The sequence below is a fragment of the Myotis nattereri genome (genome assembly GCF_964212035.1).
Source record: "Myotis nattereri genome assembly, chromosome: 18".
Taxonomy (NCBI): Eukaryota; Metazoa; Chordata; class Mammalia; order Chiroptera; family Vespertilionidae; genus Myotis; species Myotis nattereri.
This window is the reverse complement of record NC_138093.1, coordinates 17,045,245-17,117,333: the sequence shown is the minus strand read 5'-3', so window position 1 is coordinate 17,117,333 and position 72,089 is coordinate 17,045,245. Positions and strand designations below refer to the sequence as shown.

At 39.7% G+C, this 72,089-nt stretch overlaps 1 protein-coding gene across 1 annotated transcript; it reads right to left on the bottom strand.

Moving 5' to 3' along the window:
- Window positions 1-31,199: 31,199 nt before the first annotated feature.
- GORAB (golgin, RAB6 interacting) lies at window positions 31,200-55,427 on the bottom strand. Its single transcript, XM_081112353.1, has 5 exons — window positions 55,278-55,427; window positions 48,834-49,191; window positions 42,611-42,712; window positions 40,605-40,745; window positions 31,200-33,010 (listed from the first exon to the last, which is right to left on the bottom strand). The coding sequence occupies exons 1-5, from the start codon at window positions 55,336-55,338 to the stop codon at window positions 32,551-32,553; spliced, it is 1,122 nt and encodes a 373-aa protein (XP_080968479.1). The 5' UTR covers window positions 55,339-55,427; the 3' UTR covers window positions 31,200-32,550.
- Window positions 55,428-72,089: the final 16,662 nt, after the last annotated feature.

The window sequence follows — 72,089 nt, the reverse complement described above, 5'->3', positions numbered from 1 at the left end:
AGCCATGGCTCGTTAAAATCTGTCTTTAGCTAGATGGCAAACATGTGCATAAAATGCTATAGAAATGCCATGCTTTTAAAGTGGAGTTTGAAAGTGAGTGTACATAAACAAAATACTTTATTGCTATTAAAACGGAAACGTGAAATCTGTATCTGTGAATCCATTTCCACTAATCTGGACGTGTTCGAAGGCTCTTGATTTTTATTTAATTATATGGTATCCCAGCGCCCAGATCAAGTGTTTTCTTAAACACTGTAATTTGCAACTTTAAAATCTTACATAATTCCAACCTTATTTAAGCACATGTATGTCTTTGCACAGGCCATTCAAGCATGTCTTCTTGAAAGCACTGATTCTTTCTAATCTTAAAACGACCTCGGTTACGGCATTTAATATCTTGGATATGAATGCCATTTCATGTATGTATCACCTAGAGGCAGTTGCATTTAAAAATTGGAGAGATAGGAGAGGGGGAATTTTTCCTGTAAAATGAACAACTAAGAAGATAGCAAGATTGGATCTGACAAGTATGTCTCTATTGGTCTCGGGTTTATGAATATGCCTTATAGCATGGGAATTTCTGGAGAATGCCAGGCTCAGGGAAAAGGTCTGTGGTATGCTGTGTGCCTTTTGAAAGAAGCTTTTTATCAGAATTTAAACATTTTCCTTTCCATTTACTTTAGAAAATATTGTAGACATCATTAAAAGTCCATTTTTAAATAAGTTAACTGTAAAGTGGTCTTTACTTTAAATGCATTCTCTCATTTCTCCATTTCCTAATTAATTCACATTAAGGTAAGTCTGTTGGGAAATGTGTTATGCTACCAAAACACAAAATATTTATTCTCATCATCTTGATTTTGGATCCATTAATTTTAAGATTATTAATCAAGTGTTTGTTGGATAAAATTTTCATTTCTGTTGAAAAAAATATTAAGTCTATTTTTGAAACTAAAGTTGGAATTTTTTTGCACATAAATTATCTCATATTTTGGCAACCATATGATCACTAAAAAAGCAGAGGTTCAGAGCCTTCAGAACTTGAGCAGTGCCTTTAAAATATACTCTGCACATAACTGAAACCACAGTGATAATATTTCAAGTAATAGAAAAAAATGGTTTGCAGATTTACAAAGAGAAATCATGTACTTCTGCAAAGTTTTATTCTCATAAGACTTGTCTGGCTTATGGACAAGTAAGATCAAGATAATATCACATCAGGCCTGGCTGGGTGGCTCAGTTGGTTGGAACATCATCCCATACACCAATAGGTTTTGGGTTCAATCCCCAGTCAGGATGATCAATGTTTCTCTCTCTCTCTCTCTCTTTCTCTCTCTCTCTCTCTCCCCCCTCTCCTTTTTCCACCTTCCTCCTTGCCCCTTTCCTCTCTCTAAAATCAATAAACATATCCTCAGGTGAGGATTTTTAAAGAAAGATAATATCACATCAAACAACTAAAGGTAGGAAATGTTGCTTAACTGGATTTTTTAAAAGAAATTGGTGCTCGAGTATGGGTTTGTATGTGTGTGTGTTTATGTGTTCATGTACAATAAGGACACATCGGCGACCATGGCACGGTGGTTCCACTGTTTGTTTTGGGTATCTTCCCTATAATTTACTTCTCTTGAATTACCTGTCAAATATATAACTTCTTAACTTTTTTTTGGTAGGAAAAACACACTTATCTAGCCATTGACTGTAGCTACACAATGACAACTATCAGAACGGAAACTAACTTGTTTCCCTTTATAATGCGAGAGATCTGAGTGTCTGAAAAATCATGGCGGCTCTGGTCTAATGGTTTCAGTGTTTACCCAAGTACTTGGCAGCATGTAGACAGGGCCACAGGCTCTGTTCCCTCTCTGCTGAGGGCCCTTGTCACCCGTAGATGCAGGATATTTCAAAAGTACTCAGCAGAGCAACTGCAGAAGTGATTGAAGTGACATTCTCCAGGCTGCATACTTTGGGAGGGGAAGGTTTGACCATTTTTTTCTTGCAGGTAGTCAAGCCAAGTCATTCTAACTCATCTCTCTTACCTTATACCTCTTATACCTCAGGTGATTTCCTCCCATGTCAGTGTTAATTCCTTTCTTTTTGTTTCCTGAAATTAACATGACTGTTTTGAAATTTTCTGTAGACAATGGAGATTTCAATTTGGTTCATAAATCTTATGCACATCATCACAAATGGCTGTGTTTCTATGTCTCTTTGAAAACAAACAACAAGCAAACAAAAAACTCCTGACCAAAAAAAGAGAAAAAGAAAAACACTTCTTATTTCAAGTTCTACCTGAAAACAGAGTGGGCCTCATGCTTCACAGGCAAGTCTTCCAAAGAAGTAGAATGCCCATCAACTTGGACAGGAACAAAGAGAGTTCTATTTCTACTGTCCCATTAGTCTAGCAGGCTCATTCAAGTTTAAGCAACTCTTAATTTGTCAAATGGATGGAGTTTACTTTTTTTTTTTTTTTTTTACATTCCTGATCTGAAGCACATTTATGAGTGTGTTCCTGTGTCAAATGTTTTTTCCAAAGTCCAATCCCACATTGGTGGAAATGATAACACCAGCTAAATACACGCCAACTCCGCAAACGAAAAGAATGAGGACGAAGATGCGCCCGGCAGAGTGTTTCAGTTTATATTCTGTGTGTTCATGATGCTCTTTAGAACTTACTTCATCTCTATATGAAACTTGTTTGCTTAAATTTAGATTAAAACCAACCACCATCAACACAGACAGTGGGGTGGTGAGGGCCTGTGGGCTGGAGGGGATCGAAGGGGGTGGGGTGGGGGTGGGGGTGGGAAGGAACATATGAAATACTTTCAACAATAAAGATTTTTTAAAAAATAAAATTAAAATAAATACAATAAACACAACCATCTTCTTTTCTGGTCTCTTGGTGGCTTGATGGACAGTGTGATTGCACTTTTCGTTTTCCCACCACTTGAACCATATGGTGACAAGGCCAGTTAAAAGAAAGTGGACCCGTACAATGTAATGGAATCCTATCAAGAAATGAGTGTAGTAACCACTACTCTTTGGGTCTCAATAAAACTAGTTCTTAAAAACAACTTGGAAGGTTCTTTGAAGGAAGAATTTTGTCCTCCACACAAAATGGTGGTGTTGAGCGAGTCCGCTCCCCGGGGCAGCTTTGGGGAGCTGCAGACTTATACAGAGAAGCGGTCATGGTCACGGGCAGCAGGCGTGTGCATTCGCCGGCGTGTCTCTGTGGCCCTCCCTGAGCCTGCTCTTTGGAGGCTGCAGGAAGGCCCGATGGAGGTAGACAGAGTCGGCTCCAGGGACGCGCCTGCGGTTTGCTTGGGTCTTGGCAATTTTTTGCAGAGTCACTGCAGAGCCCAGAAGAAAGAACACTTAAAAAAAAAAAAAAGAAGTTTTAAAAGAAACGAAAAGGAAAAGAGGGAGAGGGAGAAGAAAGAACAGGCACTCTCAGCTCCAATGGAAGCGATGCCAAGAAACAACTAACTGAAAACAGACCGAACCAAGACGAGAAATGAGGAAAGAATAAAATGGTTTGGAGTCAGGCAGACAAATGCATGAGAAAAAAATGCACATGGCTTCAGAGCCGGACTTGGCATCCAGCTCAGAAATGTGTGTGCGCAGTTTTTCATTTTTATTTCTGGGAGAATACTTTGCAATTCCTTCTTACTGAAAAGGATGAGTTCTTTTCCTTCTTTGACAATAGTGGAGAGACCACCCCCCTCTCTCTTTAAAAACGCTACCTCCTCTAACTCAGTGCAGTTTAAGGATGTTTTCTTGTGCTGAATGGCTAGATCATTTCCTACTGTCTCGAACCAGATACAGGACTAAAACCCCAATGTCTGGGCCTCCTGTTTTTACAACCAGTTTTCTAACACCCTCCTATGAGGAGACGGAGGATCATTGGCTTGTTTCAAAAGAAGGCAGGGTGTAACTCGGGCCAGTTTTCATTCTGCATTACCTGACGAGTCTACGCAGCCCTGGGCCTGAGGCCTGCCAGTATTTGGTTTATTAGATTTAATCCACTAATGAATGTCTGGAATGCTCGTCTATGAGTATGAATTTTTAATGCTGTCCTCATGGCCTCTGCTGTACTTTCCTGCTTATAAAGCAGGGGTCCTCAAACTATGGCCCGCGGGCCACATGCAAATACAAATATTGTATTTGTTCCCGTTTTGTTTTTTTACTTCAAAATAAGGTATGTGCAGTGTGCATAGGAATTTGTTCATAGTTTCTTTTTAAACTATAGTCCGGCCCTCCAACGGTCTGAGGAACAGTGAACTGGCCCCCTGTTTAAAAACTTTGAGGACCCCTGTTATAAAGGGAAGCTTAACACATTCAAGTCATCCGTGGAACTATATGAGGTGGTGAGGAGGAGACACCTGGAGAGAAAATGGACCACTGTGATGCTAATTTCCTTCTCACCTTTGACCACAAGGGGTAATTATACATAATTTGTAGAAACAGTTCTCCTGGAAGGAGGAAACCCAAGGGAAACATGAAAGTTTATTTAATCTAAATTGAATACCTTTTGGATAAGAAATGCAAATGTGGTTGGAACTGGATTCTTCCTCTGTGTCCTGCGATCAAAGCACTGGGGCTTCTGACTGCCCTGAAAGCCAGGGCCGCAGTGTGGACATTCTTATGGGACCTCACTCTGCAAGGCTAGCCTTGATGAGGCAAGACCCTCTGAACAGCTGCCAGGGACTTTTGTTTCCGGCCATGACAGATGTGTTCTAAAGGCACTGATCATAAAGTAGTGGCCTGGTGCACAAATTGGTGCACATTGAAAGGAAATTAATTAGAAGAAATATTTTAATATCTCTATTCACCCTTTCTCTTTAATAGAAGTGTCAATCAAATTCATGATTGACAATGACAGATGGAAACTCATGCATGTGATTGGCGCCAGTGAGAGTTTTATATGTATTGCGCATGCACGAGTCAACTTAGCCTTTTATAGATATAGAATAAACTTGCTTAATTAGACCTGCTTTCTGATGTAGCTAAACTTTTTCCAGCCCACTGAAACACTCCAACTTCTCTTTCAGGTAATTGTCAGTAACACAGCAGTAAACATCAACACAAAGCAGATTATTGTAGATCACACAGGCAGGACAAAGGGTAAAATATTTAGTTGCAGCAGTGTTTGACTATATTCTGCTCAGTGAGAAAACCCGAAGTCATTTTCAAGGTCCACCATTTCTTACTTCTTTTCAGTCGGGTCAAGTTTCTGAGCTTTCTAAATCTCCATTTTCTGGCTAATGAAAAGAAAATGGGATTCCACCAAGTCTCCTATCTACCTACTCCAGGACTTCTGTGAGGATCAAATGCAATGAGACACAGGAAAACGCTTCACAGACATTTAGTTACAGTGTAAAATGTTTCCACCTGGCTATAAAGCAAGTCGTGTTTCTGGGCTGAAAAAACTCCAAGGAGGCTAGTTGCTAAGGAGAGGAAGCCAAGCATTGCTACATGATGTCATTACCTGGATGATCACTTAGCATATTAGCCTTTTATATATATAGATATATATATAGATAACCAAAAGAACAGCATTCGAGCATCTATTTTCTGTGCTTCTCCCCTTGCCACTCCACTCTCTTACTTCCCCACCCTTGCCACCAACCTTAATCAAGTTGGGTAGTAATAGATACTCTGGAGAGGTGTGTAGGTGGCCCCCATCCCTAGGGTGGCCAACATTGTTGTCCTGAGAACATCTGAGAACAGCCTGCAAGTTACTGCCTCTCTGAGAGGTCCCTTAATATACATGTTCTATCTTATGTGCCCCCATTTCCAAGGGATTGTTAAGAGGCAGAAAGTGCTCAATATGTTAAAGAAACCAACAAATAACAACAAAAACACACACTCAAAAATCCTCAGCACTCAACAAAGGTTAGTTCTTTCTTCTCCCCTAAAAATAAAAGAAAACAATTTTTTGAAGTGAACCCGTTTGTTGAAAATCATTCCAAAGTCTAGCTGTCTTCTCTCTTTAGTAACAGATCACCTTGTTTTAACCCAGCAGTTCTCAACCTGTGGGTCGGGACCCCTTTGAGGGTTGAACGACCCTTTCACAGAGGTCGCCTAAGACCATCCTGCATATCAGATATTTACATTACGATTCATAACAGTAGCAACATTACAGTTATGAAGTAGCAATGAAAATAATTTTATGGCTGGGGGTCACCACAACATGAGGAACTGTATTTAAAGGGTTGCGGCATTAGGAAGGTTGAGAACCGCTGTCATCTAACCTGACAGGTCACTGTGGTTTTAGAAGTTAAAGGAGGCTGATGGGGAATGTCTCTAGTGCTGAATATGCTTTGTAATCTGCCTTTAGGACCAAATAGTCACAGGCAGTTTTCTTGTGCTGCAATAATCACAGTCGTAATACCTTTGTAGGGTGAGAGCGAGTTCATTATTTCACTTCTTCCACATCACCATTTTATCAAGTGGCTATTCCTCTTTTACAAATGAGGGGATTGAAGCTCAACATGGTAAAAATGTTACCCACCACACCAGTGGTGGAGATGAGATTCAAACCCAGTTCTATTTGGCTCTAAATCTCAACCCTGTGACCACTTGCATCCTGCTTTGTGCTGTTAGACCAAGTAGGACAGCATTTCAGGAGAGCATCCCTGCAGACAGTGCTGCCCAACACCCTGATGACAGGAATCCACTTTTCCATCTCGTAACGCGTTCCATTGTGGTAACGAGAGTTCTGTGTTTTCTACATTTCTCTACTTTGAATCTGACGATCATCACTGTGAAGCCGAGAGGGACATTGAAACAACGGTCTGAAAAAGAAGTGTGTTGTAACAGGGGGTAGAGAAGGGAAGGAGCTGCTGTGTTCCTGATGGGTCCCCTGGCCGTTCTCCAGTTTCTGGTACTCTTCCCCAGGGGCACTGAGTGTTATTTTCCATTTGTTGGAGCATTTTCATGACCACAATTTTGGAACTGTGCTTGCTGCACGTGGCTATTAAGAATCTGATATGTGGCCCTGACCAGGTGGCTCAGTTGATTGACGTGTTGTCCCGTGCATCAAAAAGTTGGGTGTTCGATTCTCGGTCAGTGCACATACCTAGGTTGTGGGTTCGATCCCTGGTCGGGGCACATGTGGGAGGCAGTTGATGTTTCTCTCTCTCAAATTAATGAAAACACATCCTCAGGTGAAGATTTAAAAAAAAAAAAAAGAACTTGATATGAGGCTAGTCCAAATTGAGATGTACTCTAAGTGCAAAATATACACTGGATTTCCAACACTTCATATATTTTTTTAAAAAAAGGATATCAAATTCCTTGTTAATTGATTACATATTGAAATGATAATATTTTGGATATGAGTTAGATACATTGTTAAAATTATTTTGACTTGTTTTGAAATATGTGGCTACTAGAAAATTTTCAATTATACATATCCATATGTAATTTGCAGCTTGTGTTATATTTCTATAGGAAAGCATTTTTCTGTGTGTGCCCTCAAGGATGGACTGTACCAGATGTTTAACATGTAGTAGATCCACTCCTTGCCCCATACAGTCTAAGAGATGAGAAAAGCAAGCGCTTCTTTACCTTCCACCCTATGTTAGTTCAGTGCTTTGAGTACAAGGTCCTTTGTAGGCTCAGAGAGATCGTTGAGTCCTTGGCATGTGGCGGGTGCTAGAGTGAATATCCTTTAGTCATCCTTGTTTAAAATTGGAGGGAAATATTTCTTTATTTACTCCAGAAATATTGCTCTTTGTGTTACAGGGGAATGTATGGCCCTATTCCTTGAAAACCATGAAGTTAGCATGGGAGAAATTCAGGCTTCTGTCCCAGTTTTGCTGGGCGTGGGTAGTGGATAGGGAGAGAGGTGGAGAGTGGGTAGGACAGGCGGAGAGCTCTGCGAGGCGGACTCTAGGTCAGCAGTTCTCAATCTGTGGGTCGCCACCCCTTTGACGGTCGAACGACCCTTTCACAGGGGTCGCCTAAGACCATCCTGCACATCAGATATTTACATGACGATTCATAACAGTAGCAACATTACAGTTATGATGAAGTAGCAACAAAAATAATTTTATGGTTGGGTCCCAAGATGAGGAACTGTATTTAAAGGGCCAGAAGGTTGAGAACCACTGCTCTAGGTCGAAGGGTGCTCTCAGACCACTCTGCGTGTCCATGACGAACACAAAGTTCTTTCCGAAGCCTGAGTTCTCCATCCAAACACAACAGAAGAGTATCCAGAGCCACCGACCCTGTTGAAGACCTGAGTCCGCTCTGATAACTGTCCCCGAGAAAGCAAATGGCCTGCCCACCCCCCCTTCCACTCCCCACACACCTAGACCTGTTTGTTCGGGTCACAGAGAGGAGCTACAGCTGATTTCCATCTTGAAGGGAGGAATTGTTCCTGCCCATCGGCCTGCCTGCCTCCCGCCCACCCGCCCGCCTGGGATTGCAGCTGAGCCATATTTAGCCTCTAAAGCTAGATGTTTTAGTGCCTGGCTTTTTTTAACTGGCATATGTTAAGAGCTTTGAATTAACAGGTGCATAAAAACTGTCAAAAAACACTTAAATCTCAAGACAGACTGTCAGTTGTATTAAAAAATATGGTGTTACATAACCATGCACTCTCAACACGTCCAGCGTGTTACCGCTTGGAAAGTCTTTTCTCCTTCCTAGCAACCCAGCAATGTTAATCCATCCCATGTAACAAAAGGCCGTGGTCCCTTCACCTCTCGATGGAGGATATGGGTTGGATGTGTGTGCGTGCACGCGTGTCTGTGGGGCGTGGGGGAGGATGAAAATCATGGAGGGGAAAGTTTTCTCTTCTGCAACGGAATCTTCTTTCATTTTCCAAGATCCCCATTTGTAAACTAAGCTAATTGAGGGGGGAAAGAACTCCCAGAGCTCTGGGAGGCACACTTGAAATTGTTCCTTTTAAGGAAAACAAACAATTTATCATGTAATAAGGTGACATTTCAATTAAAATTAACAGAGGATGGCAGAGAGAGGGAAAACGCGTCGTTTAGAGCTTTGTGAATTACAACTATTTCAAGCAAACGTATAAAAGACACTACTTGGTTAAAATCAGTTAAAGCAGAGGATAAGTAATGTCTGCCTTCATGATATTAACAGTCACTGTATTATGTTTTTAAAGGCAATAGTTAGGCATTAGTAACTCTAAAATGGGGATGAAAGGAGCCACCATTTCTGAGTGAAGTACGCTCTTGCACATAATATGCATCATAAAAGCATCTTAACTTAATCAAATAAGTTTAATATGGTCTTGCTTGCATTTTATAGAGTGATGTCTTGGCTTCAGCATTGGGTCCTAATCTACCGAGAGCTGGATGACCATGGCCAACTCAGTTACTTTTTGGAAGAGTCATTTATTTTTTAAATTGTAATGTGATAGTGGATGGGGGTGGGATGGGAGAGAAAGCCTTCTTAATATTTACTTTGGTTCTGAAACGAGTAAAAGGCTATGATTTATGAAATTCTACCTGGTATAAAAGTGTCCCTTCTGGATGTCCCCAGGTAGACTGCTAGAGCCACGAGACTGAAATGATGAGGCGGGTGTTTGCTTGCTTTTTGGTTTTTTCCTCTATCCTGATATTTAGATTGCTTTTGGCTTTTGCTTTTTCATGTTCACATGCATTCCAGAGGGCTCTTCTAGGTCAGGTTTCTCAGGAAATAGGCCCTGAGATGGAGATGTGTGCACAAAATTTTATTGGGGAATATGTTTAAGGACAACTGTACAAGGTCAGGGAGGCCAGGACTGGGCAGAGAGGGACTGGTTGTAATGCAGTTGCAACAAAGGACTCAGCCAAGTCCCCGGGGGAGTTCTGGCCCCTTGTTCTTCCCAACTGAGGCAAGGGGGCCAGTGCTTTGCACCCCAGTGATTAGTCCTTGGTTGCAGACTGTCTTTGCCAAGGTCAGCCTCTTGAGCCTAGGGCAGCTGTTCTCAACCTGTGGGTCGCGACCCCTTTGGGGGTTGAACAACCCATTCAGAGGGGTCGCCTAAGACCATCGGAAAAACACATATATAATTACATATTGTTTTTGTGATTAATCACTATGCTTTAATTATGTTCAATTTGTAACAATGAAAATACATCCAGATATTTACATTATGATTCATAACAGTATTTGAGAGAGTTAGAAACATCGATATTTACATTACGATTATCAGATATTTACATTACGATTCATAACAGTAGCAAAATTACAGTTATGAAGTAGCAACGAAAATAATTTTATGGTTGGGGGTCACCACAACACGAGGAACTGTATTAAAGGGTCGCGGCATTAGGAAGGGTGAGAACCACTGGCCTAGGGCAACTCATCGGAGAGAGAAGCACCAGTGAGCCATCCGCAGCCCGCACTTCCCACAGCTGGGGAAAGGGGCGCCTCAGTCTTGAAAGGGTCAACGGGGCAGTGCACAGTACCAACTGCGAAGACAAATACAGGAGCGGTTCTCATGGTTCTTAGAGTTTCTCCCTTACTAGATGTGTGACCTTAGACAAGATGCTTAATGTTTGTGCTTCTTAACCCACACTTTCCGCATTCCCAAACGGGGAGGATAACAGAACCAGGCAAAGGTATCCTGAAAACTAAAGAAATAGTATTTATAAAGCATCCAGCAGAGCGCCTGACAGGTAACGGGCTTTTAAAAAATATAAGCTTCAACCTTGCATTAAATGATAATGCTTCGTGTCTAAGGAGAGTTTCAAAAGAGACGGAAGAGCTGACAAATACTCGGTGGCCCCGGAGGTGAGTCCACAGGTTTCCCGTTGTAAACTGCCTTGTTCCATTTGGAATCCGGGCTGTGCTTTCCACCCCCTGAAGGATGTCATGCTTGTTGGGGGAGAAAAAACAACAACACATATTGAAATGATGTAATCTCTCCCACCCACAACCCCCTCATCTCATCTCAACACCACCCGCCAGCTCTGGCACTAGTCAGCGTTCACTGTTAATAACTACGGACTGAGATAGGAGGTATCCCCCAGACAGGCTCTTTCTGTCCTACTTATACATGATCTTGAGGGGCTCTCCCTTTGTGTCCTGCAAATTCCACTGACATCAGTACATTACAAAGCACAGGGTTTGGATGAGATAGAGGGGAGGTGGACAGAAACACTTAGTGATTTTGCCAAATTCCTTTTCAAAGTGGAAACCAAGCCAAAAACAGATGGCATGCACAGTTCCCAACACTGTTTTCCCATTGGAAGGTATTAATATTATTGCTGTTTTATCCTTATTGATTGGGAACAAGTTAGTTTCTGTAATGGGCAAGGGTTTTTGCCAGAAGGAATTACATTCTAAGGAAGATCAAAGTGTGGGTGTTTGGTCTGATACACATTTCCTCTCTGTTTAAATACTGGGCCTTATGTTCTGTTTCGAAATTCTGGTGTGCATGTCCAATAGTTGGAGCTGATTGCTCACTTTTTTTGAGAGGAGAGGAGAGGAGAGGAGAGAGAGAGAGAGAGAGAGAGAGAGAGAGAGAGAGAGAGAGAGACCTGTTGTTCCATTCATTTATGCATTCATTGGTTGATTCTTATATGTGCCCTGACCGGGGATCAAACCTGCAACCTTGACTATTGCTTACTCTCCCCTTCCTTCCTCATTTGCCCCCAGAGCTTTCCTTCTGGCTTTTCTCCTGCTCAGCATCAGCCAGTCTGGTGCAGCCAGCACAGCAGGCCAGAGAAGGAGATGCGATGTCATAAAACCAAACCCTGTTGGTAAATATTTTGATTTCAGAAAAGCTGAAAAACAGTTGTTATTTCGGAAGTTGGAGGGCCAGGTTTGGGGAGGAAATTCCTGAGAAGGAACCTGGCCCTGAAAATGACAAGCTCTTTTGCTGGGAGATATTTTTACCTTTGAATATGGAACAGGAAGATCAATTTCTCCAAACATTAGAGTGAAACTGAATCATTACCAGCCCGCCAGCAACATATAATAGAAAAGAAGAAAATCACTTGGGCCCCAACCATGGAGAACTTAAAACCATGACAATAAAACAAACGAAAAAGACCCAAACAAACTAAAACCGCTTTTCATTCCGCTTGTGAGTACAACAATCCCAGCCCTCAGGGCGTATCGGTTTTTATTTTCACTTATTTACATTCAGGCATTCATTTTGCCTTTCTTTAAAAGAGTCTGAGGTGTCTAAGGAACGAAAGTAGTTTTTCTCGATTATTTGTATTAGCACTATTCATTGTGTCATCTTGATGATAATGTGAAGTTTCAGGTTTTTTCTTTTTTTCTTCTTTAAAGAAAGTAGCTGCCCTGACTGGTTTGGCTCAGTGGATAGAACGTCAGTCTGTGGACTGAAAGGTCCCAGGTTCGATTCCGGTCAAGGGCATGTACCTTGGTTGCGGGCACATCCCCAGTAGGTGTGCAGGAGGCAGCTGATCAATGTTTCTCTCTCATCGATGTTTCTAACTCTCTCTCTCTCCCTTCCTCTCCGTAGAAAAATCAATAAAACATATTTTTTTAAAAAGAAAGTAGTTAAGTGTGTGGGCAATATTAGTCAGTTAAAACTCTGTTCACTTTAGCCCTTTAGTTTTGCTAAAAAGAGATGGTCAACGGCCTCATGACTGATTCATACCTGAATTTAACCGATTGTGTTTATGTAGCACAAACCTCAAAATAAATGGTCTTGTGCCGAATTACAGAGTTGTGGGGGAGGGGGGGCAGCATTGAATGCTCATAAGACTGTGGGGAAGGTGGGCTGGAGGTGTGAGGAGAGGGTCTTGGGGTGATCTGACATATTCTAAGCATCTCTCAATATTCCCTTGGGGCCTCTCACTTTCTGGACCCTCACCCCTTCCTTTGCCTTGCTGTGCCATGGCCTTCCACCTTCGCTGCCCTGGTGGCTCATCTGCTGGGTGAGCAATTTCTTGCTCTGCAAATGCTAAGTTCTCCCCCTTATCCTTTCACATGCCCAGAGTTTCTGTCTCCTCCCACCACTTTCAAACTTGGATCAACACATACTATACATGCTGCCGTGTCTACCATGCAGCAGCCAACAACATGATGGAATCCAGAAGGGTGGGGTGCCCCACTCCACGAAGCAAACTTCACCCAATGGGCAAGAAGAAACAGGTGGGAACTGGCCAGATAAATTCCCTCTTCTCCCTCACTCCCATGGACCGCCCTGAAACATCATTTCTGAATACAGCCTATGTGCACAGGTTCCTGCTGGACATGCCTGCTGTGCCCCCAGCTATGTCTTTTACTGTCATTGCAAAGCACTGGCCAGCACAGTATTGCTTCTTCCTCCCTCCATCTCACCTCCCGATTAGAGCATCAGCAGTCAATCCTTGCCTGGGGAACTATCTCCTGAGAGGCCTGAGCTAAGACAGGAGGGCAGCATGAAGTCTCCTGAGAAACTAGTGTTCTCAACAACCCTCACGGACTGCTGTCTGAATCGTAGAAAAAGTATGTCCAAGTACAAATCCTTCTGAGATGGTGGGAATGCTAGACAGTCCCCCGTTAAGATCCCAAGAGAAGAGGGGGCCCAAATATGTGTCTATGAAGGGAAGGGGAGGACAGGTTTAGTGACTCCTCAGAGCAGCAAGTCTGCAGGAACACGTGGACACAGCGTGGCCCTGAGGAATCCGTGGATCGAAGTAGCCCAGCCTTAGTGGTTGTGATGAGGGATCTTCACAGGAAATCCCCTAAAGGGGAAGAGAGGAGGAGAGAGTGTGGTGAGTGGGACCCAGAGGTTTGAGAGAACTTGCTCAGAAGAACTTGTGAGGTCCCTCTTAGTAGAAGTATTAGAATTATTTGGAAATTTGGGAAAGGGGAGGCTTGAGAAAGGGTTAACGGTTCTGAAATACAAGTTGGACCAAAGCCAACCTTGATAATGCAGTCATTGAGCAACAGTGACTAGCAGCATTTACACTAGCTAGCCACAGTGTGATAACTGTTTGCGGTCTACTCTTGCGGTGTTTCTGTGGAGCAGAGTGACCACTGTGAGGCCACTGACTCATGGGATGTGCCATGAATGGCTCTACTTTATTTGTTTTCCTACATCCTCCGCCCATTAGCCAATCGGAGAGATACTCCACTTCTCTTAGGAAAAATACCATACTACACCACAATGTCAAGATTTCTGACTGGAGGGGGTAAGAGATCAACCGAAGGACTTGTATGCGTGCATATAAGCATAACCAATGGACATAAGACACTGGGGGGTAGGGGAGGCCAGGGGGTTGTCAAGGGCAGGGAAAAAAAGGAGACATATGTAATACTCTTTGTAATACTTTAAGCAATAAAAAAATAAATAAATAAATATATATATATATATATATATATATATATATATATATATATATATATAACAACCATGAATGCCCAGGAAAAAAAAAAAAGATTTCTGATTAGGACATTTAAGTTGACACTTGAAAAGATATGTTCCAGGGGTTGGGCTCCTTATTCTAAACCCTCTGCTTATAATGAAAGCTTCCAGATACTCTCAAATTATGCTTGAGAAATTATTAGTAACTAGAGGCCCAGTGCATGGATTCATGCACTGGTAGGGAGGGGGCGTGGCCTGCGGGGATCAGCCCACTGTGGGAGGGCAGCTCATCTCGGTCAGCTGAGTGGCTATTTCTACTGTGGGAGCAGCCGCTCATGCCGGTCAGACGAGCAGCTGTGGACCTGCCCTCTGAGCGGCACTCACACTGTGGGAGCACACTGACCACCAAGGGGCAGCTTCTGTGTTGAGCATCTGCCCCCTGGTGGTCAGTGTGCATCATAGCGACTGGTCAGTCGGTCGTTCTGGTCGTTTTGCCGTTCGGTCGCTGGGCTTTTATATATATAGATTATTAAACTTGGGGGATAAAGTGACTACAGGAAAAAGCCAACAATACAACAGTTAGGTAAGACCGAAGGCAGAACGAAAGACTTCTTCCTTTACATCTTAGATTACCTGTGTCACAATTTCCAAATCCAGGGACAACAGAGGAGCCTGCCCAGTTGTATAGCATAAGTGTCTATATACCAAGGAAACAAATACAACATAATTGCAGTCATGAACATATTCCCCACAAGCTAGTCAAAATAGCTCAAAAGTTCATACCAGCTATACTCATTAAATCCCTATTTTGGAATCTTATGATTTCTTTTTTCCTTTTAATCCTTTCTTTGAGTAGAGAGATGATTATTATTTGAAATTTAAAGTAAAAACAGTGACATAGCAATAAAACTGCAGAATTATCACACAACAAGATTTAAGGTGTAACATCTATGTTAATATCTATTTTATTTATTACATGACAAGATTTAAGGTTTAACATCGATGACTACTGCTTATTCTAGTTGATATTCAATTGTGACATGTTTAGATATACATTATGATGTATACACAAAAGTAACAAATGGATCTTGTGCATTCCTGTTCATCCCCTGCCCTTCCCTTCCTTTATCCCCTCCCCACCTGTTGGTATAACTTTTTAAATTCAACTCACGGATCAAATTTTATTGATTTTCCTTGATTTATCTTCAGTATCATAGCACTTGACATTTGGTAGATATTCAAGCAATGTATGTACAAAGAATGAAATTTATCAAAGGTAATCACTCGGGTCAAATCTCTTAAAACCATCTCCTATTGTAAAAAATTTAAACAGTCTTTCCTCTTAGGCTAAATAAACACTTTTCAAAAGAGGACATACAGAAGGCTGAGAGACATATGAAAACATGCTCAAAGTCTCTTATCATCTGAGAGATAAAAATCAAAACAACAATAAGGTACCATCTCACACCTGTCAGAATGGCTATCATCAACAAACAACAAGTTCTGGAGAGGATGTGAAGAAAAAGGAACCCTCTTGCACTGCTGGTGGGAATGCAGACTGGTGTGGCCATTGTGGAGAACAGTATGGCGTTTCCTCAAAAAATTAAAAATGGAACTTCCATTTGACCCAGTGATCCCACTTCTGGGAATGTATCCCACGAAAACAAACACCAATCAGAAAGGATATATGCACCCCTATGTTCATAGCAGCACAATTTATAATAGCTAAGATTTGGAAACAGCCCAAGTGCCCATCAGCAGATGAGTAGATTAGAAAATGGTGGTATATCTACACAATGGAATACTATACTGCTGTAAAAAAAAAAAAAAAAAGAAAAAAGAAATTCTTACCATTTGCAACAGCATGGATGGAACTGGAGAGCATTATGCTAAGCAAAATAAGCCAGTCAGAGAAAGATAAATATCACATGATCTCACTCATTTATGGAATATAATGAACAACATAAACTGATGAACAAAGAAGCATCGAACAGACTGTCCAACCTATGAGGGAAGGTGGGGGGTGAGGGGATAAGACATCAACCAAAGCACTTGTATGCATGCATATGAGCATAACCAATGGACACAAAAGGGGGGGTTGTGAGGGTATGTACTGGCGGTTGGGGGTGGCCGGGGAGAGGTCAATGGGGGGAAAAGGAGACTTATGTAATACTTTAGACAATAAAGAATTTAAATTAAAAATAAATAAATAAAGCAATACTTAATCAAATATTTTAAAAATTATAAGATGCATAATTATTTTATGTAACACTCAAAGAGAAAAAGTAAAATGCTGCCAACTAAACTTAAATACATTACTTTTAAGATGCATCCTGAATTCACAGATTTTAAAACGTGAAAAATGTGCATCACCAAGTCAATGGAAAACCATCATTCCAGCCTTCACTGGGAGAAGATAGTAAGAAAATAACATATAAATAAATATGTAATTATCAATAAAATATAATTACAAATTGTGGTAAGTGCCATAAAAAATAAAATAAGGTGAAGGCTTCCCTTGAAAAAACGAACAACAACAAAAATAAACTTGGTTTTAAATTGTGATCTTTTCAAATGAACAGACATTTGTGGAGGCTTTCAGCTAAGAGTCTGCCAAATTGGACTGTCATTTATTTACTAAAATAAGTGGGAACATTGATGCACTGTATAAAATATGTAATGCAGATTAAATTAACTCCCTGAAAGCGGGAGGCCATAATCTATTTTCTGACCAGTGACAAGACCCAGGAGAACCTGAGAAGTTTCAACCAATCCGCAATGCCTTGATCACGTGATGCTCACAAGCAGAATACTTGTCTTCCATCAGATCTCAGAACGCAGTAACTGACTTGAGCAGCAGTTGGGTCTTAAGTTCTCTACCCTTTGTAAACATTTTTATGAGTAAAACCTTCTTGCTTTCATTGTTTGTCACTCGTTTTTTTTCTCAGTTGACTCAATGATTTAAGTCAAGTTTTTTTTTATATTAATATATTTTATTGATTTTCTACAGAGAGGAAGGGAGAGGCATAGAGAGTTAGAAACATTGATGAGAGAGAAGCATCAGATCAGCTGCCTCCCGCACACCCCCTACTGGGGATATGCCCGCAACCCAGGTACATGCCCTTGACTGGAATCGAACCTGGGACCCTTCAGTCTGCAGGCCGACACTCTCTCCACTGAGCCAAACCAGTCAGGGCTTAAGTCAAGTTTTAAAAATAGATAAGACTGGAAATAGTCACACATACACCTTTCCCCCAACACCACTGGATTTAGTGGACATAAAGTTTCAAGGCTATTTTTATCTTAGTTTAAAGGGTAAACTAAGTTTACAAGTTTTGCAAAAGGGCAAAATAACCCTGGTGTCTTTTTTTTTCAGTATTATTATTGTTTCTGATGAAATATAAAGAAAGGCATTTGCTAATGGAAATATAGCATTGATTTGAAGGCGAGACCATTTTTTCTTTCTTCACGAGAACAATAAAGAATAATACAACCATAAAGCAATGTGCTAAAGTCGAAACTCAAGGTTTCATAAGAAAACAGCTATGGAGATTTTCCTTGGGTACAAGAGTCACCTGAAAAGATGGGCAGCTGGGATCTCCTGAACCAGAACTTATAGGTCAAAGAGTAAGAGAAGGAGAATGATGAGACACAGGCGTGTGGTCATGGAGGCCCCTGGGGCAGAAGTGTGGAATGCCAGCTGCCAGCTATGCCAGGCGACGGCTGATGCCAGGTCCTGGACATGACATTAAACCTCGGACTTCGATCCCTGCTGCCTGCTGAAAAGCTCCGCTGTGTCACCATCAGATTCTGCCTTGTCCCTGGCCTCCTTGCTAAGACCCATGGAGTGATCCGTGTCCTCTGCTCTGGACTTGTGTCATTCTGGACTCTTCTTTTGTGGGCCCAATGCAACATGTTTCTAAGAACCCTCATTGCTTCCTGCTTTTCTGGTTGGGGGAAAAAAATGCGAAATAAGAATGGGTGGAAGTATGGTAAAGGGCACTGGGCCTGCTTGTAATCACAGGTGCCTTGTTAGGACTGATTTATGTTTGGCCGACTTGGAAAATGTTTTTACCAAAACAATCCAGACCTAATTCATAGAGCTGTGTAGTCTTTCACCCTCAATCCGATTTAAACTCCTAACATGATTTAAGCTCTGAAAAGCCCACGTTGCCTAAGGCAAGAATTTAACGTGAGAGTCAAGTTCGCCGTCTTTTACAAAGTATACTTTCTCACCCCCTGTCACTTCTCTAGTTACCAAATCTTTTCCAACCTGTCTGGACCTTCTGCGACTCGGACATAAATCAGGAGAAATGTGGTTGGAAATGGGTTCCTTTTCTTCAAAGCAACTTGTACCCACCTCATTGGAGCATTAGAAGTCCGTAATGGCACACATGGTTTCCATTATGCCAAGGGGAAAACCTGCCTTCGCTGCTCCCAACTGTCTCTCTGGTGTATGAGATCACAGTCCAAGTTGATTTTTTTTTTTTAAATGGGAAGAATTCGCTTGGGTTAAAATCAAGAAGGGGCCTTCTAGGACCCGAGATCTCATTGCTTCTGCTGATAGACACATAGAGAAGAGGCTGATGTTGGTGGCTTGGCATGGTCTGTGATATGAAATTTCTGGACTTTAAATACCACTATCCTCTTGGGATTTCAGATCTCCTCTGAGGCTGTTCCCAGCCTGAGCCAGATGATCACAAGAGGCCTGGGAACAAACATAAGACACGCAGCCTTGAGGCAACAGCAAGATGTTCGCAGCTTTTTTTCTTCTTCTGTTTTTCTTTTTTATTACTCTCTCCCTCTATCTCCTCCCTGCCCTCTCTTCCACTCCCCCTTCTTTCCTTTCTTCTTTTATTTCCTCCTTCCTGCTCTTCCTCCTTCCTTCCTTCCTTCTTTCCCTCTTCATACCTTTATTACTGATGTCTTGTACTTTATCTTTGAGTTTTATGGTGTATTTCTCAGCATGCTGGACAGGTACAAAAAGTTAAAAATTGATAAATATTTCTCAAGTGCCTTTTTCTAGTTCCCTCATTTACTTTCTATGATTATTATTATTATTATTTTTACTCTGCTACTGCTTTCATCAATAGGGAATAGCATTGAAGTTCATAGACAAGTGCATTAACTGCCATAATAAATGTATCTTTATGTGCCATTGACAGACCAAGGACCTACAAGAAAAGCTCCTTATCAAAGCTCCTTCCAGTGAGTACATGCATACACCCTGCCCTGCAAAAACTTATTGAAAAAATAGATAAGAATTAATGTTTATTGTGTGCTGAATATTCATTAATTCATTTAATAAGCATTCACTGAGCACCTACTCTGTGCTAAGAACTCTTCTAGGTGCTGATAGATAAAGCAGGGAACACATGAGACGCGGCTCTGACTTACTGGGTGGTGTAAGGGACGAGGCACTTTGTACATAGGACTTTATTTGATGTCCCCAAGAACTCTGTAAGCTATGCTAGTGTATAATGATTCCCAGTTTACACATGAGAAAAATGAAACGACAGAGAGGCTAAATTATCACAGTTCCTCAAGGAAGGAGCCTGGATCTCCACACAAATTTATCTGATTCCAAAGCCTTTCTACTTTCTGCTATCCACACGGCCTCAGAGGCGAATGAAATCCTGAGAGATATTGGAGGGTGAGGCCCACTAGGCAGAGCGCCAGTTGAGAGGGATCCAGATGAGAGACCTGGCAAAGGCTGGAGCAGCCCCGGAGAGTTGCATGGAGGCATCCAGGCTGAAGGATACAAAGACCGAGTTTAGACAAAGACGGGAGGGAAAACGGAGCATAAAGGGGCAGAGGCACATGTGTGCATGGCTGAGTTAGACAATGAATAGAGACAGCTTAAAGGGGAAAAAAAAAAAAAAAGGTTCTCATAGAGAAAATCAGGAGACAGCCAACGAGAGTGGCAGGTCTGGGGCCCATTGTGGTGTGCCAAGAAAGCCAGACTTCGCACTGCAACCTGGGACCACAGAGAGTGTGGGAGGCTGGACATACATGTGACAGTCAATGTCCTCCTGCTCTATTATTGCTAAAGATTTTTTTTTTTTTTTTACCTCTTCAAACTTATCTTTTCCTTATCAGTGAAATAGAGGATAATCGTCAACATGTTGTTGGTTGACTTCAAGAATGACCAACAGTGGAAAACCGTGGGACAAAAGGACTAGCATTTGATTAGAGTTCCACCCTGGATATATGTTTTAATACCCACTCAGATTCTCCTTTGGGCAGGCTTGGTGCTCACACAACTGGATAGATACATGAGTATTTCGCCAATAAAACTGGTTGAAGAATGTGAGAAATGTATCTACTGCATGAAGTCATTGTTTCATATTTGCCTGAAGCTCCCAGCGGACACCGCACACCAGATTTTTGTTCCCCTCTGCTTTCCACATTGCTCTTTCCCATGTGGAGATTCTTTTGATATCAGCATGGGGTCTATGGAATTCTTTGGGGGTGAAAGGTGTCTTTTCTATTATAGTAACTTTTTTATTTAACCAGTTCACTTCCATGTACAAGCTGCTATTGATGCAATAAAATGAGAAGAGGCATACCAGATTCGTTTTTTAATTTTCCTCTGGTCGGGCGAAGTTGCTGAGCAAATTTGTTGAGCAGCTGGAATTGTTAAGGTCACACTAACATTGAAATAAGAAGGTCCTGACACCAAGATATCCAGAGATCTGAATAATTCTGGGCTGCCTCCAATTTTAAAATCCATTTCTCCAGGCTGTTCCTTTCTTCTTTCCTTTCTCCCACACTGGTTTCTGGCTTTTCCCCTTTTACTAATGAACCCAATGCTCTGTGAATTTTTAAATTTTGCTTGCTGTAATGGAAACAGTTCTTATGGTATAACCTTTAGGTCAGTTCTATCAAATAGTATTTGCTCAGTCTATTCAGGAAAAAAATAGAATGAAATCATTTTCTTCAGCCCAGATCTTGTGTAATTGCACGAATTCGCTGATTTAGCTGGCTCAGCAAACCTGTCCCAAGGTGCTTGAATTCATTATACATTCCTTGCTCAAATGGTGACCTGCATATAATGATGGGAACATCAACCCTGGTCCCCCTGCTTTCCCTTTAGTCTCATTTCTTCTGAACTTCAGACTAACTTGTTTTTGGCTGCATAGCCTGAGGACATAGTGGGGTCTGACCAAGGGGTTGCCTGAGACCTGGATTTTCACACCATGAAGCTGGTAACAGTTTTGACTTCAATGCCTTGAAAAGTAGGTGATTTCAATTGCCCTGTTTCCTTTCAGGGAAAATGCTTTCTTTGCACCTAAACAATCTTCCGGTGCTTTTGACTGACAAGCATATTGTTATGATTATGACCGGACTTCTTGACTCCTGCAGGGATAGCATTTAAAACTGCCCGGAGACTGGCACAAATCAAAATATTCATCAACTTAAACTATGTCAGCTAAAATGGAAAAGCCAAAATTGTAGTGTTTTATATCATGTCAGAAGTCCATGAACACAGTGCAAAACTGCTTAACTCTTTCTCTGCCTAAAGTGTCGCATATAATAGAAGGTATCTGGATATTTTTTCAGAACTATACCTACCATACAAATGCCTTATATTTCTCACCTTATAGTATCGATTGATTGTTTGGGATTATTGACTCAACTAACTTCTTTATTCCCATGGATTCGTGTGACCCTTCACCTATTACATGCAGCACACTGTTCACCTTTATGCAGAGAGAAACTAAGTTCTAGCCTATGAGTTGCTGATGGTCTGTTAGACATGTCCATTAATAGCTATAAAATACGAAGCGTGATAAAAGTGACATAATAGGTACAGGTAAGCTGCAAAGTCATTTAATAAAGGCGAAATCACTTCTACCCTGGGAACAATAAATTAGACATCTAGGTGTGGATGAAAAAGGGGCCACATGCTAACCTGACAAGCTCAGGGAAGGCCTGCATGGCAGTCTTGCAAACTCAAAGACCTAAAGTAACCACAAAGGATGGTCTGAAATTAAAACTATAGCTAAAAGCAGCTATGGGGGGTAGTCTCCGTCCTAGGCCAGTTATCTTCCTTGACAAGATCAATCTTTACCTAACTGAGCCTTTTTGCGTCTTAAGATAACATATCCATGAAATGTCAGGGTAACTTGTAACTTCCCTTCTTCAGGACCCCTCAGGTAACAACCAAATGCCCTGGGCCCCAGGACAGAGACCACAAATTCCTTCATTGTTATAGTTATAATGTTAATTGTTGACGGTTAACGATCCTGTACCCACCTAAGTATGTATCTATCATTTTACTTTTTATCCAATCCCAGAGGTTCTCCCCCTCCTTTGCTTTCTCCCGCCTCCATTGGATTTCATGTCACCACTTATGTCTCCTCCTTTGTAATGTACAAAACAATCCCAACACATTGAGATTCTGCTTCTCGGCAATTGTCAACAGTTTGGCTCAAATAAACTCACAAAAATTCTTTACAGGTGTGAATGTTTTTTATGTTAACATAGGGGTTATCAGTCCAGCCTCTACTTTTTCAAGAATTTCCCCTCCCTTCATTGGTGATGGGCACTTTATATAAAATGGGATTCTGTCCTGCCCTCTAAGCATGCCTCAGCCACAGCTGTTTGACCATTGACCAAGCTCATGGAGTCAGAGTCCCTTCCATTAGAATTCAGATCCCCCAGCAAGTGATTTCAGCCCCAGCAGGTAGCAGAAGGAGTTCAAATTTCACCCTGGTCTACAGAGGGACCAGAGACAGTCCTAAAGTGAACACAGCCAACAGGCAGAGAGAAGAACAGAAACCACAGAAAGCATGGTTCCAGTGGAAATTCAGGTCAAGAAAGGAGGGGACTGGTTGGTCTCCATTGAACCAAGAATAAGAAAAAGAATAGGAATCCTAGTATAGCAGGATAATATTTTGATGTATTAACAAATGTGTTTTTCCCCGTGATTTCCTGTTACCCTTGACCCTCCCCCATCTGGGCAGCTAGACCATGAGTCATTTCTTGCCTTCAGGGAGGGTTGTCACAGCAGCACCAGAGAACAAAAGAGACAAATTCTTGGCGTTTGAGTTTAAAAAACTGAACTTCAGGCTTCAGATAAAAAAGGTTTGGAAGAATATTTGATCAACTTGAGCCAATTTTTTCCTGCCCACGTAAAATAAAAATTCCCCTGGCTGGGAGACAAGAGGCTATTCTAAAGCAAAGCAAGGAGGGTTGGACCCCGGGGAGTCCCTGAAAGGGGCTCTTGCACTCTACCTCTGCCCCCTCCACAGGCTGAACGCTGGCATGAGTGTGGGTCTTTCACATTCTGAGAACAAGGAGAACTGTGTCTTAATTCCAGGTTAGAATCCAAAAGATGGAAAGCCTCAGAGAGATCCCCTCTACCCAGCATTGTGCCAGACAAGCTGCCTGGCACATTTACAGGAAAAGGGTATGCGTTGCCTTGGAGAATTTTCCATGGTCCTAGACTGATGAGGGAGCTGAGCCTAATATCTTTGTTGGTCCTGAGAGAGGTAGAGAAGTGGTTAAGAGAGAGCCAGACCTGGAGGGATCCCACAGTATGGTCCAAGGGATGTTGAAGATGTAAGCTATGTGAATTGAGTACGATGGACCAGTGGTACCATACGCAGCTTAGAGGAGGCCAGCTTGGACAGAAACCCACCAAGAACGAGACCTTGAGATATGTAAGGGCAATTCTGGGAAAACAGATCCACTTGATGCGCCCGCAATTCTATGAGTTCTGCACTAAAATCTTCCTCAAATGGAAGCTCTGATTGGTGGTTTAGGCATCATTTAGATAGGTCATAGACCTCCTTAGATAGGCTAGAGCAGTGTTCAGCAAACTCATTAACAGAGCCAAATATTAACAGTACAACGATTGAAATTTCTTTTGAGAGCCCAAATTTTTTAAACTTAAACTATATAGGTAGGTACATTGTTATTAACTTTATTAGGGTACTCCTAAGCTGGCCTTTGCTAAAAACATCCTCAGTCTGATTGAGATACGTTCGCTGAGGTCGACCCCTTCCAACTCTCCCATCCACACTCCTCTTGTATACTTGTTTCGTCTATCTCCTTTCGTTCATCTTCTCTATATGTCCAAACCATCTCAACATATCTTTCTCAATCCTCGACACTGCATCTTCTTTCACTCCACAACGTTCCCTAAAATTAACTTAATAAACTTTACTTAAAGTTTTAAGTCAACTTCGCACTGTACGTGCGCGCCCACACGTGATATTTTGTGGAAGAGCCAAAGAGCTCAAGGGGCCAAAGAGCCACATGTGGCTTGCGAGCAGCGGTTTGCCAACCACTGGGGTAGAGTTTTTGCTAATCATTCTAAGGGTGGTTGATCTCCTTTATGGTCAGCTTGTACTTCATTGTTTTATAGAACATGCAGGAGCCCCTGATTCAATCTCCTGTGCCATATCGATGATCTATTGCTGCACAGAAAGTACTCCCAAAACTTACTCTTAAAACAACCACCGTTTTATTTGCTTCTGATTCTGTGGAAAGAGGAGTAGCAGACTGGTCCTTCTGACCCTAGTCCAAATTGCTGACCCAGAGGATGATGAGAAAATAGTTGTTTTAAGTCACTATTTTTCCTCAGTCTCCTTTATTGAGGCATGATTTATTTTGAGTGGAATTCATGCTTTGTAGGTGTATAGTTTCATGTAAGACTATACGGCACCTTATTTAGCTGATATTTAGATGAGACTTTGGAGTTTACTAGTAGACTTCAGATGTTTGAATGAGTTGAGACTTTTGGAGCTGCTGGGATGTAAGTTGTTACAGTTGCATCCCACTTATTGCTACCAGAATCTGTATTAGTCAGCTCAAGCTGCATAACAAAATACCATCTTCTTGCTGTGTCCTCAAATGGAGTGAGAGAGGGGGGCAAAGGAGGGAGGGGGAGAAAACTTTACTGTCTCTTATGAGAACATCAATCCTATTGAATCAGGGTCCTACCCTTATGACCTCATTTAACCTTAGTTACCTCCTTATAAGCCCTACTATCTCCAAATACAGTCATATTAGAGGTTAGGATTGCAACCAATTTGGGGGGAGGGGGACATAATTCAGCCCGTAATAGGGGCATTAGGTCACAGCTCCCTGAAATGTACAACACCAAGAGAGGTTGTCATAAAGAAATCACTATAAATGTAGCTTTGGAGTTCGGAGTGAATCCCACTAAGATTGAAAGAAAACATGAAATTTTGAGAGAGTTGAATTAACAAAGCACTATGGGTCTGAACCAGGGAAGACTGAGACTTTCCAAAATGAAAAGAGGTCTCTGGACACTCAAGTTTCTATGATCGGGAAGCAGATTGAGAGAGCTACTCAGCTGCAAACATGGGTCATTTCTTATAGAGAAGGAAAGATATTTCAAAGTGTGGAACTGAGAATGGTGGAGAACAGTGAACTAGGGAGCCCCAGGCAGCAGAACTAGGCCCTAGTGATACTCTCTGCCCCGGTAGAGGGAGACCTGACAACGTCTCCCAGGCTAGTTCTCAGAATGCCTTCTCTTTGCCTCCTGCTTGTTTTTAAACGGGAGTGTCTACTGAAGCAATCTGCTCTGTCTCACCATTGTATGTTGAGGCATGGTGAGGACAGGGAACTTCTCATGTTTGTTCACAGGTATTTCGATGAAGAGGAGCTGCATTCACATCTGGACTTGATCAGCTGATGAGATCCTGGACTCCATGCCTGAAACCACAATGGGATGAGAGGTTGGAGGGAAAAGGTGGGTGCATTTTGTATGTGGAATAGATGTGAATTATTGTAGCAAGGAGGGCCAGACTGTAGTAAACTGCAAAGATGGCACAACCATTACTTTCATTCGTACATGAATATCCATTGCAATGTGACTTTCCTGCCCCTTCCATCAGATGCAGAGTCCATTTTGCCACCACCAGGTCCGGGCTGGTCTTGGGACTTGCTTTGGGCAGTGGAATGCAATAGATGGGATGTATGACTGCTGAGCCTGGGTCTCAAGGAGCTATCTTTGAAGTTCACTCCTACTATCTTCTAACCCCGGGCCCTCCGTGAATAGATATTCAAACTGGCTCTCTGGAGGATGAGACGAAATGGAGAAAAAGCCCCAGGTGTCAGGCATCACCAATTGCCAGGTTGTGGGTGGGGCTGTCTTAGACCACCCACCCCTAAAAAACCCTGTGGAGTACTGCAACCTCCTGAGTGATCCCCAATAAGATCAGCAGAACTTCTAGCAGAGCCTGGACCAAATACTTAACCCACAGAATCATAAGCAAACAACAGTGTTTTTTTTTTTTATCTCAGACACTGAGTTATGGGACAGTTTATTATGCAACCACCGATAAGTGATACTTGTGGCTAGAACGGCAGACTTTATTTCATTTCCCTAACATGTTCCACTAGCAATGGGAAGTCGGGGAGGCAGGTTGGGTCATCTTTCTTAAATGGAGACTATAGCATGGGCAAAACTTCAGAGATTCAATTCTCAGCTCATGCAGTCGGATATCATTTCAGAATCTCAATTCCTTCTCACACCTGCTCTCTGATGCTTTAAATTCCTTTAGTTGGGGGTTAAGCTTTCCACAACACAAACTGAAATACATTACTTTAAAATGATTCATTACATTAAAATGTAGAGACACTTGGGAAAAGTAACCTGATTTAGTTTCCCCAAGATGTAACTGTTGTCTTAGTCTATTCAGGCTGCTATCACAGAATACTGTAGACTGGATGACTTGTCAAAAATAGAAATTTATTTCTCACAGTTCTGGAGGCTAGGAAGTTCAAGACCGAAGTGCTGGCAGGTTTGGTATCTAGTAAGGAGCTGCTTTCTGGTTCAGAGATGACTATCTTCTCTGTGTCCTTACATAGTCAAAGAGGCAGGGAAGCTTTTTAAGGTCTTTTACAAGAACATAAGTCTCATTCATGAGGGCTCCACTCTCATGGCCTAACATTACAAAGACCCCTCCCACCTCCTAATACCATCACATCAGGGGTTAGGTTTCAACGTATGAATTTTAGAAGGACACAACATTTTCAGTCTATAGTAACTGTCTTCAGATCTTTTCTTAAGAGCAGATTTGAAGAGAGTGAGAGCACGGGTCACCTAAAGGAGGGGCTGGACTGTCTAAGATAAAAACCATTGTTTGCCCAGAAATTTGTCCAGAGTACAGCCCTGGCCTGTGCAATAGGAGATGTGAAGGACCACAAAAAAACTTGTCTGTTTGGTTCAGAAGGTTTTTAATTATCTTCTAAAGTGATAAGAATAAGAGAAACATGGAGGAATATGGCAATAAGATAGCTGGCTGCCTCTATGTGCAGGCCTTTTCAGGGCATCTTCAGAGTTTGGAGACTGGGTATCTCACTTGTCATCCCGGTAAAAGGCCCGCCTCCACCATAGCGTGGGGTTCAATTGGTGACTAGGTCTAGAGTGCTCCCTGTCTTCCAGCAGCAACTCAGTGAGGAAGGGAAAGCTCAGCACAGAAGTCTGCAGAGGTTTCTGGACCTATGGGACACAGGGCCATGTCTACTGGTAGTTTCTGAGTTAAATGCACATGAGACAAATGAGCCACAATACTGAAAATGACTCAATGTGGTTGCTTCAGCTACTTTCAAGTTATACAAGCCAGGTTTAAGCAACTGCAATTATAATTTTACCAGACTATATAGTTCCATTTATATGGCTATGGACTTTTCAGTTTGTGTCTGTAATGCCTGGTTTTTGCTTGGCTGAGAAAATGAGAAGATGGACAGTTCTACAGGGCTTTTACTTAAATGAAGGTTCTGGTGTAAACATGGAGCTTTAGGATGCTGGATACAACTAATGTCCATGTGTAGTATACACAAGGTAGTGTTACCCAACAACTGAAATAATAGCTTATGAAATAACTCTACTAACTCCCATTATTCATTTCCTCCTCCTTCTCCCTCTAGTAGCGTGACACTATACATTGCAAGGTTATTTCACTCCTCATATGAACTTTTGGCCTAGTGACTTATCCCTGAGGCATGCTATAATCACCGAGAAATGTGCTCTCTGTCACGTCTTATTGCTTAATTATGGCTCTATTTTAGGTTCCTAAAGCCATTTGGCTTGGAAAGACCTCTCTTACGTGTGACTTTGAACATGCATCCATGTTGAGTTATCCTTGAGTTCACACCAGTGTGTTCCACTTCCATCTTTTTCTGGCTTGGGCAGTAATTACTGCCCCTTGGTTAAGCAATGCCTTGAATTATTGCAATGGGCCCTTATAATTACACTGTTCTGCACATAGAGGATACTTCAACCTTTTGTCAGAAAGGCATGCGCTTAAAGTTAATTCTCCCAATACTTGAAGTTTTTTGCTTTTTTCACTGATAAATCCCAGTGGGCCCACTGTTTTAAATCAGTGACATGCAGAAACCTCCCCGTTTTTCCAATGTACTCTTGCTCTGGTGACTACATTTTCTTTTTAACTCAAAATCTGGACATATTATCTAAGAGAGGTTTTTGTTGTTATTGTTTTAGTTGTGTGTGGGTGTTGCTCCCCAGTGCTAATGGCAAACTGAAATGCATGGCAGGTCCTACCTAGATACATTCTTGGGTTGCAAAACAACTGAATAGAATATTTAAAATCAAGTGTTCGAAAAATTTGGGACTTGCGGAGGATACATCTATATTCAGTGTTCCTACCACTTATTCTGTCCTCCCATTAATAAGACATTATGTTCTGGATCAGCCTCTATGAGTATCAATCTTAGTCCTTTGCATAGACTAGAGAAGCTTCTAAGGGACAAAGGCACAGATCATGTACCTCTTATACAGCTCTTCCATGTACGTAGCTGGATACAGCTGTTTGGCCCATTGCATAGGGATGATGTTGCATTTTTAAGACAGCTGCTTGGGATTAGGAGCTTACAAAAGTAGCCTGACATTAAGGTAAAGGCAGCCTGGATAACAGTGTCCTGCTCCATCCCTCCAGAGAATAGTTCAAGTCAGGCCTGGGGTAAATCTATGTTGAGAAAGGGTATAATTACCCTGGTCCAGAGTGCCCCAGGTCTGGTCTGGCAGACTGAGTTATATCTATCAGGGCCTTTTAAAATGCTGACTTGGCTCCTTAGAAATACAAAACCCAAAACATCATTTATAAAGGTCACTGGGAATGGCCTGGGTCAGAATCACCAGAGTCCGTTTTGTGCCAGTGCCTCAGAAGAGGAAGTTGCTAAATACTCAGATAAAGCTCCTTGAGAGTACTGTGTTGCTAAATCCAAACAAAGAGTGAGAGAGGTTTATAGCCGAGTTTTTACTCTATAATTCAAATGCCAATCCAGCAATGAAATATGCTCTAGGAATTGCAATCAGATTTTTATCATCTGACTTGGAAACCAGCTGTGCTCTCAGTGAGTACAAAGATTTACTACCTGCAATTGCTATAATTCCATCAGTAGAATTATGCAGAGATGAAAAATTTAAGAAAAAACGCTTTGTTTTCAATGCAACACAAACCTTGTTTTAAGAAGCTGTTTCCTTGAAACTAATAAAAAATGGCTCTAATTGAAAGAAAGTAGTACGGAATCAAGGTAAAGAACTCTGAAAATTCAGGAATTCAATGTACTTTTCAAAGTATTTTTTTTAAAGATAAATGAGTAAAAATTACCACAATTTGGCAAAGACTGTCTTTTAAACAGAACAAGCGAGATAACCCAAAGCAGTAAACTCCTCAATTACATCGCACATCAAGTGCCCTGATAACCTTATGCTCTAACTACTTGAGAAGTGGAAGAGCAGAGGAATTTAACTCCAGGAAAGACAGCTCTACAAAGTGCCCCAATAAACTCATGGCAGCAATTTTGAACCAATAATTTCCTTCACAGAAACTAACAATTACTGCGAATTTGTGAATCCATATATCAAAAGTCTTTTGAATGTGTTTTATGATTTTAAAAGATATCAGGGCTATCCTGGAGAAACCAGTGCATATGGTCCTCATACCAATGAGCCTCACGTCTCCTTCATTTGCTCGTGTTCCTCTCACACATGGGCTACAGCTGCTCTTGTACAAAACTGATGCAATAGAACTTTGTCACTTATATCATCACCTGAACACTCAGATACCACCCTGGGAAAGCCAAGCAAGGTATGTTTTTCAACATAATGGTTTCAGTGGACCATTTATAGAAAGCATTTCACATGGACCAACACAACCCAGACTGGGTTTAAGAGGGATGCAGTGAACTTCGTGGTCTGCACTCTAGGAGATACATCAAGGTTGAAAGAGACACATCAAGAGTTTAGAACTGCAACTTGACTATCCCTGTAAGTTTAAAGTGAGTCAGTCGGCCAACATGACATAAGTGAAATCTCTGGCTCTCAAATTCCTCATCTGTAAAGTAAGATCATTAAATTAGATGATCTCCAAAGCCCCATCCATTTCATTTATTTCATGGTTTTCATTTCTCCATATATCTTTTTTTTTTTTTTTTTTTTAAATATATTTTATTGATTTTTTTACAGAGAGGAAGGGAGAGAGATAGAGAGTTAGAAACATCGATGAGAGAGAAACATCGATCAGCTGCCTCCTGCACATCCCCCACCAGGGATGTGCCCGCAACCAAGGTACATGCCCTTGACCGGAATCGAACCTGGGACCTTTCAGTCCGCAGGCCGACGCTCTATCCACCGAGCCAAACCGGTTTCAGCTCTCCATATATCTTATATGATAAATTCTTAAGGTACTTAAACTGAGTATTAAGTTGTATCCATCTGTTTTTGGATACAATATTATAAACCTCATTTATGGATGAATGTTGCCCTAACAGAGGTTCATATAAAAATAGCTGATTGTATCTACCATATGAAGATTCAGGATGCATTACTGCCACACACTGCTGAAGAACACATATTAAACTGTGAAATTAAAAAAAAAAAAGATAAACGAGAGACCACATTATAAGTGCATCAGATTTATCTCTTAGAAAAATAGGACTATATTGGACAATGAAATTTTCAGTTTTTATGCATGTCATTCATAAATAAAAACAAATGGTCTATAAAAATGTCTCTGTTTAGAGAAGCCAGTAATGGAGAGCTATAATTTCAGGTCAAATTACATAATATAAAAATACAGTGCTCATCCTCACTATTAGAAAATAATATTCTCAAACAAACTCATTAAAAAATTATTTTTCAGAAATTATTATGTTACTATATTACATTTGTCCTTATCCTCTTTTATTTCTTTTTTAAGACTTAAAATGCTTGACTTCACTGTTTGGAATTTCTGATAAATCAGAATTTAATGTGAAATTCACAGATTTTGTAACAAAACTATAACATTTATTTACAAATTCACATATAGCACAATGTAGTGGTCAAGTATTAGTGATGGCAATTAATAAACTATTAGAGTAATAAGAAAATCACCATTTTAACAATTTAAATGATTTATATCAGGATAATTTATATCCAACATACAAAATACATACTTACTGTAATGTCAGAAAGAAAATGTATTTTTTCATAATCAAAAGTAGCAAGATTTTCTATATTTTTTTCAATCTCACTATAGACAAGTTTTCATTGTCTAAATTTAATCAATGTGCTGATTAAAGACAATTTATTAATAGTAAAATTATATATATAGCATGTTGAGATATATATATATGTGTGTGTATGTGTGTGTGTATATATATATTTGTGTGTATATGTCAACCAATCAAAATTCAGGTTGTAAACTAGAGCCACTTAAAAGGCAATGTGAATACAAAAGTAATGTTGGCTTAAGCTGGTAATTTCAAAACTGTGTTTTGCAATTTTAGTAAGACCCAAACAGATAGATAATAATCTAGTAAGACTCAAATACTACTTTTGTTAGTTGTTTGTTTTCTTTTTCATGTTTAAGTTTTGTGGCTCTTTACTGATGACATAAAACAGGATTCCCAGTCCCAGCACTTCTCCCAGAAGTTAAATGAGTTTGATGAGGTATTATTATTTTTCATTTTACTTGTTATATATTGACCTGGTCTAAAAACACTCATAACCATGTAATTTTTCTTTTATTCTTTAAGTTACTTGTTTTCACCCAAAATAAGGGGACACTAAGGAAACTGGACCAAAATCAAGGTGAACTATGAATAAAATTATAAATTATTTGAGGCTTTAGAATGGTCCAACATGTTATTTCTAACACTAATCCTAGATTAAAAAACTAATATTGTTTTAAAGAGGCATTTAGCAGCGGTCATGGCACACTCTACGACAGAAAGTCTACTGAAGCCCATATTAGCTGAAAACAACAGACACTGGCCCTTCATGTGGTCAGAGCAGCTGAACCATTGTCATGAGCACTAGTCTTCACTTCCTGACTTGGGAGGTCTGGAGTGAGAAGGGGAGTGCTCTTGGGATTTTCACATTGTTCATCTACCTCTGGGCAAGCAGTTGGTGCTTGAAGCTCTTTGTTCTGAGTAGACCCTAATGTCACACTCTCCCTGGAAGGCTGTAATGGCCTCTCTCCATGAACCTTCTGTTTCCCTGCCTCTGCCTCTTGTTCATGCAGTAGTCTCTCCACCTCCACCTCAAGCTCCAAAGTCTCCTCATCAGCTTGGACATCCAGTTGCTGCATCAACTCCTCCAACTTCTTGGCCTTGCGGAGCTCATTTTGCTGTATGATTGTACAAAGGTGCTCAGTGAGCTGCTCTTTAGTATCAGTCTTGCGCTGTAGATCGAGCTTGGCTGTAACATACTCCGCTTCTGCCTTGTCAAACCGCTTCCTGTAGGGACAGGTACAAAGATTGGTCCATTAGTTTTCCATAGTAGACAGAGGGCCGAGCAGCAATAAACGAACTCCAGAATTTGGTAACAAGGTATAATGAAGATACGACTATTAATACTTTATGAACTCTTGTCTACACGTTAGACAAACTAAGCTGTTGCTGCTGAAACTTCCACAACATCCACACTTGGACTCTTCTATAGATCAACATTCTTCTGCACTCATTGTCTCTTTCCAAAGCTGTGCTTGAATGAAAGCAGGTGAAGAGGGTGAACTCAGTGGTATGCTAGCTCTAAAGGGGATAAGTCCTGATTTGTAGTGTTTGTCAACTTCCATAGTGTGAACACTACACCTTGACCAATTTCAAGCTACAATATAACTGAATGTGGAAGGGGGGGGGGGATGCACAAAATCTGCTCTCATGAACTAGCTCCAGCTCACAACTGGTCAAATGTATAAGTGGTAAAACAGTAAAAGATGGAGAAAGAATCTCTATTATTTAAATTTATCAGGGTGACATTGGTTAATCATCACATTACCTTAGTTTCAGGTGCACTTTATAATGCATCTGTGTACTCTACTGTGTACTCACCACCTGAAGCCTAGTCTCCTTCTGTCACCATATATTGAACCCCCGTTAGCTCCTTTTACCTCTCTCCAGCTCCCTTCTCCTCTAGTAAACACCATTGTCTATATCTGAGTTTTTTGTTCATTGGTTGCTTTTTGTTTTATATCCTACATAGAGTGAAATTATATGGTTCTTGTCTTTTCTGTGGGACTTATTTCACTTAGGATATTTTCAAGATCCATCATGTTGTCACAAATGGTAATAATTCATCTTTTTAATGACTGGGTACTATTCCATTGTATATATGTACCACATCTACTTTATCCAATCATCCAACTTAGGTTGTTTATGAAAAAAAAAAAAAAAGCAACAAATTATATAGAAAAGTCAAAAGACAGTGAGTTATTGTGAATAATGCTGCAATGATCAAAGGGGTACATAAAGCTTTACTAGTGTTTTCAAATTTGGGGGAAGGTACGCAGAAAAGGGATCACTGAATCATAAGATAGCTCTATTCTTAATTTTTTGAGAAACCTCAAGAGTGGAGCTTTTCATAGTGGCTGCACCAATTTACATTCCCACAGCAGTGTGTAAGGGTTCCTATTTCTCCACATCTTCTCCAAAACTTGTTATTTCTTGTCTTATTGATAATAGCTATTTTAACAGGTATGAGGTGGTATTTCACTGTGGTTTTGACTTGCATTCCCCTTATAACTAGTGATGTTGAGCACCTTTTCATATATATGTTAGCCCCCTGTATGTCTTCCTTGGAAAAGTGTTTATTCAGGTCCTCTGCCTATTTTTTTTAAACCTCACCCGAGGATATTTTTCCATTGATTTTAGAGAGAGTGGGAGAAAGAGGGAAAGACAGAGAGAAACATCAATATGAGATAAACACATCAATTGGTTGCCTCCTGCACATGCCCTGACCAGGACCTGGGCCAGGAAGGAGCCTGCAACTGAGGTACGTGCCCTTAACCAGAATCTAACTCAGGACCCTTTGGTCCACAGACCAACGCTCTATCCACTGAGCCAAACCAGCTAGAGCCCTTTGCCCATTTTTAATCGGATTTTTGTTGTTGAGAAATCTGTATCTTTTGATTAATGGATTAAAAAAGGAAGAAAAATTTTGGTGGAGAAGGATATGGACAGTGGTTGGGAAATGAATATAAATGGGACAGGGCACACCAAGCAAATGATACTGGGTGCAGGCAAAAAGTAAAAATCCAGTAGGAAAGAAAACCTCAGGATATGTTTGGGAAGCGTTTCTCAACATTGGCACTCCTGGCAACTTGAACCATGTAATTCTTTGTTGTGGGGAGCTGTCCTAGACATTGTAGGAAGCATAGCATCACTGGCTTTCTCCCACCAGCTGCCAGTAGCACCCTCTAGTTGTGATAACCAAAAATGTCTCCAGAACATTACCAAATGTCTCCATATCTTCTCCAAAGGGCAAAAATGTCCCATTTGAGAATTCCTGGGTTAAGTTATTCTTACCCTCTCCATTCGGCAACAACAGTATTATCAGACTTTTATTAGGAAACTAGAGGCCCGGTGCACAAAATTCTTACATGGGGGGAGGGAGGGAAGTCCCTATATCTGGCCTGCACCCTCTCACAATCCAGGAACCCTTCAGGAGATGTCATACTGCTGGTTTAGGCCCGATCCCCACGGGCAGCTCCTGTGTTGAGCGTCTGCCCCCTAGTGGTCAGTGCACGTCATAGCGACCGGTCATTCCACCAGTTGTTCCGCCGCCGTTCGGTCGATTTGCATATTAGGGTTTTATTATATAGATTTTATAAATGTCAGATATGTAAACTCCAGTCTTACTTGAAGTAAGGTAATTCTACTGGGAAAGTCATCCTGCGATTTCCCTTTATTTCCCCTTATATATTGGTTCACTGTGTTTTGACTTTTCTATATCATTTGCTGCTTTTATTTTTGCCAAGAAAAGAGTGATCTCCACTTACCAAGTAATTATTCCATTTAATTTCCACTAACAGTTGTGAAGGCTATGCTGCCTTGATTGCCTATACAACTCAATGTAATAAGTAATTTCTAGTACTAGAATTATAGCAAAAAAGAAATACTTGTATCTCCTAACTCAAGATTCTCTGTCTTGGAAGAAGAGATAGTGAAAAAATAAAAGGCTTTGATTTTAGAAAACCTGGAGTTCTAAACCTGCCTTTGCCATTTGCTAAATGTATACTTGTTTTGTTCTTGGGTGTGAAGAAGAGAGACCCAGTCAAACTAGCTCAGGTAAAAAGCCAACTTAGGTCCTCCCTCTGGAATTTTGGAACTCTGATAGAGTGGGGGGAGTGGGTGTGGATCTGATATAGAGCCACAGCTGGTGGCAATATTGGGTGGTGAATATAGTAGGAAAAGCTGGAATGCTTTAGAGAAACTGTGGTGTCTGAGCATTGAAGAGGATAGCCTTTGACTATGATCACATGCCTGTGAGATACCCTCTTGTAACCTATAAAATAATAAAACCCACTTTTTACCTGAGCTAGTTTGAATGGTTCTCTCTGTTCCTCACAGAGCTCATAGTACCAGGCCATGCTCTGAACACTTGTTTATTAGTAGCTTATAGATTAACTGTTTTGGAGTTGGTAGCTTGTCTTTGTTCTAATCAGAGATGGCCCAGGGTCAGCATCATGACTATAAAACACAGCCAGGCTCCTGGGGGAGGGGTTGGAGACGAAGCACGCAATGACTAAAAATCCAGTGGAGTGACCCGAGGTAGTTTCCTCCAATTGAGTTCTGTTTTATCTGTAAAATGGTGATAATAGTACTTCATAGGAGCATTAAGGATTAAGTAATGGGAGTAGGGCAAGTGTCTGGTCTAGGGCCTGGTAGGTACTCAAGAAACAGAACTTCCCCTCCGGAGCACCAGACTTAAAAAGCACTGTCAGTATATCACTGAACATACATCTCAAATGAAAATGATGCAAAATGTAAAGATCTGGTGCTTATACTTGAAAACTCTAACTTACATAACATTTATTTATCATATTTCTTTTCTTTTTTTTTACTGTCCTCTAGTAAACATGGGAATGGGAAAGCTGTTTTTCCATTACCCTCTGTGTTAAGAGAATTGTGCCAAAGGAGCTCTGTTGGATATTTGGATCCCTGGTTTCCATACTGTATAACATATCCTGTTTGTGAATGTTCTGGCATCAAACATAAATACTCTAACAACACTCTCTATAGGTCTATGACTACCTCGCCCCTTCCCCCCCACTCAATCCTCCCTTCTCTGCAAGGCTGTGGTCGCCCTCAGCCAGTCAAAGTCAGCCAGGAAAGATTTACTGACCTGGGCTCATGAATGCTGAATTGAAATGAAAATTTGCAAATAGTTACCTAGGTTTCCATTAATCTTTCACCCTGGATAAATCACTGAAGATCCTGCATTTTGTTTATTTATTTAAGTCCTTCTGGCCAGAAACATGCATATATATTCTTGTACAGAGTGATTTATGTTTAAAGTATTGATTAGTTTTACAAACTGCACTATGGGCCTGGGGGTCAGGTGGATGTACCACATCAGCCTGAAGACACACTTTGGAACAGAATAGTAAGTGCATTATATATAACACAGTAAGAGAAATTCAGCTGAAATGTAATTATAGATTTAGTTTGTTATTTTAAAGGGACATTGAATGATTTAATTGTTATTTAAAGGATTCTAGAAACTCTGTCTTTGCTTTGGTATCCCTGAAATTAAAACAACAACAACAAAAACTCAATCATTAACCCGTGGCATGCCATTAGGTTCCACTGGTCCACTTTTAGTTTTTCTGTTTCTTTTATCAGCAATTATAACTATTTGTAAGCATCAACATATCATGATTTTTAAAGTACTGTATTAGAAGTCCTCTAGAGAACAAAGAGAAAATATATTTATATTTAAAAAAATAGAGTAAGACTAACCATATTTTGCAATTACTACATAGGTCCATTGGATCCTTTTATAAATCTAGGTTACTTTACCAGATCGTTGAGATATTATTTTTTTAACATTTTGCCATTTCATCACCCTATGACGTATTTCCTTCTTACCAATTATTCCCATTTATGCTAACAAATTAAAATAATAAGAAAAAAGAAACTGGTGAAATGACCTAAAAGGACGGTGCTATAATGAAATAAATCATTATGGTTCAATTTCCTTACTGCATTGTCCAAAGTATTACATCATCTTTCAAGAAAGTATAAAAGACTGGAAACCCCAGTTTTGTAATCTGCTCTAGCTTTCATTGAACACAGTTGAGAATTAGTATTTTTTTTATTCTCTGCGCTATTGGCAAAGTAGAGAAAACTGACAGATGAAAACATTTTGCATTTATTAGGTCAAAAGATAACTGTTGTGGTAGGCTAAAAAGTGATCCCACAAAGATATTCTCTTCCTAATCTCCAAAATCTAGAGTCTCTGAAGGAAGTGTGACCCGGCTGATACCTTGATTTCAGAATCTGGCTTCCAGAAAATGTAAGAGTATATTGCTCTGTTTTAAGACATCCAGTTGGTAGTAATCTGTTATAGCAGCCCTAGTTAACCAACACAAATGCACATGCAGCCAGTCTAGATTCTAGATGGTGATACTGTTCATATACGTGACATCTCAGAGTATGTCTTCAGAAAAACACATCCAGATGAATGTTCTCAAACTCACAAATCAATGAGTGAAAAGAGGATAAAAAGAAAATGTTATTTTCATAGTTAATAGTTTTAATAGGAAGAACTTAATCCATATTTTACAAGAATCTGGACCATCCTATATTGCTGGGAGGCTGTAGCTGCATTCTTTCCTTTTTTTAAAAAATAGGTTTTGGAGTCAAACATTACTTGATACAAAGAGGTTTGTGATGCTTAGGTTCTTATTACAATTTTTAATGAAGCTGTTTTCCACAATCCCTTTTATTCTCACTTCTGTCGATTACTCATAAAATGACTTAAAATTATACATGCATGTACACGTGTGTGTACATGTGTGTGGGGGAGCGTCTGTGAAACAGAGGTGGCAAATAGTGATAATTGTTTTTCCTGGTATATTGAGGGTTAAAGAAATGTTCTACATGCAGCCACTCTGAGTTTTACAAGCTGGTCTGCACAGCATATGGCAGCACTGTCATTGTTGCTGCCAGCAGCAGCAGCAGCAGCAGCAGCACAGCAGCACAGCAGCAATGCTCAAGTTGGCTCACTCAAAAGTGTTTGCCCTGATGGTGTTCTACAGAAGCCAATTCCACAGTGAACTCTGGCCTATTCAGTATCCCAGAACCTTTGTGGACACAGCACTGTACCAGGCACTCGAGAACCCGTATATATTTTTTTAAAATCAAGGAAAATCTCCCAAATAAATGGACTACCTGGGGATTCGTAGAAATCTAGACCATAATAGTATATTACCATTCTATAATTTCTCAATAACCAGAGACATAAATTTAGAAAATGTCTTAACCTTATGCATGAACAAGATACAATGCTCGTTCTGGTCACAATTGTTAATAAGATTTTAAAAAATAGCCTCACACAAGCAATATGGATATTCACATACAATGATGTCATTATCAGTACCTTAAGAAATTATAATTTTGAGTTTAAGAGATGTAAAAAATGCACCATGTAAAATTTTTTTATTTTGTAAAAATTTACTGAAATTTTATTATAAATGTTTCTATTTTATGGGATGTTTCCTCCTTTAACCTGTAATTCCACCTTCTTTGTGGTTCTCTGAAGGCTAAAACTATGAAATTTTAAAAATATAATGTTCAGTGTACAAAGGCATCCTTTTCCAGCCTCCTCTAGGTCAGAATTAAAACATAATCAGATAAATTTTCTGTTGAAGTATCCAGAATAATCTGAATTATTCAAATAAAAGGCAATAAAGGCAAAAAAAAAAAGTTCCTCTGGCAACCTTAAGTTACAGAGAATAAAATGTGCTAAACATCTAGGCTTAGTTTGATCTTAATAAAATCTTGGTCACCTCTTTAATGACCTTATTAGTAGAAATCTGGAACTTCTAGTTATCAGCTACTGATGGCATTAATTTAGGCAACCCATTAAATCTAACAGCACATGGTCAAACAACAATTACAAAAATCATGAGGACACCACAAACCTCTTTCTTAAATAATAAACAGTGAATTAAAAACCACAATCAAGCATTTCCGCTTTATTAAATTGTTATATAAACATTCTGATGCTGTGGTTTACCCTGGACTAATGAGGCATTCTGATTGATTTCTAGTGTTACAGAGAAAGATGCAAAACGGAGTCATTAACACAGCATTCCCTTGTGAAAAAAGACAAACCAGGATGATTAAAGCAATGTTGAAAGGACTGAAAACCCTGAAATTGGACTTAATTTTTTGCCTTTTTATCTGCTTGCAAAGTTCATGTAATTCTTTACATGTGTTAGTTCATTTTAAAAATACTCCATGATGATTTTTTCTCTTAAAAAATGCCAATGGCTGAAACCAAGGAAACACACGATAGAGAACCATTTTATACAAAATAGAATTGGAAAGAAAAAACTTCCAGCTTTCAAGACAGTGGTATTTTCTTTAAATACTCATAGGCTTTAACAAATAAACTAGATGTTTCTTTAATGAAAACTGAAATGAGAACTAGGCTAATCCCTAAGGAGAACCTCAATCAAAATTTCTTTACAGAAAAACCATAGAGTTGTCATTAGAATTATAATTTGGGGGCAAGTCATTCAGATATTTAAAGAGTCTCGAACATTAAATACCCGATGCTTTAGTAAGAAAGACTAAAATATAAATAAACAATGCAGGAAATAATCTAAAGGGAATATGAAGAAGGGTAAGGGGTAGGGCAAAGTAAAGGAAAACTTCAAGAAGAGGAGACACACTTGACACTACTTATTCCAAAACAGGAATAAATACAACAATGCGGTGGTTATGAGGCTTAAACGATGATACACATAAGGTCCTGACCCAGCTAGCAATACACATTAATTAAATCGAACTGCTTGTTCTGAATCAAATTTCTCCAACTCACCGAGCATTTGAATAGTCCAGGCTGGCCTGGTCAATCCGGTTCCTGAGGATTCCAATGTCAGCGGACACCATGTCATCTAACGCCTGTAACTCCTTCTGGATCCGCTTCAGTTTCACGGTCTCTGCCTGAGTTCTTTTAGATCTAGAAAATTAGGAACATGAATGGGAAAATAAAAACATTCTAAAACCATATGTCCTTATACAATGTAAATGAAAAAAGCAAGCTACTGTATTTACAATATGAATATAATGTATAATTTTTAAAAATTAGATAATATAAGAAAAATAGAAATAGTCAAATGCCCGTAACATTTTGGTGTATAGCTAAGATTTGCGCTTCTTCTCCGTATTGTTCCAAATTTTCTATTAGTATGTACTAGAGGCCTGATGCACAAAATTCTTGCAAGGGGCTTGGCCCTCTCAGCCCCAGCTTCGTTCGGAAGGTCGTCTGGAAGGACATTTGGCTGTCCAGTCTAATTTGCATACACGCTTTTATTATTATAGATGATTTTCATATACAGGTGAAAAGACTGAAAAATTTATCAATAAATAGTTCACTCATAGGTATACCCATTCCATAAGGATGAGGATATGCACTAAAAGAATATATCTGTATTCTCTTTACATTGAAACATCGAACACAACTCTCCAAATCTCTAGCCCATTTTCATTGGATACCTGGGAACCAAGAACAGATGCCTGCATCAAACACAATTTATTTGTCTAGAAACATCTATTTGGTTTTAACTTTCTTAGGACTCGTTTCCCCAAACTGTTATTGCTTTGATTCCTGTTCTTTACGTAAAACTACAGGTCCTCAAAATTTTTCTTTCTGGGTCTCAAAGCCAAGCAGTTTTTTTCTTGTTTAAAAGCACATCCAGCCTCACCATCTCTCAGTCCCCTCACCACTCCCAAGTACATTACAAACTTAAAAAACAAAACAAAGACAAAAGCCAACCTTTAATAATGATTTCACTCATTTCAAAATTTCACACACATTTTCACAGGATAATAAAACTCCCACATAAAACCACATATTGCAAGAAAAGAGCTCTGGCTGGTGTTGCTCAGCGGTTAGCGCGTCAGCCTGTGCACCAAAACGTTGCACATTCGATTTTCAGTCAAGGGCATGCACCTGGGTTGCAGGTTCAATCCAGTTGGAGCATGTACAGGAGGTAACCAATTGATGTGTCTTTCTCACATGGATGTTTCTCTCTCTCTCTGTGTGTGTGTTTCTCTGTCTCTCTCTCCCCCCTGTCTCTTTCCCCCTCCCTCCCTCCTTTCTACTCTCTATGAAAACCAATGGAAAAAATACCCTCGGGTGAGGATTAACCAAAAAAATTTTAAAATAAAAAATAATAAAAGGGCAGAAAGAGTGGGTGAGGGATGGGAAAAGCAGTTCCAATGGGAATGTTCTTGTTTGAGGCCAGCACAACACAGTAAAAAAAGGGGGTGGGGGATTTCGGACACACGAACATTGGGAGGTGAGAGAAAAAGTGAACTGCACACAGTATGGGACAGTGCTCCCAATGGTGACCCAAGTCATCAATAAAAGCTTAAATTATATATCTTCTGTCAGTGGGAGCAGAGTAATTATTTAAGAAAAACGTCCATAGGAAACATAAGATTTGTGGGAGTATAAAACATTTATACGGAACAATCCGCTCCTCTATGTTAGATGATAAAGGCCCCTTCATGTCAAAAATGAAAACTTGCATTTCTTAGTTTACTTATATTGACAGCTATTTACTGCTCCCTTATGGATGCATAGATGGTTAAAACTGAAAGCACTGACACTGATCCTTAAGTTTTCATGGTACCTGTATTACCAGTGAATTTGCTATGATCTATCCTTAAATGACTTCAGTATCATTTATACAGCATGCTTTGTTTAATCAGCCTTAAAGAAAAGGCCAGTTTATTAGCATAGACATAGGAAAATAAATATAAAACATGACAGAGCTGACTGCAGATTGCAAACCATCTCCCCTGGTTCAGGTGCCTCACCTTTCCGCAATAGCTTTAGCCAAAAGAGCTTTCTTACGTTTATTTTTCTCTTCCATTAGCCGCTGTTCTTGTTGGAGGACTTCCCAACGAGACTTTTCTTGCCTAGGGAGCAAAAAAGTGTGAAAATGAGTTTCTGAAACACCACCCCACACCTTTCCAGTCTCAGTCCCCTGCGTATAAAATTTAATCAGCCAGATTATGTATATATTTCTAAAAAGGCCTTTTGAAAGGGACCCATCTGCAGCTCATTATTTTGTCCTAATAGCAACAAAGGTTACGATTTGAAGTAAAGAAGGCTTACATACCATAAATTGGCCCTTTGAAATCCACTCTATGGATATAACCTAGGAACCCACAAACTGGAAGCCAGAATAATGTGGCCTTTTTTAGAAGTACAAAGAAACCTGTGTAAGTTAATTATGTATTATATGCAAAATGGAGAGACAAATAAATAGGTCTGTAGCTAACATCATGTTATATTTTTCAAAGTTCTTTTAAAAATCATTTTAGTGATTTAATCATTAAATCATTTTATAGTCTACATTCTTGCGCGCATGGAACATATTTGTAATAGCTGTTTAAATATTCCTTGCCTGATAAATCCCATTGTTTGTGGGCTGTTTCTCTCGATGACTTTCCTCCTGGTTATGTATGACAATTTCCTTTCTTTGCATGCCTAGAGAGTTTTCTTTTTCTCCAGACTGAATGTGCATTTAATTTTTTAAAAAAGTGTTTCAATTACAGTTGACATATGATACTATGTTAATTTCAGGTGTACAACATATTAGACATTTATATACCTTACAAAGTCATCACCCTGATAAATTGAGTACCCAACTCACATAATATATAGTTATTACAATATTATTAACTCTATTCCCTACGCTGGTTTTTACATCCCTGGGACTATTTTTATAACAGCCAATTTGTGCTTCTTAATCCCTTCACCTTTTTCACCCCTCTTCTCAAACCCCCTCCCATCTGGCAACTATAAATTTGTTCTATTAGTTTGTTTTGTTTGTTCATTTGTTTCTGAGATTCCACATATAACTGAAATCATATGGTATTTGTCCTTTTGTCTGACTTATTTCACTTAGCAGAATACCCTCTAGGTCCATCCATGTTGTTGCAAATGGCAAGATTCCATTTTTTATGGCTGAGTAACATTCCACTGTACATATGTACCATTCTTTTTTATCCACTCATCTATAGACGGACACTTAGGTTGTTTCCATTATCTTGGCTACTGTAAATAAGACTGTAATGAACATGTGTGCACATGTCTTTTTCAAATGAGTGTTTTGAATCTCTTTGGGTAAATACTCAGGAGTGAAGTTGCTGGGTCATATAATTATTGATAGGTATGTCATTATTGCCATTTTGTTGTCTTCTGATTGTTTTTGAAGTTCTCTGGTTCTTTTCTTATACACTGATAACTTTCTAGTGTTGTGTTTGGATCCCTCTCTTCATTTCTTGTATATTTCTTAGAGATTTTTGCTTTGCGGTTACCATATGCTTCATATTTACCAAACTATATTTATAGCAGCCTATTTTTTTTTAGAATACATTTTTATTGATTTCAGAGAGGAAGGGAGATAGAAACATCAATTATGAGAGAATCATTGATTGGCTGCCTTCTGCATGCCCCACACTGGGGATTGAGCCCATAACCTGGGTACATGACCTGACTGTGAATAGAACAGTGAGCCATGCTGGCTGGGCTAGAGCAGTCTATTTTAAGTTGATGGTTCCTTAAGTTCGAGCATGTTCTAAAATCACTACAATTTTTACTCTTCCCCTCCATGTTTGTCTTTGTCATTCTTTTTTACTTCTTCTCTGTGTATTTATGTATAATTTAATTAAACATGGTCTTTGTACTTTTTCCTTTTAACCTTTCTACTTAGAAGAATAGATTAACTCAGTGAGAACCTCAACAGTTGATTGATCCACTGCTTTTACTACACTTGCCTTTGTGAGAATTTTCTTTACTGTATTTTCTTATTCATAGTTTTGATCTTTTCTTTTCTACTTAAAGAAGTCCTTTGGACATTTCTATTTCTATTAAACCAGTATTTCAACTGGTTTAATACTGATGAACTCCTTTAGCTATTTCTTGTCTGGGAAACTCTCTCTCCTTTGATTCTAAATGACAGACTCGCTGGGTAGAGCAACCTTTGTTGTACGTCTTTGCCATTCATCAATTTGAATATTCATGCCAATCCCTTCTGGCCTGCAACATTTCTGTTGAGAAATCACCTGACAGTCTTATAGGAGTTCCCTGGTACATAACTGCTTTTCTCCTGCTACTTTTAAGATTCTTTGTCTTTAACCTTTGGCATTTTAATTATGTCTTGCTGTGGGTTTCTTTGGGTTCATCTTATTTGGGACTCTGTGCTTCCTGGGCTTGTCTATTTCCTTTGCCAGGTTAGAAAAGTTTTCAGTCATCATTTCTTCAAATAGGTTCTCAGTCCCTCGTTTTCTTTTTCTTCTTCTTCTGGCACCCCTATGATGTGAATGTTGATACACTTGATGTTGTCCCAGAGGTACCTTAAACTGTCCTCATTAAAAAAAAAACACACACACACTTATTTTTGTTCCAATTGGGTGTTTTCTGCTACTTTATCTTCTAGATCACTGATTCAATCCTCTGCTTCTTATAACCTGCTGTTGATTCCCTCTAATGTAGTCATTTCAGTTATTATTTTTTTTTATGGTTTCCTTCTCTTTGTTGAGGTTCTCACTGAGTTCATCTATTCTTCTTCTAAGTTCATTGAGCATTCTATAGCCAACCACTGCTTTGAACACTGTATCTGGCAGATTGCTTTCTCCATTTTGTTGCTCTTTTTTTATGTTCTTTCATTTGGGAAATGCTTGGCTCCTCATTTGTTTGAATCCTTGTATTTCTATGTATTAGGTAGATCTGCTATGTCTCCCAGTCTTGGCAGAGTAGCTTTACATAGATGTTTTCTGAGGCCCCATGGTGCAGTCCTTCTGTTCACCTAAGCCAGGTGCTCCAGGGGCATCCCTTTTGTGGGTTGTGTATGCCTTCCTGTGGTAGTTGAGCCCTGATTGCTATTGGCACATCAATGGGTGGGATTGCCCGCCTGGCTTACTTGCTGTGAGGATTAGCTATGACTATGGAAAGCTGCCGTATAGAGGCTTATCCCATTGAGAGGGAGTCTCTTCAGGTGGGCTGTGGTGCCAGCTAAGTTCACCCTTTGGGTGCGTCTTTTGTGGAGCTGGTTGGGTGATACTCTGGCGTGGTCTGAAGTCGGTCACCAGTTATGTTGGTTTTGAAGCCTCTTAGGAGGAGCTCCATTGCAGGCCAAGGTCAGACTCCAGTGGCTTGGGGCCACCTGGTCAAAGCTACAAAGTGATCTGCAGTTGGTTGATGCTTGTGCCAGACTTGGAGGTGCTTGTGAGAGACTATGCTGCAAACCAATGCCACTGTCAGTAGTGTCAGGCTTGGGACCCTTTGATGGACACCATGATTTGAGCTGAGGCCAGCCAAATGCAGGTTGAGATTAGTCATCACTTGTGTCAGGCTTGGGTTTGCTTAGCGAGAGGTACAGAGCATGCTGAGGACAGCTGCTGCTTGTTTGGTTTGTGAACCTTTAAGATTTTAGGAAAAGTCCACAGTATGAGCTGAGGCAGTCCATGAGTTGAGGTGAGGTCTCAGGGGTTCACCAGGGTGGGGCAAACGGTGATAGCTTAGATTGGTACCCGTAATTGCTGGGCTCAACAAAGGAACAATGGCACCTGCCAGTGTTTCTGTCCCCAGAGCGAGCTGGCCCATCCCTCTAGTCCTCATTTGAAGCTAGGCAATTCACTTACTCCTTGCATGTCCCTGGCACTTCATGAGCTGCTGCCCCTGCAGGCTTAGAGCAAGGAGTTTGTGAGTAACTCCATGCACAGACTCCTCAAGAAGAAAGCCAGGGCCTCCAGCAGCCCTCCGTCTCACAAGGGTGCAATCCCTGGTGATTTTCACAGCCAGACGTTGTGGGGACTCCTCTTCTCAGCACTGGTGCCCTAGGCTTGAGAGATGACCTATGGTTAGGACCCCTAACTCAATAAGGAACTCCCACAGCCAAGATAGCCCTCCTGAATCTTATCACCACACCATGAGTGTGGGTGGGACCTGCCTGTTCTGTATGTCCCTCCTACCAGTCTTTCTCTTTGTATCTTTAGTTAGAGGAATTCTGTTCATTTTCTTGAGAGAGGAATTCTGTTCATTGATTTGAGAGAGGAAGGGAGAGGGAAGAGATAGAAACATCAATGATGAGAGAGAAACAGTGACTGGCCACCTCCTGCACACCCCACATTGAGGATCGAGCCTGCAACCTCGGCATATGCCCTGACTGGAATCAAACCATGACCTCCTGGTTCATAGGTCAACGCTTAACCACTGGTGGGCTGTTCAGCTAATTTTCAGGTGGTTCTTGAGGGTGGTTGTTCTGTAACTTAGTTGTAAGTTTGATGTGGTTGTGGGAGCTGGTGAGCACAGCATTTACTTACTCTGCCATCTTACCCAGAAGTGACTCTATAGAGTTTTCTATAATAAAAGTCTGCACCATGAAATACCCTTAGAAAAATAACCAATGTTTATTTCATTCATTTTCTTTCAATTTGCTCACTTCTTTCCAGCTCTTAAACATTTGTAAACGAAGTAAAAAACTATGAACTAAGACTTGAATGGTGGGATAAAGAAAAACTTCCAAGGTCTGAAAACATGAATTGCCTTCCAATCTAATTCTGAAAGAAGTATATTAAAATTTCCCGTAAATTCATCAACTTGATGTCAACTCAAGTTAAACAAGATAATGAAAAAGCTATTTGTTCCTATTGTTGACATTTCTTACAGCCGTATACCAAAAATATCTATTCCCAGACTTAGCAATCACTTCCACAATTATCCTTCTCTCCATTCCTACAACTTCCATCTTAGTGCTGGTCCTTTCTCATTTTTATTATCGCAGTCACCTCCTCACCAGATGCCTTAGTTCCAGCTCAGCCAGAACCCTATCCCAAATATTCTGCAACACTGACACCTGAACATTTTCTCACCATTATTCTGATCAGGGCCTCTCTCCTTCAGAGGGCTCGGTGGTCTACTACAGCAGCGGTCACCAACCTTTTAGACCTCACAGACCACCAGTGGTCCGCGGACCACCGGTTGACGGCCACTGTACTACAGCATCTGGGGAACTTGCTAGGCAAGGATCCTCTACTCCCAAGTCATTTTTCTCTTTCTTAATTCTTTACTATTCTCTGGCCTGATCTTTGCCTCTTCCAGAGGAGTGAGATATCATTTCTGAACAGTCTCTGGAATAAAGCTTTCCTTTCCCGTTCTTAGAGCCTCAAAATTCCTCCTTTTCAACAATAGTTTCTGACATTACGTGTCTTCAATGAAAATTCTCCCAAGTACCTAAGAAAAGAATAATTTTCCTCATGACATGCAATCTAAATTGCCCGGCTCAATTCAAACCCGCCCCCTATTTGTCTCAGGCCTTTGTTGGTAAACTATTTGAATGTATGCACATGTTCAATTTTGCTTTCATAATTCACACAGCTAAACATCTCCTGTCAAAGTAAATAACATATGATTATATGAATTTACAAGTCATAGAATGGCAATTTTCACAAGAATGTGGCTAAACTAAATTCCGGAGGTGGTTGTAAACACAAACAAATTAAATAAGAATAAAAAGAAATCTAATGATACATGTGGATTATTTAATTAGTCCCCTTAATTTCCTACACTTTTTCCTCTGACCATCCCTACTTGTCTCTTCACAAGTATCTTTTCTGGGTCAATGAAGATGCAGTCTGGAAGTTGAAGAATGCATTAAATTTGGGAAGGAGTACATATAAGAAATGCTTCTGTGAGTGTCAAGGTTATAGACTCTGGATTCAGAGAGACTTTTATGTGAGTCCCAGCTCTACTACTTACTAGTTGTGTATTGGCTTTGAGAATACAATAGCTATTCTAAGTCCAAAATAGCTATAAAGTGAAAATAATGAACTAAGTAACATTAAACATAAAATGCCTAACACTGACTGACTTATAATATATTTAGGTAGTAGCTCTTTTTTGACAATTTGTTTATCACATTTCTAGGTTAGAATATGAAAGAGAGAAAATGTTAAAACTACATTTCTTCAAAGCCTAATAGGAAAAAAAAGTAAAATGGAAAATATATCATGGATATATAGACTTACTAACAATTCCACTTTCTTTTTCTCCAATTTGCAATCTGGTTTTAGAGGTACAACCTCAGCACTTATGTGACCATCCCGGGAATTCTCAAGTCCCAGTTCCCTTGGTTGACTTTCAGTACCCTGTGGTTTTCCATTGCCAACAGGAGAGTTGACTGTAAGAGGATTAGGAGCAGTAGGGGGAGAAAAATGTGGCTTTTGATGACTGAATCTCTGTTGTGGTGCAGAGAGCAGCTGCTCTGGAGGTAATCTGACTGATCCATCTTGCAGTCCAAGTTTTTGGCTTTGCTCTTGAAGGACTTTTTCTCGCTGGAGTTGTTGTCGACTTTTCTTCATAGGGGGACGCCGCTGTGGTTCAAATGGATCTACATAAAAGAAAATGAAGGAAAATTCCTTTGTGTGAACAGCAAATAATTATTTCTCTAAGAAAATAAAGGATTAACATTAAACTTTTTAATAATCCCCTTGCTCTAGCTTAAAAGCCCAGGGAAAAACAGCATCTTCCTGCAGAGTTTACAAAGTTCATCTACTGTTAACATTTAACAAAAACTGTCCTACCTCTCAATTTATCTTCAAGGAGAGCTATCTGTCTATGAGTAAGGCCTTAGAATACAAAACAAGGCTTTTCAACTTGATCTGATTATTATCAAAAGTATCACCTATTTGACCAAGATATGTAGACAAATGAATTCTCTGATATATCTTCAATTTGATTTACAGTTGTGCCTACTCTCCTGAAATAAAATGGTGGTTGAATTTTCAAATGAGCTTCACCTTTCTTAAATTTTCACAGATATTAAGGCAATCTGATACATAAGAAGATGCTATACACAAAATATAACTACATGAAGTCCCTTATTTCTAGTTTACCCTAAATTGTTTTCTTTCATCTTCCAGAATAGTCCAAGGTTGTGTTCCCCAAAGTCTAGTTAGACTTTAATCAATGTATGCAACCTAACTTTAATAGCAACCTGATCAAAGCAATAGAGGAAGATAAAACAAGTCATATTATAAACTGAGTAATAATACTTCTATTACACTTTTTATATTGTCCATATTAGTATTAACCTTGTAGGGAAGATAACTGGAGAATTTAACTCACATTCATACCGTATTTAATAAATTTTAAAATGATATTCTTTATAAAATACCCAGGAAATGAAATTATAAGTCCTTGTAAATGAACTCAAATAGGGCTTTTAAATTCTGCATATTGACCTTTGAAGCAATACAAGCTTATTATTTAGATTCTCCAAGGGAGAGTTCAAAGCTCTGGAGTCACAGTTCCAGAGTTGCTTTTGTCCAGTTCAAGCAATTATTTATTCCATACCTCAGTTTCCTTATCTGTCAAACTGGTTGAAAATTACCTCTCCACTTAACTCATATGGAGTTGGTGTAAAGATTTAATGAGACGGGTAAAGAAAACATTTTTTAAAAATAGCTGTACTATTTAAAGTAAAATGTTATTGTTGACTTTAGCCAGAAACATAAAGTAGCCTCCTGAATCTTGGAAGAGGAACTTATTCTTGGCCACTGATCTTTATTCACACCACCAGAAAATATGATTGAGCTTGCTTACTTCCCAGTTATAGTCTTCAGCTGCATTAACAGTGACACTCAAATTCTGTACGTTAGCTTCCATTTCATTTTGCATTTTCACAGAACCCACTATACGATTTATAACGCCAATTTTTAAACTCTCAAACAACAAACAAATCAGGCCACTTAAAATAAAACATATGACCAAAAAACTCCTGGAACTAATAAGCCATTATAGAAAGGTTGCAGAATACAAGAGTAATATACCAAAGTCAATTGCTTTTCTATGTACCAACAATGAACAAGTGGAATTTGAAATTAAAAACACAATACCATTTACATAGCACTCAAAAAAAATACTTAGGTATAAGTCTAACAAAATATGTACAAGAGCTATATGAGAAAAACTACAAAGCTCTGATGAATGAAATCAAGGAACTAAATAAATGGAGAGATATTCCACATTCATGGATATGAAGACTCAATAATGTCAAGATGTCAGTTCATCACAACTTGATCTATAGATTCATTGTAATACCAATAAAAATCCCAGCAAATTATTTTGTGGATATTGACAAAGTGATTCTCAAGCTTATACAAAGAGGCAAAAGACCCAGAATAGCTACACAATATTGAAGAATAAAGTTGGAGGACTGACACTATAAAGCTACAGTAATCAAGACAGTAGGTATTAGCAAAAGAATAGACAAATCAATCAATGGAGCAGAATAGAGAGCCCAGAAATGGGCTCACATAAATATAGTCAACTGCTCTTTGACAAAGGAGCAAAGGTAGTACAATGGAGAAATTTCTTTTCAACAAATGGTCCTGGAACAACTGGACATCCACATGTAAGAAAATGAATCCAGACACAGACCTTACACCCTGCACAAACATTAACTCAAAATAAATCAAAGACCTAAATGCAAAATTCAAAACTATAAAGTGCCTAGAAGATAATATAGGAGAAAACCTAGATGGCCTTAGGTATGGCAATGACTTTTTAGACACAACACCAAAGGCACTATCTATGAAGAAGATAATTGGTAAGCTGGACTTCATTAAAATTAAAAACTTCTGCTGTGCAAAAGACATTGTCAAGGGAGTGAGAAAACTCACTGCAACAGACACATCTGATAAAGGACTTTTAAATTTCTGTCAATCAAATGGGTATGAAGCAGTATTTCATTATGCTCTTGATTTGCAATTCTCTGCTTATTGATGGTGATAAGCATCTCTTCATATTTCCTTTTCATGTCTTTTTTGTCAGTTTTTCTTTGGCTTATTTGTATTTTTATATATCAGCAACAACTGGAAAACATAAAGCATTGTAGCTGCACTGCTTTTATATTTCCAAATTTTTCATCTATCTATATAAAACCCTAATATGCAAATCGACCGATCAGTGGAACAAAACCTGCAGAACAACTGGTCGGCGGGGGGCGGTGCCAGCGTGTGGGCGGTGCCAGGCCAGTCAAGGCGGGTGCCAGTGGGGGCTCCCCGATTGCCCCACCAGTCACCCCACAGATCGGCCCTGATTGTCGGCCAGGCCTACGGACCCTACCCTATATATTGAGAACAGTCTCTTAGATTTAAAAATTAAAACCTGGCAAGGCTACTCTAACACTGAAAAACAGGATGATGCAGCGATGACATGCATGGACTCTGGCTTGCACATTTTGTGGTCAGCCCTGATTCTGACACTTATAACTGTGACAAAGTCAATTACTCAACTTCTCTCTGCTTCAGTTTTTCCACCCATAAGATGGGGAAAATGGTACTAATGCCTTAGAAGGATCATGTTATATACTACTTTTTATAATCAGGGCAAAAAAATGTAGCTGCCATACAACAGCAAGATGCCTTTCACCTGTATGAAAAGTATGGTCACTGGTGTATGCAGTGTCCTGGATTACAAGAGGTATATCTGACTGCCGGTTTAGGCCTGTAAACCAGCAGTCAGACATCCCCTGAGGGGTTCCAGATTGCGAGAGGGCACAGGCCGGGCTGAGGGACTCCTCTGCCCCCCCTCCCCCTGTGCACAAATTTTGTGCACCTGGCCTCTAGTTATGAAATAAGTCATGCATCCTATAATGTGTGTCTGTCTCTCTCTCTCTCTCTCTCTCTCTCTCTCTCTCTCTCACACACACACACACACACACACACACACTCACACACACACACACACACACACTCCATCCAGTATGGATTATGAAAATACAACACAGTTTAACAAATAAAACTTGGCTACAGTAGATATAATTGCTGTTTAAGGATAGAACATTACCCCCTTTTTGGAACACACACAATAACTGTATTTCCTGTCTTGCAAGTCATATGACTTGCTTTTGCTAAATGAAATAGAAGTGACACATGTCATTTATTGGTGGAAGTATTTATTGCCAATGCTTACTTCTCAATCTTCTCTTGCCATGGTGAACTCCTATAGGACAGTACCAAGGCATTGTGTGGAGTGACTATATGGAGTAGAGTCACCTGCCAACCCATATTAGACAGAAAGCTGGAATAAAATTTTTTTAAAACCTTTATTTTTTTATACAATTGATATGTTAGGGCTATTTATTACTGTCGCTTAAGTTGGTAATTAATTTCATAAGTACCACTACCTTTGAAGCTTCCTATGTTCCACTCCTTGCTTCCCCCAACCCTGAATTTTGTGTTTCATTCCCTTGACTTTCTTTATAGACCTCCTATATTCCTAAAATATACAGGCTTTATATGATTTTGACCTTCCATAAATGGTATCAGACTATATATTCTCCTGCAACTTGCTCTTTTCATACATTGTATTTATGAAAGTTATACGTGTTAATGCATATATTCCTACTAGCTATATAGTAGTCCACTGGATGATTATACCACAATTTATCCACTTCCTTGTTAGTGAACACTTGGTTTATTCCCAGATTTTCAATATTATAATGAAGAGTGTTGAGAACATTCTCAGTCTCCACCATTGCACATACGGGTTTTGCTAGCGTTGTTATCCTTATTTTTGCTGGCAACCAACTTCATTTTCACAGGTTATTTAATTATAATTTTATGACTGGAGAATAGTTGGAAGAAACCTTAAAAAGTAAAGATCCAGCTCTTCCAGCTTTACAAATGAGAAATCCAAGGCAAAAAGATTCAGATGCAGAACTAGATGATCTGACAATCACTATGTTTGGTTATGAGTATACAAAGATGCTATACGTATGCAAAGACGCATCTTTTCTCTTCTTCAAGGATCACAGACCAGTCAGTTGGTGTCTATGTTCTAACATCTGGCTATGAAATGATACGCTTTGAAATTAAAGTCCTCCCACTCTATCCCAAATTGCAGAGCTATTTAAAAATGTTCTTCTACATAATCCATCTGTTATTTAATTTAGACTTCTACATGAAGTCTTCTTTCCCCCAGCAAAGTCACCTCTCCTAACACATAATCTCTGTGATATCTTCCCAAAGTGCACCCAACCCCCAGCAGTGTGAGGTTCCTGCTCAGAGGTAGCAAGCTCTTGAACAACATCTACTATCACATTTTTTATAGTTTGTCTCCTCAGTAGACTAGAAACTCTTTGAGGCACAGATGAGGCCATGTTCATCTTTGCATCCTAAATGCAGAAGCCGATGTCTTTAACTTCAGGTCAGACAAGAAGCAGACGTACTTGCACACTATACATCTGAATAAGTGAATAGATGTTGAAAACACAGAGCAAGAGAATTTGATAACATCAAGCAAGATTGAGTCAGTTAATTAAACACTGTAGTATGACTTTCATGATATAGTTTTTAAAGCCCTTTGGACCAGTCAAATTTTCCTCAATCTATTTAATCTTCACTGGCCCTATGTTACTAATTTACTTCCTTTTCTGATTGTCAATTCTAGATTATCCTCACATCTATACTAAAAAATGCAGAGGCCTCATCTGAGCAACATGCAATTTTCTAAAAAAAAAACAAACCTCTAATAAAAAGCATGACAGGGCTTTCATTTTTTCCCAAAGCACAGTAAGTTGTGTACCAAGAGTAGTAGAAACTCACAGAAGTTGTGTGCATTACCAGGATAACCAAACAGAATTTTATGAAACTTCAACCACCAACAAAGCCTCGTTTATATCACCAAGAGTTCTGACCAAGTATCAACAAACTTAATTCCTTTACTAAAAGATAACAAAATAGTACAAGTCCATTCAGCGATTACTCTATAAAGCCAGAGAGGGAATGACAAAATTCTCGATATCATATATATATAGAGAGAGAGAGACACACACACATAAATATATATATACATGTATGTGTGTCTATATATATATACATATATATGTCTGTCTATACATATATATATTTATTTATATCACCTCTAACCTCTCAAAGACCCCTTTGGTTTGCTGACTCTCTGGGTTGGAAAGAACTGCAAGAATCATCTGGCAACCAGAAGTGAATGCAAGACTCCAGATGTATTATGAAAAGCACCGACGTTTTGCATTAAGACCCCCGTGTTCCCCTTTGCTCATAAATTCATCACAATTCTAATAGGGTGAGTGACCCTCCTCCTTCCTTTACTCTCCACCCATGGATCTACACCGCAATCTTCCTATATGAGCCCGCCAGGCTATAGGCCCAGCCCCCTCTACCAGGTCCCATTCCTTTCCCAATCAAACCCTGTAATGGATCCCTGAACTCTCTTTTCTAAAAGTAGATCCCAGGCTCCTGAGCCCGCCCCTCCCCCCACGGCTCCCAGTTCGTCCACTTCCGGAGCCCCTCAATTCTGTCTTCCCATTTACAGATCCATCCCCCAACACAAACACCTTATCCGCTTCCCCGCCCCCTTCCCCTCAAAAGCAGCAGCCCCGCCCCTTCTCCTAACAGACCCACGATTTCAATCTCCGCCGGCACGTCCTGTTACCTTTACTCTGCTTTAGTCGCCTCAGTTCCTCCTCAGAGAAGCCAGCCCAGCCCTGCGCCATCCGTCCGGGCTGCCAGCACCCCTAGAATGCCCAGACTTGAGAGTCCCGAATGCCAACACAGACCACTCAGGCACATCCGGGTTCTTCCCGGCAGCGGCCGATCAACCAATCGGTGCGTCGCGCTTTAGACCCAAGGCCCCCTCTTCCGTCTATGGCTGTCCACGGCAGTGCCGGACAAACTACTTAAGGAAATTTTGGCTACGCAGACATTCCTTTTCCCTGAGCTGACTCTTCTCTCTCTCCCGTATCTTATCATCGTTTGGTTAATAACTTCAACAGATAAGGGGACAGATATCAAGGGGGGTCAGGGTGGAGATAAACAGGCAATTAGGAAGTGGCTACGAGTCGGTGGCGCGAAAGGGCGGACAAAACTACCTGGGGGTAGGGAGAGGGGTCCTCGTTCAGTTCACTGGGGCGGAGCTCTCTACCTAGTGGTCTCGAGGTGTGTGCTCTGTGGCTTGTTGTAGCGGGTCCTTTCCAAACTTCGCTGAAATTGCTCTGCAGGTTGACTCGAGAGAATGTTCAGATTTAGGTGTTTAATTATGAAGGTACATTTCGGAGAACTGGGGTTTACTTAGTGGAAAGGGAGCAGAGACGTTTAACAAGGTCTCTAGCGTCTCCGAGGTCTGTGGACTGGGTTGTGTCCTTGATATTTTATGAATTATTCGTGCTATTCTGCAACCTTTCTCCTAAGAGATGTCTACATCTCCCCCGTTAGAAATGGCCTCTTCTGTTTTTATGGTTCGAGAAGGCAATGGGAAACAGCCCCGGAGGGTGGGCAAACATTCCTGAGGCTCCCCCAGCCTGAAGTCCCGCTTTCATGGTTCTGGTTCTACCTCGGACACTTGACCTCTCCGGGCTCCCGTATTCTCATGTTTAGTAACATTTCGAAGATTAAAAGATGCAAGTGTTGAGAAAAACACATAGGGTGATTAAAAGACCAGTTATTACATTTTTCATATTTCTCTTATATTTAGCATTTAAAAAAACACACATGTTTATTTTGGCAAACATTTTTTAAGGTGTTAAATGTAAGCCAAAGAGACTTTCGACACTAATGTGTCAATATTTTTAGACAAATTGCAATAAAGGAGTAGATTGAAACTACCACACAAAGAAAAGGGTTGAAATAAGTATTTCAGATTTAGATAGGTGGTCAGAAGAGAAAGGAATTTCCCTTATAAACTTAGAGCTTTTAAATTTAAAAGTGGTTTTGAGCTCTAGGTGCACAAGCACTTCTTTTTAAATGTGAACTCATTTCCTCCCAAATTTAAGATTTTTTAATGCCACCCAAAAGGATTGGAAGAGACATTAATCCAATTTTTTTTAATGTAAACTATTAATGTAAGATATAGATTAGCTTCAAAGTAATAGATGGGGTTGGGTAGCATTCTGGTAGTTAATTCAGTTTCCCATTTATAGATTCCGGCCATCTAATTCATCTAATAAAAGTGAACCATGTTGTATGCCACATGTTACATTTTATACATGGATTTTCTTTAGCTCAAGGGGTGAATTTCCAGAATTATCAACAGTCTTAATAGACATGGATACAGTATTATGGTATTTTTAAAGGTTTTGTTAGCCCCGAGTGAGACAAAAGCATGAGCAAGATTGTAGTAAAAGATAACATCATTTGTGTAAAATTGTCATTTGTAGTTTGCAAGGTTCTAAGTCTGTTGGCTCTCAGGGGGAATGGGTTTCTCCAAATGGTGTATAATATTTTGTTGGGAGATTAAATTCAAAGAAGTTCTTTGTTCTGTGAGAGTTCTCTGTACCGTTTGTTGAGAGATTGTCTCTACAGGTTGGTTTTCCTGGGCTCTGGAAATTTCAGTTGCTTTAAACCAGATTTAAGGTCATTTTTTTCAACTTGTGATATAAATTTGGATCTCACCCCCTTATATGACACAGGCCTCAGGTGTTAGTTTTCTGGTTGTGCAAACTTGCCTAGCTTGCGAGTGATGCAGCTAGGACTCAGACTCAGACAGTACGTCTCTAGAATCTAAGATCTCAACTGCCCTACCATTCTGATTTTATAGTATTCCTCTGGCAAACATTCCTTCAAGTTCCTGTGTAGCTCATACGAGCAGAGTCTGAATGACTGACAGTTCTTAACTTTACACCCTGAGTTATTTGCATTTTTAAAAGATGGTGCTTTCTCATCCAGTGGTATCTTTCATAAGTGAAATATCGTGCATTCTGACAAAGAGAAATGAGAAGAATTTGTGAGGTGTAACAGAAGCTGTTTTTAGTCATTAACTCACCCAATTTTACTCCACCTTGGAACTTTCCAGCAACTTCTCTTATTCCATTAACAGCCTGAAAGTTTACCCCTTTTTCTGTAACCTTTGTATCCACTAGGAAAGTTGGTGTTTATTTGTATGCAGGAGTCTTTGAAAAAGGAAGTGATACAAGCAACAGCTTGTATTTTACTTTGGGAAGCCTTCAGAGATTTTCCTATCAGCTTTTGGATTCCAGTTTGTTACTTTGTCTTAGAACTTTGCTCTGTCTCCTAGTGCATAACCATTAGGCACTTGGGAGAAGTATATGATAAAGTATTTTTGTTTATGGCTACAGTAGACATAACTAGACCAGTGCCTGAGGGGTTCAGTTTTTTGAATGAAGGAAGGAAAGGGTTGCCCATTGGAGGAGCCAATGGGAAAGTGGATAGGGCAAAAATATGCTACAGACAGTGAATACCTAGCACACAGGCACTTGAGTCTTCACTGCATGATGTTCTGGCTTTAGGATGTCTTTTCCACTTACATTTGGGTACAGTTGTGTTTTGATTTCAGAATTCATCATACTTAAAATAAATTCTGACTCCAAGAAGATACTGAAAAACTGAGTTTCTCCTTCCTTTTCCATGCACAATCTTCACTGGAGTTTTAAAAATATATTTTCCAGTGAAGAGGCAATTCCTTTTTTTAAAAAAAATCTTTATTGTTGAAAGTATTAAATAGGTCCCCCTTTTTCTCCCATTAACCTCTTCCAGCCCACTCCCGTATTCCTCCCCCAACCCCCATCTCACCATCCCATTCATTTTTCTCTGTCCGCGGGGTATGCATATATGCATACAAGTTCGTTGGTTGATCTCTTCCCACCCATCCTCCCCTGCCTCTTCTTTGAGGTTCAACAGCCTGTTCATGCTTCTGGGTCTAATTTTGTACATCCATTTATTTGGTTAATTAGATTCCACATATGAGTGAAATCATGTGATACTTATCTTTCTCTGACTGGCTTATTTCACTTAGCATAATACTCTCCAGGTCCATCCATGCTGTTGTAAATGGTAAGAGTTCTATCTTTTTTATTGGCACATAGTATTCCATTGTGTACATGTACCTCAGCCTAAGTGCTGTATCCAAATCTTAGTTATTGTAAATTGTGCTGCTATGAACATAAGAGGTGCATATATTCTTTCTGATGTTTCAGGTTTCTTAGGACATATTCCTAGAATTGGGATCATTGGGTCAAATGGGAGCTCCATTTTTAATTTTTTGAGGAAACTCCATACTGTTTTCCATAATGGCTGCACCAGTCTGCGTTCCCACCAGCAGTGTACTAGGGTTCCCTTTTCTCTACAACCTTGCCAACACTTGTCGTTTGTTGATTTGTTGATAGCCATTCTGACAGATGTGAGGTGATATCTCATTGTCATTTTGACCTCCATCTCTCAGATGATTAGTGACTTTGAGCATTTTTTTCATGTCTCTTGGCTTTCCGTATGTCCACTCTGGCGGTCCTTTGCCCATTTTTTAATTGAATTGTTTGTCTTCCTTTTGTTAAGTTGTATGAATTCCCTATATATTTTCGAGATTAACCCCTTATCAGATGTATCATTGGCAAATATGCTCTCCCATGTAATGGCCTCTCTTGTTATTTTGTTGGTGATTTCTTTGGAGTGCAGAAGCTTTTTATTTTCATGTAGTTTCATTTGTTTATTTTCTCCTTAGTTTCCATCGTCCTAAGAGATGTATCGGTAAACATATTGTTATGAGAGATGTCTGAGATTATGGTGCCTATGGTTTCTTCTAGGACTTTATGGTTTCTATCTTACATTTAAGTCTTTTATCCATTTTGAGTTTATTCTTGTGTATGGTATAAGTTGGTGGTCTAGTTTTTTTGTTTGGTTTTTTTTTGCCTGTATCCAATTTTCTCAACAACATCTATTGAAGAGACTATCTCTGCTCCATTGTATGCTCTTGCTTCCTTTGTCAAATATTGAGCATAGTGGCTTGAGTCGATTTCTTCGTTCTCTCTTCTGTTCCATTGATCTATATGAAGAGGCAATTCCTTTTTAATTGTACTAGTATCTCAAGCATTTTTTTTTAAGTGAAAATACATTAAAAGCATTAACTAGAACTGCTCAGCAAAATACCTCTCCTGTTTAACAGTTTCCACCAGTCCTCAGTTTAATTACCATGTTATTCTGCCAGCTTTCTCCAGAAATAATTGACTGGATGAAGTAATTTCATTGGATATTTACAAACACTAGACTTGTAAAGGGGGTTTCTGTCAATTCCCCTTTGGCTTGGAAATGACTGAGGCTGAATTGGCAGTGCACAACTGCTATTTTGGGCTTAGCATATTTTCACAGGCACCAACTCAGGAAGATGATGGGAATGAAACAGAGGAAGGTAAAATGTTTGGCCTTTACAATCAGTCATATTGTAATTTTGGCTGTAAGTTTATTTGAAAAATGAGAAAGTAAAGTATTGACTTGGTCTAAGACACAAAGTAGTTGGATAGTGATTTCTCTGTGAGGCGGTTAGGATAGCTTGTTCAATTATGAATAGTCTGGAATAAATTTGCAAAGCTTTGAGTATCAGTAGTCAAAGTTTAAATATTGGCTTATCAATCATGGTAAAATGAATTACCAAGGTCAGTCTGTTAATGTTATTGATTTAATATTCTGTAATAAAGTGTTTTTGTTTTGGATTAAATAATAAGATTTGATTTTGAAGGCATAATGTCAAAGTAGAGAGCAGACAAGATGAAGATTCGGCTGGGAATTATTTTATCTGAGGCAGCCTACAGGAAATTCCAAGACAATATCAATATAAATGAAGCTTTTAAAGAATTGAAGTGGAATGCCAAATTGCAGTACTGTAGATTCAAGTTTAAAGATGTCAGTCCCTACTTGTGGAAAAAAATTGATGCAACAACTTCAGGTGGTCTTCAGAAGAAATTCCAACTGTGCTAATACTTACAATGTGATGATTTCCGTGTGACTATTCATATACTTAAAATATTGAGAGGGGGGGAAATGGAAGTAAGACTATTGGGCAAGGTGCTTGGTTGTTTTTTCTTTTTAGAACACAGACTGGTAGAGGTAATAAGTGTTTTAAGAGGAATAGAGGAATTCTACCAGTGAGATTGTAGAAAGTAATATAATTATGAAGAGTATACAAAGAGTCAATGTAGATTTAGTTCTTATTTAGATCCACAGTTTAGCAACCCAGGAGGATGAATACCTATTTCTCAAAGGTGACCCCAGAGTAATCCAAAGTGAATTTTAATGTCATAACATCAATAATTTAAGTTCAGCTTTCTCAATCACAGCTTATAAATTTGCTGAAAACCCATTGAGTCATTTTTTAAAAATATATTTCATTGATTTTTTACAGAGAGGAAGGGAGAGAGATAGAGAGTTAGAAACATCAATGAGAGAGAAGCATCGATCAGCTGCCTCCTGCACATCTCCTACTGGGGATGTGCCCGCAACCCAGGTACATGCCCTTGACCGGAATCGAACCTGGGACCCTTCAGTCCTCAGGCCAACGCTCTATCCACTGAGCCAAACCGGTGTTGGCAAGTCATTTTTAATTTATATGGTAGCAGTAGGTTTTGCATGACATGAAAAATGGCGACACCATTTTGTGGGGACTCCTTAAGAAGAAAGAATTCAACACTGTAAATACACACTTACAGGGAAGCCTCAAGCAAGTGGAAAGCCCTCAAACTTGAGCTTTAGTAGCTTCTAATTAACAAATTTTGTTTCATTTATATAGGACAAAAAGGTTCATTTAAGTGAAGAGTGACTAGAATATCAATATGATGGTAAGAGGAGTGAATTGGGACTTAAGACCTGCATTCTAGCCTAGGCTGATTCATACATTTCTTTGTCATTTACTGAGAGCAGCATTATAAAAGGCATTATGAAAGTGGCTATGGCTACAAAGACCCTGTGCTTAGGGAATAAAACATTCCATGCTCAATTTGAATTTGGGAAATAGTGTGCACACTATAATGAGGCACATGAGACTTGGGCATATTAATAGTTCTGAGAGATGTTATTATTGAAACACACACACACATACAAGTTTTAACTTTATTTATTCCAGTTTTTAGCTCTTTTCCTTTTTAATTGTGTAACCCATAGTAACATCACCTGGAAGACATTTTGGGGAATGCTGGGCTATGAGGAATGATCTCTTTTGGCCTCCTTAACTGTTACAGGTATTCTTAGGTTTTCCTCTTTGTCTAAGTGGGAACTGTCATTCTAAAGTAACCAACATATTCTCAATAGTGTAGCTTTGACAGACTTGCACACTTGTGTTCAGCCGGCAGCTCTAATGAAATGGTGCCAACCATCAAGCAGAGATGGGTGATGGGGTGTGGACAGTGCTTGACTGGGATGGAGGGACTGGCATTTTACAGCTCAGGCTTCTCATGATTCCAGAGAAGATTTTCCTGTATGCCTCCTTCAGCCTTCTTAGATGAGCTCCCTGTTGTAGTAGTGCTGCCTTCTGTGTTTGTAGAGGTCATCACACTGGATTGTGAATACCACCCAAGCAGCCTGTGCAGTGGTTGAGAGTCAAGTAAGAGTGAGATACTACTCCCTCTTCAGAGAATTTCTGAATATAAAGGCCTGAAAGGAGGCCTTTTTGCCAATTATAGCTTTGAATGCAAACGTAATGCCAGAGCCACCACACCTTTTTTAGGGTAATTACCACTTAACTAAACATTTCTGAGTTCCTTATAAATTGGTCCCCTCAGTCTTTTAATCATTTTAGTAGCTCTTCTCTGAACTTGGTCCAAGTTTTCCACAATTTTGGTAACAAGGTGCTCTATAGGGAATGCATTGTCCAGGTGTAGCAACCTGGCCAGGGTATTTGGTGCGGTGGGAGGGAGCAAGAGAAAGATGACAACTATCCAATATCCCTTTGGCTCTCATAAATGTATGGCAGCTTTCCAGCAAATGAGTTGAGCTCACAGTAAATGTGTAGGCAAGTACACTGGAAATTGCCCCTTCCTTGAGTCAAGTGGAAGAAAAGCCAGAGGCCTACATGCAAGTCGTGGGTGTGTGAAGTTGATGAAATTCTTCACTTGAAATAACATTACAACCATACTTTACAATAAGAAATCTTAACAGGGATATTTCAAGGGAAGGCAGTGACCTAACCTGAAAGTTACCAATATTTATACCATATTTGTATAAATAAGATCATAAAAATATTGTTTATTATTTTTTTCTCATTTTTTGATGGACCTAAAAAGAGATTAGATGAAATCTAGAAGTCACTTGTAGTTGAGTGACTCAGTCTGGGTTAAGCAAATGAGTAAATAGGAGAGTCAGAATTATACCCTAAATATGGCTTTAAGTCCTATACTTTTCACTTTAAACAAAAAAAGGGAAACTAAGCAATATACTTCCACACCCATATCCTATTTCTAACACTGGTTCAGGAAGTAAGATGTTAATACTCCTTGACAAGTCTTTTGGCCTCTTAATTTAGTAAGTGTATCATTTGTGTCTGTGTTGTTGTTTTTTTATCTTGTAATCTTTAGTTTACTTTTTTTTAACAGTTCTCTTATGCCAAAAGAAATTCCAAAGATATTAGCATCTGTTATTAAGGTAAAAATAAGTATGTCACAGTTTGTTGGGGTTCTAGGACACCCTAATAAAGATATTAGCAAAAGATTGTTAAGGTTTAAGTACAAAAGTCAATAGTAAATTCCTGAAAAATATAGAGTACTCATATTTCTTGATATTTGGGACATTTAAACAAGTGTTTAACAATCTGATTCTAGGGCTAATTAAACATATATATAATGGACCACCCTAAGAAGTGAAACTACGTATCTCTTTGGCAACATGTTTGAGCCTTTTTAAAAAACAGAAATATTGCTATAAAACAAAACTAGGCAAGGAGAGCCATACCAGAAGGGGTATAATATTTAATGATTAATATGCATATTATTGTAGTATTTTAAAGATACAATCATGAGAGCATAAGATTTTAACTGAAATGCAATTACTATTTCTCGCAACCTTGGAAGATTGCCTACTATTAAGATTCTCAGTTCACCAATGCTGACCTGGGGTCATGTGCTATCAAACTTGGAATTGGGCTTTTGTTTCAAGCTCTTGGCTCTAGTGTGGATTTCTCCCTGACCATTGAAGAATGGTTTTCTCATGAAGAAACCTATAATCAAGTGAGGATTTGGGGAATCAGGATGCTAATATTGAATTCAGAATTATTCTTCCTAGCTCTGGCCTAACAGCCCTTTGTGTCAGCCCATCCAACTCTGGAGGCTGGGTTCTATAGATCTTTGAACACAGCTGGACTCTCAGGTAGTTTGGTCTTTGGGGAGTGATAGACCTAAAATAACTTTGAATAGTTAAATCTGACCACGTGTGAATGGCAGTTGCCTTTTAATTTTAATGGAATATTTCAGAGCATTTTTATGGAAAAGCTCTTAAAGTTCTTTTTTTTTTTAACCACCTTAATGAAAGGGGAAAATGTGTTGCTGTTGCTGTTATTTTTTATAATAAATTTAAAGCAGTTCCTACAAACCTTAACAAGTAGAATCAAATATTTAATGCTTTTGGCAAAACACCTTTATAAAATTTCCAGAACAGAATAAAATATTCTGTATTTAAACAGTTTTGAATCAGACTGAATTTCGAAGAGTACATACATCATGTATAACTGTTTCCAAATTAATTTAGTATGTGGACTCATCAAGCCATTTCATTACTGCACTAGTTACTATTGCATCTGAAAAGATTTATGCTCAAATTTTTAAACCAGAATACTAGTAGACAGCTAGATTCACAAATACGAATATTACAGATAGAAACTCACTTGTTTTGGTTTTTATTTTTTTACACCATATTCCTTTTGTATAATGTGGGCACTCTATCTCTGGGACTTCACACGAGATGTGTGCAGGCACCTCTTACCAGCTGATGCCAGCCTGCTACAGCAGACCACCGCAGTGGGATTCCTTTGTATTTGCTAAATGTGCAACTTGGAAGCCATTCATTATAAAGGTCTAAGTTAAACGGGAAAAAATGGTTTAACCGAGTTAGATGGACTAGTACTGTTACTTTGGGCATAGACCACCAGGGAAAGTTTTGACAGGATTTCAGTTACCTTTTCAGAGGGAGCATTTTGAACAAATGACAAGGTAGAAACTGTAGTAGCTATTGGGAAAATGGCTTGATAAAATGAATGGAAATGGAAAAAGTTAAAGTGGTCACTTTTTATGTGTTACTTGTTATTCATAAAGAATCTTTGTCCTGCCCTGAATGAACCTTGAGCTGGATTCTTCCAAACAATCATTTGTATGATAGAATGCTAATATGGTTCTGGGAAAGATGTCTTCCAGGGAAAATGTTGTAGCTAACATTTATTGCCAGTCTCTCTTCTAAGAATTTTTCACGTATTATTTTATCGAACCCCCCCCCAAACCACCTTATTAACCCTCCCATTTTGCTCATGAGGAAACTGAAGAACAAAGAGTATAAGTAACTTCTCTAACTTGCCCCACTTAGTGATTGGGATTAACCCAGGTAGTCTGACTCAAGAGTTTGTGCTTTTAATCTGTGCACACTTTTGACTCAAGTGTTTTTTAAGAAGCCTACTCATTGAATATTTTAAAGGTTTTCTTTCAGTTAGGGGCTATCAGGCAGGCAGGTGAGTGGTTAGGGGCGATCACACAGGCAGGCAGAGTGGTTAGGGGTGATCAGGCAGGCAGGTGAGTGGTTAGGGGCCAACTGTCCTGGATTGCGAGAAGGATGTCCAACTGCCAGTTTAGGCCCGATCCCGAAGGGATCCCTGTGGGATCGGGCCTAAACCATCATTTGTACATCCCCCAAGGGGTCCCAAATTGTGAGAGGGTGCAGGCCGGGCTGAGGGACTGATTTTCGTGCACTGGGCCTCTAGTAGTTAAATACAAGTGTCAAGAGCTGGCTGCCTAAATATCATCAGTACAATCTGTTGGTAAGACAGAGCTGAGTTTATTGTTTACTGTTGTGAGGTAATAAGTACTACCTCGAGAAAATTTGGCAGTGTCTGGGAATGGGGTAGGGGGAAAGGTAAGGTCAGAATTTATTGAGAATTGGAAGTTGGGTTTAAATCTGCCCTCATTGTGGGGACTTGATTAGGGCGATAAGTCCAGGATTGGTAGAGCAAGAGGAAGATTTGAGGCAAGGGATCCAAAGAATCAGAGGACTCACCTGTTTATTGATACTTTCCAGTGAAGTGGGTCTTTTGGGAAATTCCTGTAAAAAACAATCAAACTATTTGCTTGGGTAGGACGGTTCCGGAAGCGTTTAAAAATGCTAGTGAAGACAGTATAACGGAAAATCTTGTGAACATAGATAGTCAGATTTGGTTTCCGTTCTCAGTGCCCAGGTTGCTGTGTCAGTAGATGGTTCTGCTTATCAAGGTTCTCATTGTTGTCTGAATGGGGTAACCCTGCATTTTCTCTGCCATCAGATCTCACTGGTGTCCTCCTAATTCACTGCTCCTCGCTATAAAGTGGTAGAATAAACTTTCACTTGAAGCAGGACTGCTGTGGTATAATTGGCACATTCTGAGGTCTTTGGATCATGGTATGATTATCTGAAGATCGCATCTAGGAGACCCAAGACCTGAGAGCCACTCTGTGTATGGGGAGGAGGGTGGGGAGTTGGGGGGGGGGGGAGGGAGGGCAGGGAGGGGCAAGTCATGTGGGTGGGCTACCAACTTCAAGCATTGTGACCTCATAGGCAATGGAGCTGTAGCCATGGAGAAACAAGGGCCTAGAGGTGATAATATCTAAGCAGTTTGTTCCCAGAGTGACAAGTGAGATGATCAGGACAGGATTAAAAACAACCTTCAAGAATGGCTTTTAATCAGCTGGGCCCTAAAACAGCTGTCACAATGCAAGTAAGATAAATGTGTCTCCTGTGATAAATATATGCCATTCACTCTTGTCCCTCCAAATACATGCCACTTTCCCACCACCATAGAAAATATCAAAATTCCACTTTATTAAAATAGGCACCAAGGTTTTCTGTTACTGTACCAGTTTTCTATCATTGAGGTGCTTCAGAAGGGACGTGATGCTCAAAGTACCAGTGCACACATAAAGTTGTTCTGTGCCTATGTGTTGAACCAGGAAAAAAAGTTTTTAAATAGAAAAAAAAGATGAGAAGGAAGAGGAAAAAAATAAACATTTAAATTTTTATTCGGTTATGCTCAAAGGATCTCTCTTGCTCTCAGAAACTTGAGCAAGATAGAGCCCTTTCTTTTTGAAGCTTGAAGCAACTTTCCTGTCAACCACCCATCTAACCCCTGTCACTAGAAAGCTATGTGCTGGCAAACTGGCCTCCATAGTTCAAGGTTGGAGAACCCCAGCCAACACCCGAGGGTGGGACAGAACCCAGGCGCCAAGCAGTATCCTCGGGCTGCTAATTTGCTGGACACACAGAGCCCTGTTCTGTAACCTTCCTCTAGGCTGTGGGTGAGTGGAACCCATTAACATTTAAAAATATTTGCAGAAATCAGGGGGAGAGGGGTTATTTCTGGAGGGCCAGTACTCAGTGCACTTTCATGCGTGCCAAAGTTTGCTGGCATGGCTCAGGCTTTGATAGAGAACATCTGGGCGGCTGCTGCAGCAGCATATAGATGGGGTGGAGGGCAGGGAACAAAGGGGGCTTGTGAGAGTGTGCAAGTGGGGGAAGCAAAGGAGCCCTTACTTAACGCCTGACCCGTGCTCAGCAGGGGGAGGGAACTGAGGACAGGAATGCAATGTTTTGCCCTCAAGTTCACTCTGTGATGAATACTGGAGACAGAGATGGCACTGCACAGGTTACTGGGCTGCAGAGACCTTCACATTGCTGGGCAGACATGGGCCCAAGGGAGGAAGTACAGCCAACAGCAGTCATCACCAGTGGCATCTAGTTGGGGCCACTTGGTTGGGGAACAAGGGAACAGGAGATGAATTAGGGAGCAGGGAAGGTTGGTAGAATACTTTCAGTGGAGACAGATTGTCATTGTTTTCCCCATTGCCAGTCCCATCCATATGGAAACAAGATAAAATGAGTTGCATGTCATGAATAGGTATATTTCAGACACAAAGTGCTTTTATTAACTGAAGGGTAAGGTCAGACTGTTGAAAATCTGTCATTTGTGAATAGAATTTTGATTAGATTCTGAATTATGCATGTTGCACCTTACCCAGCATGCATATATATGTAAGAAAAATCCATGCTTAGGCATTTATTAAATCATGGAATGCTTGACTAGCTTATATATGATAGGAGCCACTATAGTTTATAAAAGTGAATAAAGTACTGTCCCCTTTACCACTTAGGTACTGGTTGTACATAAGTTAGTCTAGGTATTTTTTTAAAATATATTTTATTGATTTTTTACAGAGAGGAAGAGAGAGAGAGAGTTAAAAACATTGATGAGAGAAACATCGATTAGCTGCCTCCTGCACACCTCCTACTGGGGATGGACCCGCAACCAAGATACATGACCTTGACCAGAATCGAACCTGGGACCTTTCAGTCCGCAGACCGACGCTTTATCCACTGAGCCAAACCGGTCAGGGCTGGTCTAGGTATTTTAATGAATGTGATGTATATATTTTATTTACAGAGTCTTCCTTACCTTCCTCTTCTCTTTTCTGCCCAGGTCATTACCATCCTCTGACTCAGTTCCAAAAAATGAGTCCCACATTTTTAATATGGCTGAGAACTCTCTTTCCTGTGGATTCATCGTAGAACCCAGACATTACCACTTGCAAGTGCTACAGGTTTTATGATGGCAGGGGGGGCTAATACCAACTAGCCCAGGAGTGCTGAGTTTCTGGGATCTTCAGACTCCATTCAGCATTAATTTACCAAGTATCTATTCTAGGATTATGCTATTCAGCAAGATAGTTTCTCCTTTCCAATGCTGGGAGCCCCAAATAATGTATTTAATTTTTCAAATAATGGATTCTGGCTTGCCTGAAAATAGGTAGGCAATCTTTACTTAATTTACTTCCTTTAATGCTTAATTCCCATTAATTGCTTTCATGACCTTTATGTTATATTGGCTCTTACTATTTCAGATTGCTCACAACATTTTAAAACTTCTATTACTAAGGAGGGCCTATTTTGCTGTTCAGACACTGCTAATAAAATAAGGTTACTATGACTTTGAACTTTAGGTGATTGGTATCGATGATCTATCTATCTACCTATCTATCTACTTACCTGCCTACCTACCTACCTGTCTATCTACCTACCTACCTGCTATCTACCTACTTGTCTGTCTCTTTTAGCTTAATATAGACCAATTAGTATCTTAAGTGGTTTGGCTTTGGCAAAAAGTAGTTTAAAAACTGTTAGTCCTAAGTTTATTTCGAATTTGAGTTTACTTCAGGTGTTTATGTTAAGAAATATTTTGCTGCTCATTTTCACATTTCTAATTGCTTTTTAAGATTTCCTTTTGCTTTTAATTTTTTTCTGAGGCTTTCCCTTTTTCTTCTCCTCCCTTTCCTAGTCAATGAACCAGCTCCATCTGAATGGCAGATTTATGGCCAGTTACTAAAAAAAAAAAAACAACAACAATTTTTCAAACTAAAATCCCTAAGGTCACTTTGGATTGTATCAGGTATTCTCTCCCTTATCTTAGAAATAATAAACATCTGGTGCTATTTAGAAATAGAATCTAAAGTTCAAATTGCAAAATAATGATCTTGACCAATTTTTAGTCTGATGAAAACCATGGTCCCTTTTTCCAGAAAAAAAAAAAAGTATATTGAAATAAAATTTTACCTCCATACTTGCACAATTATGTCTGTTAGTAAGAATCTTTATCCCAGGTGACTAACTCTACTTCCTTTTGAGGTTAACTTACATTTTTATGCGCTTACTGCCTCTTGGACAGAGACATTCCTTATTTATTTGAGTATTAGTGTTTTGGGCATAGTGGATATTCAAATTCTAAGTAGAACTTACATTCTTGAAATAAAGGCATTATAAGGATTGAGAAATGGAATATTAGCCTTAGTCATATCAATGATGTAGAAGTTGACATCAAAATCCTGAAAATACTCGTAAGTTTATCCGGTCCATATTGATTCAGAGCAAACCAATATATAGACTATTTGTTTTTCTGATCTCTAAATTGTTGGATACCTTTTTATATTATGTGGAGACTCAAATGTCAGAAATGATTCATTAGGTTCCAAAGAAAATCTAGAAATTATCATTAAGCCAAAGAGTGATTCCCTGAATTCTCTATCGTAAGCAAATAATTGAGTCTGGTCTAAAGCCTTAGGAGATGTTACTCTTATTTTGTTTTCGTCACCAAAGTAACTATAGTGGGTCCTTTGAAATTAATCTTCCATGTCATGATTGCTTCCTTACTTTGTATCCAATCACCAATGGCATCTACTACCTGTTGTCTATTCCTTTTCTTCATCCTCTGGAAAATTGGCTCATGTGAACCTGTCTTGGCTTGCAAGGCAATAAGATGACAAAGATAACCAGTCGTCTGTATTACAAATGCAATGGCTTATGCAGGGTTCCCACAGTTGGATGGTTGGTTTTCAAAGAGCACTTCTGAGTTTGATGTCAGGGACCCACTGCCAATGAAGCATCTCTGGGATTAAGTCCATCTTATGCAGTTGTTGCCTCATCTGAAACTGTCAACTGGATAAAACATCTGCATACAGCAAAAGAGTTTGGAGTTGCCCATCTGGGCATGAGGGGAAGATTGACCCAGTTGCTATAGATGATCCAAAAGCTCTGTTTTCCATGACTGATTCTATGGCCTTATTTCAGCTTATCTCTGGATGAGCTCAATTGTTTTGTCCAGTAATTTATCTGCGTAGCAGCTCTGCTCAGCAGGTAGCCAGTCCCAGCCTTGGCATTTAAACAGGGAGGCTATGTCAATGGCAGTAAATGCTGTCTTTAAGTATCCCTCACCCAGGGAGATGTAACATGTTTACTGGCTGCATAGGCCTTTCACTTACATACTCAACAATACCTTCACTGCTGTTAGAGATTCTGAGCTCTTGACGTCTGCTTGGCCTTGAGCCCATCCTTATTCTAACTGCATTATCAACTAGACCCTGCATCTTTGTCACAATGTGCTTAACAATCACCCACAGCATAGTTTTGGCACAATTCAATTGTCTCCAGCGTGTTCATTCCCTTTATAATGTAAACACTGAAGTGATTCTATTAATGTAAAGTGAAGTATCAGCTGATAATTTTGACAGTATAAATTTGTGCTTATAATCATGAACTGTCATTAATAACAAACTTTCCTGGAACATTTAGGAATTTGGGAGCAGAGGAGATATCAAACTTGCCACTTCTACAGTTGTTCAGTTATTATTGCTGAACGGAGAGGTGATTTTTTTCAACTGGCATGAAATATTTTTATTAAAATTTAACCTTAATGACGCCGAAACCGGTTTGGCTCAGTGGATAGAGCGTCGGCCTGCGGACTGAAAGGTCCCAGGTTCGATTCCGGTCAAGGGCATGTACCTGGGTTGCGGGCACGTCCCCAGTAGGAGATGTGCAGGAGGCAGCTGATTGATGTTTCTCTCTCATCGATGTTTCTAACTCTCTCTCTCTCTCCCTTCTTCTCTGTGAAAAATCAATAAAATATATTTAAAAAAATAAATAAATAAAATAAAATTTAACCTTAATGAGGAACTGCATTCAAGTTACAGGATTAAAAATATACTGAGCAGATACCTCAATGCAAAGAAATAAAAATAGAATGGAAGGTACTGAAGTAGTAGAAGGCAACTTATTTTATATAAGCAAAAATACTTTGCTTTTATAGAAAAAAATGAGTATATCAATGCAAGTCTCACTTAAGCGAAAAGCCATTTTAAAAAGAGTAACATGTTGGGAAAATTGGATAGCCACATACAAAAGAATGAAATGAGAGTGCTATTTGATACCACACACAAAAATTAAAATAGATGAAAAGACTTAAATATAAGACCTTAATTAATAAAGTACATAGACAAAAGCAGTATTAAACTTATGGACCTTGCACTCAGAGAGTTTTTTATGAACTTGACCCCCAGGGCAAGAGAAGTAAAATAAAAAATAAATGAATGGGACCACATCAAACAAGGTTCTGCCCACCAAAAGAAACCTTCAATAAAACAAAAGGCATCCATCCTAATGGTAGGAAATATTTGCAAGCGATACCTCTGATAAGTGGCTAATGTTAAAAAAAAATATAAAGAATTCATACAACTTATCAACAAAATAAACAACCCAGTTATAAAATGGGCAGAAGACCCAAGCGGATACTTTTCCCAAGAAAACATATAAATGGCAATAGATATATGAAGAGATACTCAACTTCACTAGCTATGGGGGAAATGAAAGTTAAACCGACAATGAGATACCACCTCACACTTACCAAAATGACTTATCAACAAAACAAGTGTTGGAGAGGATGTGGAGAAAAGGGAATGCTTATACACTGCTGGTGGGAAAGTAA

Coding starts and splice junctions, on each gene's coding strand:
- GORAB (XM_081112353.1), bottom strand. CDS start 55,338: ATGGCGCAGGGCTGGGCTGGCTTCTCTGAGGAGGAACTGAGGCGACTA. Junction 49,192..55,277: donor GCGACTAAAGCAGAGTAAAG/GTAACAGGACGT, acceptor TCTTTTATGTAG/ATCCATTTGAACCACAGCGG. Junction 42,713..48,833: donor GAGAAAAAGAAAGTGGAATT/GTTAGTAAGTCT, acceptor TTTGCTCCCTAG/GCAAGAAAAGTCTCGTTGGG.